At 38.7% G+C, this 72,089-nt stretch overlaps 2 pseudogenes; both read left to right on the forward strand.

The window, feature by feature from the left end:
- Window positions 1-4,595: 4,595 nt before the first annotated feature.
- LOC148212997 (uncharacterized) lies at window positions 4,596-6,440 on the forward strand (annotated as a pseudogene).
- An 81-nt stretch (window positions 6,441-6,521) lies between these two features.
- LOC148212998 (uncharacterized) lies at window positions 6,522-9,915 on the forward strand (annotated as a pseudogene).
- Window positions 9,916-72,089: the final 62,174 nt, after the last annotated feature.

Consider the following 72,089-nt stretch of genomic DNA (forward strand, 5'->3'; position numbering starts at 1 on the left):
ATCGAACCATGTCTAACAGGGTTTTATTTCTCCTTTCTGATACACCGTTCTATTGAGGTGTACCAACTGCTAAGAGTTGGGATGTAATTCCATTTCTATCATATAGTCCTGAAATCTTAAGTCCATATACTCTCCACTCCGATCAGATTCAAGTGTCTTTATTAGTGCAATATTCTCTTTAAAGTTTAAAGAAGTTTTCTAATTTAATAAATAGCAACTACAAATCTATTTATTGTCTAACAAAACACAGAGTCTACAAAACGGAAAATTAATCAACAACTAACTAAATACCAACTAGACTTTTGTAAGTCGGTTGGTAACATTCCTCATTCTTGTTTCTCATTTCTAGTTTTTAGGAAGAAATCTAAGTACTTGACAACGATTTATGTTTATTGCTTTTCCCTTTCTTAGAAACATTCTCAAAATAGAAACTGTATAAATAAAAAAATAATTTTGTTGTTTCTTGTTCCCGTTTTCACTTTGTTTCAACCTTAATAAAAAACTTATTTTATAATTCTTCAGACGGGTAAAATACACTTTTAGTCATTGAGTTTGAGGATAGGTGTCTATTTGGCCCTAAGTTTCAAAAAGTGACAATTTAGTCCCTCACGTTTGGAAAATGGTTCTAAATGGTCCCTAAGTTTATTTGATCCTTAATTGACTAACGGAAACATGATGTGGGGCATAATTGAGTTGTCAAATTTTGTATGACGTGGCAATACTAAATAATTTTATATTATTTTTATGTTTACTTTGATTTTTTTCCCTTTCTCTCTTCCCCTCCATTTCTCTCTCTTCCTCCCCTCCTTTTCCTTCCCAAAATTCTTGCTGGCTCTAAAATCTCTAAGACCCCATTTTGTTCCCCAGTTTTAGCAATTTCATCCTTGCCTGATTTTCTCCTCTTCTTCGTCATCAATTATTCGAGAATGGTTCATCGACCTCGACAGGGCTGTTGTAGCGAAACGTAACAAAACTTTCCACAAACATTTTCCAACTCAAAGGTCTGCCAAAGATTATTTATATATATTTCTACCTGAAACTTATTGGTTGTTTGTGTTGATGGGAAAAAATGTAGGGAGGATGAAACGACTAAATTTGGGGAAGATGAACAGGAGGAAGAGAGAGAAAGAGAGAGCGAGTGAAAAGAGAAAAAAATCCATGTAAATATGGTAATAATATAAAAGTATTTAATATTGTCACATCATTAAAATTTAATAACTCAATTATGCCACATCATTTTTCCGTTAGTCAACTAATGGTGCAATAAACTCAGGGACCATTTAAAAATATTTTCTAAATCTTAGGGACTAAACTGTTACTTTTTGAAACTTATGGATCAAATAGTCACCTATCTCAGATTAAAAGTGTATTTTACCCTTCTTCTAACAATGGATGCTGGGGCGATGTAATTTTATTATTTTTATTAAAAATATGGAAATAAAAACAAAAAAATATGGTAACGGGTACCCAATATCCCCTCAAAATACTCAAAGACGCATGAATTTGGACGGAAGAGGATAAAATGGCACTAGTGAGAATATAGTCGAAGAAAAATGAATATTGTTGTTGTGAAATTGAGGGGCAAAAGAGAATCGAGGGAATAAATTGTGAAGAATTCCACTTGAATTTTTATTTTTTCTTCTTGAATTTCTTCACAAACTTTTATTTTTTGACGTCTTACTCAACAAAGGGCTACCCTTTTATAGCCTTGTTTGGGCTTGGACAACAAGAAATTTGACGGGCTTGGGTCTGGATAATTCAGAGAGGTGGCTAAATTTGGACGCTTGTTTTAATAAATGGCCATCATAATTTGTACAAATAACCAATCAATTTTCGAGGAGAATTCAAACATAGATCATTTTCCAACCTCATCGTTGTTCTATATTCAAACTTCACCTACAGGAGTGGGAGTTTACTTTGGGATTTACTAGATTTCAAAACAAACTTATCTACCTCCTATTTAAACGATGAATGGAATTGTTTGATTGATTTTAGTAATAAATTAAACTTAGAATTCTTTTTCAAAACAATTTGATTTTACTTTTTTACGATTAATTTCGAAGAAACAAACTTAACTGTCTCCATCTAAATGATAAGTTTCTTTTTTTTTCATGTAGATTCCATTTTAAATGGGATTGTTTAATTGATTCTATTAATAAATTAAACTTCAATTATTTTTCAAAACAATTTGATTTTACTCTTAAATTAATTTCGAAGAAACAAACTTAACTATCTCCATCGTTTGTTTTTTTATGTAGATTCCATGTTAAATGGAATTGTTTAATTGATTCCAGTAATAAATTAAACTTTAATACTTTTTCAAAACAATTTGATTTTACTCTTAAATTAAGTTTGAAAAATAATTTAATGTTAAATTAATTTTGGATTATTGTTGATCGATTTTATTTCCAATTTTAATCTATTGTTTACCAATGTGTCTATATATGGCTAACTACCTCGATGATATTTCCACTCGAATTTCAAATAATGCATAGTTCATAGTTCAGTTTAAATATCAATATTGACTTTTGATTATTGCCATAATTTTTCACCCACATCTATATAAATCTAATACCTCAATGATATTTGTACTTATATTTTCATCTTTATCAAATATTACGTTATTAGTTTTATATTTACATTGGCTTTTTGCATATTAACTATTATTATTTGTACAAATTTTCACTAATGTGTATATATATCTGCAACTATTACGATCATATATTTGCAGGTAGGTATACTAGTGTTTAACCACATGCGATGCACGAATATTTCTTCATTATAAAATATCTTACATTTTAAATGTGATCATTTGAATTTTAACTTTTGTCAAAATGACTAAATTTACGAGTTAAAGTAAATATGAGATCATTACATGGTTTATTTGGTTAAAATAATATTAATAACTTCTTTATAGCCCTAATTTATTTTACTACCTTATAATCATTTATTCTATATGTGTATGGTTAACAATTTAAAATAATTTGTTCTTTTTGTTAAACAAATTTAAATTAGTTTGTTAGGTAAATTAATTTAATCACTTAATCAAATTTCATGAAGTTTAAAAATGTAGAACTAAAATCATAGGTTTTTAAATGTTAAATTATTTTATAAATAAGCTAAATATATTTTCATTAATACATTCTTGGATTCGAGTCTGTTGTAAATGAGATTTTAATTCTTTTCATTTCTTTCAAAAGAATAATATATATTTTTCAATATTCTCTAAAAAAACACACGTATGATATATTTTTATTAAGAGTACTAATATTTATTATTATTTAGTACATACATATATAAAAAGAAATTATTTATCTTATAGGCGAAGCCGTATGTCTAATAGTATCTTAAAAGAATAAAAAAAGTAAAAAATAAAGTCATAGTTACTTTCCATAGCATTTTTGTAAATGTTGTAGCTCAAGTTTTCGAAACCCTAATTGTCCATATTCTTTTCTTCTCAAAGTTCATATTTACCTTTACCCTCTCTTTGCTGCCAGAGTGGATTCTATGAGTCTGTTGAATGAGAAATTTTGACAAATTACTAAATGCCACATCATAATTTAAAATTATATTTTGGGACCAATCTTAAAATTACACGTGTCCTAAATTAATTTTAAATCGGCAAATCAAAATTGTGACACATGTCTCTCTTAGGGTCGTTCGATGAAATCAACTAATTCGATTTAGAAAAAAACCATAAAGAGATCGGGCCCAAGCCCATGGCCCATTAAGGCCGATGGCCCATACAAAACCCACCAAGCTCTATAAATAGAAGGGGTCACCTCCCATTTGAGGAGGGGGGGGGGGGAGATCCAGAAGCATCGGAGATTCAGAGCATTCGGTGCATTCAAAGTCATCTACAACCGTTCAGAGGGCGAAGCGGATCCAGAGCGGAGGCATTCAGAGGATTGAGAAGAATTTCAGACTCAGAGTTTTCAGCATCCGGTGTCAAGCGAAGAATCTAGAGCCTAACTTGAAGACTTGAAGATTGAATTGTCAGTCCGCCAAGCAATCGATTGAAGAATTCTTCTCAAGACTTAAAGATCTCACAAGCTGTACTTCAAGCAAAGGAACTCTTCACAAGCTACAAGCCCAAGACTTCACAAGCCGCAAGCTGAAGAATTCGCAATCCGAAGATTTCATCAAACATCGAGTTCACAGCCGAAGATTGTAAAGATTCTTCAATACACTCGAGACTGAAAGTGACAACCTCCTTGATTCGAGAACAAGTTCATTAACCCTCGAAGCGAGTTTATGTCAGAGAGAATTAATCAGAGGATCATACAGTAGAGTTGTAACACTTATACATAAATATAAATCAAGTTCATTAAAGTCGAGTTTCGTTCATCTGAATTTCTCGTCGAACAAATTGGCACGCCAGTGGGACATCTCTACGTCTCATCTTTTTCTCTCAACCAAGAAGCGATGACATTCAAGGAAGCTTCATCCAAGATTGATGTTTCAAGCGACTCTTACTTGGGCCCAATTACTCGCAACCGAGCCAAAGAAATGATGGATGCCCTGTTCAACTCCAGCTCGGAGAGTGAATTTGCTCATTCCTCTGCACATCACAAGGGACATCTACTTCGAACGTCATGTACTCTGTCATGATGGCTGATGCATCCACCATGGAAGAAAAAATGGCGGATATGGATAAGAGACTCTGCATGCTGATGAAGATGGTTGAGGAAAAGAATTACAAGATCGCTTCCCTCATGAACAAGATCGAAGCTCAAGACGTTGCTGAATCCAGCAAGAATCTTGCTGCAAAAGTCAGTGAGAAAAGAAAGAACACCGTGCAAGAAGAACAAGAACATTCTGTCTCAATTGCTTCACTGTCCGTCCAACAGCTCCAAGATATGATCACAAATTCGATCAGAGCTCAGTATGGCAGACCGGCTCAAAATTCCCTCCTGTACTCCAAGCCGTACACCAAGAAAATTGACAATATGAGATTGCCAACAGGATATCAGCCTCCCAAGTTCCAACAATTTGATGGAAATGGTAATCCCAAGCAACATATTGCTCATTTCGTCGAAACGTGTGAAAATGCTGGCACTAGAGGAGATCTACTGGTCAAGCAGTTCGTCAGGACGATGAATGGCAATGCCTTTGATTGATACACAGATTTGGAGCCTGAATCCATCAGCAACTGGGAGCAACTCGAAAGAGAATTCCTAAATCGCTTTTACAGCACAAGGCGAATTGTTAGCATGATGGAGCTAACCAGCACTAAGCAACGGAAAGATGAACTTGTTGTTGACTACATCAATAGGTGGAGAGCTCTGAGCCTCGACTGCAAAGACCGATTGACTGAAGTGTCTGCAGTAGAAATGTGCACTCAAGGCATGCATTGGGGACTCCTCTACATTCTCTAGGGAATAAAACCCCAAAGTTTTGAAGAACTAGCAACTCGTGCCCACGACATGGAACTAAGTATCGCTAGCCGAGGGAACAAAGATCATCTGGTCCTCGACCTCAAGAAGGAGAAGAAGGAAGTAAAGAACTCTGATAAAATTGCTAAGAGTTCTAAGAAAGAATCCATGGTCATCAACACGACTCCGTTTAAGTTTTCTACGAAAGGAAGAAACTTCAACGACAAAAAGGATGGAAGACAAATGGCTGGAAACGAGAAGCGGCGTCCAACTTTGAAGGAGAGACAGGAAAAAGTCTATCCTTTTACCGATTCAGATATTCCAGATATGTTGAAGCAACTACTGGAGAAACGGCTAATTGAACTTCCCGAATGCAAACGTCCGGAAGAGATGGGAAGAACCAAAGATCCCAATTACTGCAAGTATCATCGGGTCATTAGTCATCCAGTGGAAAAATGTTTAGTCTTGAAAGAGTTGATCCTAAAGTTAGCTCAAGAGAGGAAGATCGAGCTTGACCTCGACGAGGTAGCTCAAACAAACCATGTTGCAGTAAACTCTAATGGTTATGCAGTCCACAACCAAGAAGTAAAGTTGATCCAATTTGGGACTCTAGAGCCTGTGGCAATTTGGTGGCAACACGCGATACCAAGAATCACTCTTCAAGATGAGACCAAGCTTAATGTCAATGAAGAAGAAGGATGGACTCTCGTGACTCGTCGAAAGAAGCAGAAACAACGATTCATTCAGAAAGAGTCTCGCATGTTCCGAAACTACAAAAGAAAGAACATGCCAAAAAAGAAGAAGGGAAAGAAAGATATTAGAAAACTTCGGCCTGTCAAGGAGGAGAGTAAGGATATTCTCCAACCTCGCGAGCAGGTAACATTGGAAGAATTCTTCCCAAAGAACTTCCTTCGTAACGAACAAGAAAAAGGTTATGAAATTGTCACGTGTCACGCTACACATGTGATAGAAGGTGATAACTTCGTGCTAGAGGCATCTGAAGAAGTATTGGAACAAGAGGATCTCCTAGTTCATCTCATGAATGACTTGCTAGCACTCCCATAAGCGGCTAAAGATACTCTCGTTGAAGCGCTAAAACATGCTAGCACTTCCAAATCCTCCATAAACACATGTGCCCCATGTTGTATGTCTATCGCCTTTACAGATGAAGATTTGCTGTAAGGGTCTAAACTCCATAATAGGCCTTTATTTGTCTCGGGCTACATTCGTGAGCAGAAAGTTAGCCGGATTCTTATCGATGATGGTTCGGCTGTCAACATAATGCCTAAATCAACCATGAAGCAGTTAGGCATTTCAATGGAAGAGCTCACGAAAAGCAGATTGGTAATCCAAGGTTTTAATCAAGGTGGACAACGAGCGACTGACATGATTAGGCTGGAGTTGATCATTGCAGACCTTAAAGCCATTACCATCTTCCATATCATAGACTCCAAGACTACTTACAATTATTGTTAGGACGTCCTTAAATTCATGAGAATGGGGTGATAACTTCGACGTTGCATCAGTGCTTCAAATTCTATCAAGATGGAGTTAGAAAAGTTGAGACTGACACTAATCCATTCTCGGAAGCAGAATCACACTACGCATATGCAATGTTTTATACGAGTAATGATCAAATAGAAAAAAACGTGCAAATAGATGCTTCTTTAACCGAGAACAACAAGGACAACTCTAGCTCGAGACAGCCAACAATCAAGACAGGAGAGCTGGCAAAAGAAGTTCATGCTGTCAAGGCCATCGCAAATGAAGCATCTACTAGTTCTCTAAAAAAGGAAGCTTTTAAGAAAGAAGCCTCACAGAATTCTACCATCTTGCGATATGTCCCTCTATCTCGACGAAAAAAAGGCGAATCGCCATTCATGGAATACTCAAATAATATGAAGTTTGACGACGTAGAAATGTTGAAGGAGAATTTCACACTGCCTCTTACTAAGATATCAAGTCAAGAAATTAAGAAGTCTGAAGATCTCAGTATGAAACAGTTTCTTCCCGTGAAGCGAACGAAGGATGGCTTCGATCCCAAAGCATACAAACTTCTGGAAAAAGCAGGCTATGACTTCACAACTCACACTGAGTTCAAAAGCTTGAGGATTTTCGATGACAAGCAGGAACTTTCTACAACACAGAAGAAGCTTTTGAAGTCAGGCTACAATATACCTACATCAAAGGCTAGAATTGGTTACAAACCGTCAGAACCAGTGTATATAGTGAAAAAAGGAAAAGAAAAAGTAGAGAATAGCAATCACATCACGGTTGAAGAGATCGATGACTCCAAGGAAAAGAAACATTCCATTAGTCAAAGAATTTCAGTCTTCAATCGCATTGAGGTTCCAACTGTTCGTATCTCGGTACACCAAAGATTGAACATGGGGTCAATGAAAATAGAAAGCCAACGTCTGGGACATATTCCTACACGACCTTCGGCATCTCAAAGACTGAGTGTGTCGACATCAAAAATGAAAGATCAATCGTCAAGATCCATTGTCGACCGCCTCGAAAGAGTAGAAAATCAACGTGAGCCTAAGTCAGAGTCCTTGGAAACAAGCCAACTCGATGGAATGAAGAATAATAACGGACTTCATAGTTCTGTCCCTTCACGAATGAAAAGAAAGCTTTATGTTCTTATAAACACAGAAGGTCCATTAAGAGTGAAGCGACAGTTAATCGTTTTAACCAATCCAGCCGAGGAAGATCAAAAGCATGGAGAAAACGATGTTAGTTGTTGCCACATCTCCTTTGACGAAATGTTAGACGATGAAATATTAGGGGAGGATGTTGAAGAGGCACCATCATCACTAGAGGATGGCAGTCAGTCAACTGTTGATGAACTTAAAGAAGTGAACCTCGGTACAGTAGAAGAGCCACGTCCGACGTTCATAAGTGCTTCATTTTTCAGCGAGGAAGAAATTGAATATATGAGTTTGCTCTCCACATATAAAGACATGTTTCCTTGGTCTTACAAAGAAATGCCAGGACTTGACCCGAAGATAGCAGTCCATCACCTTGCAATCAAGCAAGGGTACCGTCCAGTAAAGCAAGCACAACGACGATTTCGACCAGAACTTATACCTCAAATCGAAAATGAAGTCAACAAATTAATAGAGGCAGATTTCATCCGTGAAGTGACATATCCAACATGGATAGCCAATATCGTTCCAGTGAAAAAGAAGAATGGCCAACTTCGTGTATGTGTCGATTTTCGTGATGACTTTCCATTACCCATCACTGAGATTATGGTTGATGCTACTACAGGACATGAAGCTTTATCTTTCATGGACGGATCGTCGGGATACAATCAAATTCGGATGGCTCTCGAGGACGAAAAAATGACTGCATTTCGAACTCCAAAAGGGATATACTGTTATAATGTAATGCCTTTTGGATTAAAGAATGCCGGAGCAACCTACCAACGTGCTATGCATAAGATTTTTTATGACATGCTCCATAAACATGTAGAATGCTATGTTGATGATCTTGTAGTTAAGTCGAAAAAACGCGAAGATCAGCTGCAGGACTTGAGAATAGTCTTTGAGCGCCTAAGGAAATATCAATTGAAAATGAATCCTCTCAAATGCGCTTTTGGTGTGACATCAGGGAAGTTTCTTGGCTTTGTAGTACGGCATCGAGGAATTGAGATTGACCAATCCAAGATTGATGCCATCCAAAAAATGCCAGAGCCAGGAAACTTACGTGAGTTGAAAAGTCTTCAAGGACGTTTGGCCTATATAAGAAGATTCATCTCAAATTTAGCTGGTCGATGTCAACCCTTTCAACGACTAATGAGGACAAATGTGACCTTTGAGTGGGATCAAGTATGTCAAAATGCTTTCGATAGCATAAAAAAATATTTGCTTAGCCCACCTGTCTTGGCGGCCCCTACAGTTGGAAAACCTTTAGTGTTGTATATTACTGCACAAGAAAGGTCACTCGGAGCACTCACACAAGAAAGAGAGAAAGGTAAAGAATGTGCTCTCTACTACCTAAGTAGAACTTTGAATGGTGCAGAACTAAGTTATTCACCCATCGAGAATATGTGTCTGTAACTCTTCTTTGCCATCGATAAGTTGAGGCATTACATGCAAGCCTTCAAATATGTTTTATCTAGGCCAATTATCTCAGGACGACTGGCTAAATGGGCGATCTTACTCCAACAGTACGACATTGTCTATGTTCCGCAAAAGGTAGTAAAGGGACAGGCCGTTGCAGATTTCTTAGCAGATCATCCAGTTCCAACATATTGGAAATTATCTGAAAGCTTGCCTGACGAGGAGATCTTCTATATTGAAATTACTGAGCCTTGGACAATGTATTTCGATGGTGCAGCTCGAAGAAGCGGTGCGGGGGCAGGTATAATCTTCATCTCGCCAGAGAAACACATATTGCCATACAGTTTCACTTTTGGCGAGTTGTGTTAAAATAATGTCGCTGAATAGCAAGCACTCATTATCGGTCTTCAGATAGCCTTATAAATTGGCGTGACATATATGCAAATCTATGGAGACTCGAAACTGATAATTAATCAATTGTTGCTTGAGTATGAGGTGAAACATGAAAACCTAATACCTTACTTCAATTACGCCAGACAGTTGTTGGGAAATTTTGAAACTGTGACTATGGAGCACGTCCCAAGACCCAAGAACAAGAAGGCCGATGCTCTGGCAAATCTGGCTACAGCTTTAACAATTTTGGAGGATGAAGTTGTAAATATCTCACTTTGCCAGAGATGGATCATACCACCAACTGAAAGTGAGAGTGAAGAAGTGAATGCAATATCCGTCTATGTGATTGAAGAAGAAGATTGGCGGCAGTCAATTATAGACTATCTCCAACATGAAAAACTCCCTACAGATAACCGACATAGAACAGAAGTACGAAGGAGAGCAGCTCGTTTCATCTATTACAAAGAATCTCTCTATCGCCGTTCTTATGAAGGTCTTTTCCTTCGATGCTTAGGAAAATAAGAGTCGATAAAAGCCTTAGAAGAAGCCCACTCGGGCGTATGCGGGGCTCACCAATCTGGGCCAAAGCTTCATTTCTAATTGAAAAGGATGGGCTACTATTGGCCTACAATGGTCCAAGATTCGATGCAATATGCAAAGAAATGCGAGGCTTGTCAATTTCACGCCAACTTCATACATCAGTCTCCGGAGCCACTCCATCCAACTATAGCTTCATGGCCCTTCGAAGCTTGGGGACTTGATCTTGTTGGTCCTATAACTCCCAAATCATGAGTGGGACATTCTTACATTCTCACAGGAACAGACTATTTCTTAAGATGGGCTGAGGCTGTTGCACTAAAGGAAGCTAAGAAAGAAAATGTAGCTGATCTTATTCGCACCCATCTCATCTACCGTTATGGCATCCCGTATCGCATTGTCACAAATAATGGAAAACAATTTTCCAACAGCCTAATAGAAAAATTATGTGAGAAATTTGGCTTCAAGCAGTATAATTCATCCATGTACAATGCTGCGGCAAATGGGTTGGCAGAAGCGTTTAACAAAACGCTATGTAATTTATTGAAGAAAGTGGTCTCCAAGTCCAAGCGAGACTGGCAGGAAAGAATTGGTGAAGCATTATGGGCGTATCGAACTACCTATCGCATTCCGACCGATGCTACGCCTTATTCTCTTGTATATGGAGTAGAAGTCGTGCTCCCTCTAGAAAGAGAAATTTCATCTCTACGAATGGCGGTACAAGAAGGACTAACAATCGAGGATAATGCTCAGCTTCGTCTTCAAGAGTTGGAAGCATTAGATGAAAGAATATTGGATGCCCAACAAGTGCTAGAATGTTATCAAGCCCGCATGTCTAAGGCTCTGAACAAAAAGGTACGACCTCGATCATTTCAAGTTGGTGATCTCTTATTTGTAGTGCGAAGACCAATCATTACAACTCGACATACAGGGAATAAGTTCACTCCAAAATGGGATGGACCCTACGTTGTAAAAGAAGTCTACACGAACGGAGCATACAAGATCGTGGATCAAGACGGCCTCAGAATTGGCCCAATCAACGAAAAATTCCTAAAAAAATACTATGCTTAAATTGTAACCGCTCCTTATCGCAAGAGCCTAAACTGCATGATACTCCTAGCCCACATGAGTTTAAAAGGTGAATGGCAAAAAATAAAATAAATAAAAATTGTAAATGAACTACGTTATGACTTGATCCTTTTTTATAGGAAAAAAAGTACGTAGGCAGCTTAGAGGAAACTTTAAGTTTAATCCAAAAAAAAAAAATTATGCAATTTATTATCATCTTGGTCATGAAAATATTTCTTCTTCGTAAAAAAAAAAAATATAACAAAAAATAACGCCAATAATATAAATGAGTAAGTAAACTGAGTCCATACATGAAATAATAACAAAAGAGTGAGAATGCAAAAGAAATCATGACATCATCTAAAATCGTGGCGCTCACTTGAAGTCCTTCAATTCCTGTTGCGCATCTGTCAAAAGTCCACGAAATGCCTCGAGTGATCTCACTACTGCATCATTAACAACTGGAGTGTTTTCAAGGTTGCTCATCCTCTCTCGTACCTTAGAAGCCTCAAGTTTCTGCTGGTCTAAACGCTCATTCTGTTCAAGAATAAACTTAGAAATCTCACTTCGTTTAGCCTGACAAACTTTAAGCTTCGCTTCCAACTCTTCCTCTTCTTGTAGGATGCGCGTGTGTTGTTGTTGTAGCTTGTCTTTCTCCTCAAGGGCACTCTGCTCATCACATAATATCTTCTCCAAGCTAAAGCTGCACTCTTCCAGTTGACGGTCCTTACTTGCTAAAGTCAGCTGAGAAGAAACTGAAGACTGTAGGTTATTATAATTTGCAACCTTTTGAAAATAGTCACCTACAAAGTCTTTGAGAGACGCAAGGTTTATCGCTTTAGTCTCTGAAATGGCATGAAAAATTTTGTGCGCCTCTGGCTCAAGATAAGATGCCTTATCAAGTGAAGTACAAACAAGCTTCTTATGTAGGCGATCCCACATGACTAAAGCAAGTTGTCGTTGAACATCAGAAATCACAGTGTCGGCACAGAAGTTGGAGACTTCAGGAGCATCAACACATATCATCTTTTGGGCAGGAATCGCATCCTTCAACAAAATTGGGGGAGCTACAACCTTGTCAGTTGGCGCCTTGAAACCTCCAACACAAGCAGCAGCAAGATCAGGGACATTGGGACTCATCAAAGATAAAAGACTACTTTCCCCCATATCTTCATGAATGATATCATCCAAAGGTGACTATAAGTTGAATAAATAAGAGGATTGTTAAGAAAATTAGTAATAATCATAGAAGACAAGACAAATACAAACAATAAAATAAAAAGAATTACTCACCAAATGTGTAGAAGGAAGAGCAGGACATTCCGAAGCACTTGCAACACCATCAAAGAATTTGTCGTCACAAACTACTACCCGTTCCGATTTCTTTGATCTCTTCCAATGATGATCACCGTTGCTGCTATGACTCTCCTCATTATGTCCAGCAACAAACTGTCCAACATCTAAAAGATGAATTATTTTCCCCTCATTGCCATCACCAACTTTCTTTGCAGGTTTTGGTTTATGAGGGGAAAGAGCGGCACTGATCTTCAACTTTTGTATCCCTTCATCAAGATAATCTCCATGTTTTACTAACCACAATTTTGTATAACGGGGAGTGACTTGGTTATGCGGATCTAGTGAACGTGCAGGGAGATGTACTTGAGATGATGTCCGAGTCAAAATACAAATTCGCCAATGATGCAACACACTATCCAAGTTGGCTGGAGGAACATCTTCGCTCAAATCCTTTGGTATATCTTGATAAAACCCGAACTGTCGACCGAACCGATAAGAACTATAAGCCTCAACGACCATCGAACATGAGCTTCGTGATGATAAGAAACATGACCGCAAGCTTGAGAAGAGTGATAAATTATGAAATGAAAGTCGCTCGTTACCTTTCAAATCCTCAGCTTTATTCCTAGATTGAAGAGTTGCGTGCCATGATATATATCTTCCCGTGTGAATCATATCACGAACTTTGACAGCGTTGAAGTACTTAGCTCCACCTTCCCCAGAATAATCAACCATCATAGGACCTCTGACTGGCACATAAGTTTTGAAATGCGTGTTGAAATAATGAGCAAGCCAACCATGAATGTAATGTATAGGAAAGCAAGCACATGAATTCCCAGCAGAAGGCGACGCATTATGGATCTGGCCGAGCCCACGATAAATGTTGGCCAAAACAGGAACAGCAAGGCTAAACGAGAACCCTTCGGCCATATAACTAGCAGTTTTGAAAACTTCTGGGCGAAGAGACAAATTCTTACTAGGGATGACAAATACACATAACCAGCAGGAAAGAAAAGCAGCCAAATACGTTTTTTCCCTCCATTCATCTTCTATGCCCAACTCGTCAAATAACTTAATTTCCCCCGTAGACCAGTCACGACGTACAAAAGAAGTTCCATCTGGATTATGGGTTGAACGAGGTCGAGAATTCTTTTGTGTCCTTCGAGTGGGTGGCTTCGTGTACTTTCGATCTCCTTTAAACCAGAAGAGATCCACAATTTGACATGGACTCCAAAGTAAACCTCCTCGTTAGATGCTACATGATGATAAGCGGTAAAAAGATACTCACAGCTTTTCGGGAGATAATAGATCATCATCCTTAGACGTCGCTAACAACTCCGAATGACATAGAACAACTTCATCATAAAACCTGCCTTTAATAGGAAGTCCTCCTAATCTCCACATATCCCACAAAGAGATGGATAACTCTCTAGATGATGTGTGAAGAGTATTGGTTGAAGGACACCAAGCTTCACAAAACGCTCGAATTATGTCGTTGTTACTATCATAGGTGTACAAAGAAGCTAGAACAGCATCTAACAAGTACGTACGTTGTAGTGTATCCTCCTTCCGGGCGACCGTGAATTCTAACCATTCCCAATAATAGGGAATATAAAAGAATTCTCCATGAAGTTTTAACATAGGACCCCAACAAGCCGAGCCTTTGATGATTCGACGACCTAGTGTCGACTCTGGATTTGAACTTGGCTCCTTATTATGTAGGGGAGACTCTAAAAACCATGCCGCCAAAGAAGGATCCCGAGTCAATGATTTCTCTCTAGACCATCTCGATAAATGGCCAAAATTATCTAAACGAGGCCAACCCTTCGGATTATGTATCGGCTCCTCAACTTGAAGGATAACTCCATTCTTGAACGACTCGTCTTTGTCCTTCAAAATGACTAAACACCTTTTTCTTGGGATCAGGGTGTTCTGCAACATATACCATGATCTTGCACACAAAAAAAAAATGGTGTTTAGAAGGGAACATTATGATGACAAAACTTAAAAAAAATTTGTAAAAAAAAGTAAACAAAGGCGACCATTATGGACTTAGGAACACCTCAACCAGCGGAAGAGGCGTTAACCTACTCAACAATGAAATCACTGCGGGGTTGCCAAAACGTGACCGTTGATGACCTAGGAACACCCCAACCACTGGAAGAGACATTAACCTACTCAGCAATGAAATCACTGCAGGGTTGTCAAAGGTGACAACCACTGACTTAGGAACACCTCAACCAATGGAAGAGGCATTAACCTACTCAGCAATGAAGTCACTGCAAGGACGGACACGAGGTGACCACCACTGACCTAGGAACACCTTAACCAGCGGAACAGGCGTTAACCTACTCAGCAATGAAGTCACTGCAAAGGCGGACAGGAGGTGACCACCGCTGACCTAGGAACACCTCAACCAGCGGAAGAGGCGTTAACCTACTCAGCAATGAAGTCACTGCAAAGACAGACATGAGGTGACCACCGCTGACCTAGGAACACCTCAACCAGCGGAAGAGGCGTTAACCTACCCAGCAATGAAGTCACTGCCAGACTAAAGGTAACCACCGCTGACCTATGAACACCTCAACCAGCGGAAGAGGCGTTTAACCTACTCAGCAATGAAGTCACTGCAAGGCAGACCGAAGGTGACCACCGCTGACCTAGGAACACCTCAACCAGTGGAAGAGGCGTTAACCTACTCAGCAATGAAGTCACTGCAAAAACAGACAGGAGGTGACCACCGCTGACCTAGGAACACCTCAACTAGCGGAAGAGGCGTTAACCTACTCAGCAATGAAGTCACTGCCAGACTAAAGGTGACCACCGCTGACCTAGGAACACCTCAACCAGCGGAAGAGGCGTTTAACCTACTCAGCAATGAAGTCGCTGCAAGGCAGACCGAAGGTAGACCTAGGAACACCTCAACCAGCGGAAGAGGCGTTTAACCTACTCAGCAATGAAGTCACTGCAAGGCAGACCGAAGGTGACCACCGCTGACCTAGGAACACCTCAACCAGTGGAAGAGGCGTTAACCTACTCAGCAATGAACTCACTGCAAGGGCAGACAGGAGGTGACCACCGTTGACCTAGGAACACCTCAACCAGCGGAAGAGGCGTTAACCTACTCAGCAATAAAGTCACTGCAGGGCAGACCGAAGGTGACCACCGCTGACCTAGGAACACCTCAACCAGCGGAAGAGGCATTAACCTACTCAGCAATGAACTCACTACAGGGCAGACCGAAGGTGACCACCACTGACCTAGGAACACCTCAACCAGCGGAAGAGGCGCTAATCTACTCAGCAATGAAATCACTGCAGAGCAAATGTGATTACCGGGGGGATACCCATGAATCAGAGAATATACATATATGCATATAAAGAAACAAGATGCGTAAAATTGGCCATGGATAGAAGGGTTTGAGGACACAATTTACGTCTCAAGAAGCCGACGAAGTTGGATATTATGGTGGCAGTTGTAGACAAATTTGCAAATCTCAATTCCTAAAAGATAATAATCAGAATAACAATAATTAAGATTAAAAATAAAAAAAAATAGTAATAAATAAATAAAGCATAAAACAGGCTAAATAAAAAAAATTTAATGTACAGTATATGTAAAAATGGAGAACCGTGGTAACTGGTAAGTTAATGATTAAAAAAAAAGCGGTGAGTTAATTGAAACTAAAAAAAAAGCACACTACTCATAAAAAAATAAAAAAAAATCAAATCAAATAGTTAAAAATATATATATATAATATTTATAAAAAAAAAACCAAAAAAAAAAAAAAGAAAACCATTCTGCTTTCTTATAAGTCATACGCAGCACTAAAAAAACAAAAGAAGGGGAAAAGAAGCGGTTTTAAAAAAAAAAAAAAATCATTCGCTCTCACATACAAAACATAAAGTTAGAATAAAAAAAAGAGAGATTTCTTACCGACGGCGGGAGTGACAAGCAAAGGAAGAGTATGACGACAACAATAACACAAAGGACTGCATGGAAAATAAAGCGACATGAGCAAAGTTGGAGATTTAAAAAAATAATAATAATAATAATAATAAAATAAATGAGTCTCATAGATTCTCAACGACGATGCGAAATGAAGACGAATAAATGAAGACTATGGCCTCAACAATGATACGAAATGCTGCATAAAAAGGAAAAATATATCATGAACATTAAATAGAAGAAGAAGAAGAAAAAAAAAAAAAGTATTACAGACCTGAAAGCTTCCACAAGAGTAACGATGTTTCTTTGCTTTAGCTCCACAAAATTGGAGGAAAACCTCAATCAGACTTGGAAAGAAATAAAAAAGTCTCAATCGTGTGAAGTCAAAACTAAACTTCTTTCTTTTCGATTTCAATATTTCACCTTGTCAATACTAAGGATGGAGAATTAAGAAACCATAGATGTCGTTCAATAAGCACAAACAATTGTGAACATATATGAAGAATTGACGAACAAAAACGAAAAATAGAAAATCACAACACCCGAAGATTGGACGTTCGGCGGCGACGTTCAAGGAACTATTCGGCAGGATTTCAAGAAATTATTCGTTTCAGTCGGGGTTGGGCGTTCTGCGTTCAGCGTTCAGCGGCGGCGTACGACGTTGGACGAGAAGTTCCTGCTGGCTCTAGCGTTCAGCGGCGGTGTTCGAACGCTCAGCAGCAGACGAGAGAAATGTTGTGTTTTGCGACGTGGGAACACAAATATACTGCCGGCAAAATGTTTGAAAATTGAAGATAAAATTACCATATTTGGGATGGTCAAGGCCCATGGATGGTTAAATAAAATTTGGCAAATCCCAAAATTCAAGCGAAATTTAAATCACAAATTTCGTTTGAAATCAAATCTTGGATGATTTATTTTCCATTCAAATTAGATGCCTTTTTTTGCCAAGGAATTATTCCTTTTCGTAAATTCTTTGCTCAAATAAAAAAAAAAAAGAAAAAGGGGGTGTACGAAAAAAGTCAAACTTAACCTCCAAATCGTGGAAAAAAAAGAATAATCGCATAGTATTTGTCCAATTTATGACATGTTTCAAATCTTATATGTCATACTTTACCTAGATATTGTACTCCAAAATTCAAAATTATCAGTAGACATTTGATCGATGATTAAAAAAAAATAAAAAAAATATTTGCTCAAAAAGAATTAGCAAAAATGGCAAAAATTATTATTTTTGATTATTTGTCAAAAAAAAAAAGATCAAATCAAAATCAAAAGTCGGCGTCAAAGCTGATATGTACATTAAATCAAACTTATGAACCATACTTCATATTTTGATCAAATGTCACATATTACATTTTTTTTTCTTTTTCGAGATCCACACATAGATATACGTGCATAAATCTCGGAAAGGGGCATTTGTTGAATGAGAAATTTTGACAAATTACTAAACGCCACATCATAATTTAAAATTATATTTTGGGACCAATCATAAAATTGCACGTGTCCTAAATTAATTTTAAATCGGCAAATCAAAATTGTGACACGTGTCTCTCTTATGGTCGTCCGATGAAATCAACTAATTGGATTTAAAAAAAAAAACTATAAAGAGATTGGGCCCAAGCCCATGGCCCATTACAAGACCCACCAAGCTCTATAGATAGAGGGGGTCACCTCCCATTTGAGGAGGGGGGGGAGAGATCCAGAAGCATCGGAGATTCAGAGCATTCGGTGCATTCAGAGTCATCTACAACCATTCAGAGGGCGAAGCGGATCCAGAGCGGAGGCATTCAGAGGATTGAGAAGAATTGCACACTTAGAGTTTCAGCATCCAGTGTCAAGCGAAGAATCTAGAGCCTAACTTGAAGACTTGAAGATTCAATTGTCACTCCGCCAAGCAATCGATTGAAGAATTCTTCTCAAGACTTAAAGATCTCACAAGCTGCACTTCAAGCAAAGGAACTCTTCACAAGTTACAAGCCGAAGACTTCACAAGCCGCAAGCTGAAGAATTCGCAAGCCGAAGATTTCATCAAACATCTAGTTCACGGCCGAAGATTGTAAAGATTCTTCAATACGCTCGAGACTGAAAGTGACAACCTCCTTGATTCGAGAACATGTTCATTAAACCTCGAAGCGAGTTTATGTGAGAGAGAATTAATCAGAGGATCATACAGTAGAGTTGTAACACTTATACATAAATATAAATCAAGTTCATTAAAGTCGAGTTTCGTTCATCTGAATTTCTCGTCGAACAGAGTCTCCATAATCTTCTTCATTTGTGAAAATATTCATCTTCTATATGCTTTCTAATCTGCTATATGCTCTCAATCTGTATCATTTAAGTCGTATGTTGAACTTCTTCTATCTACTAACCTTCCTGATCCTCATAATTTGTTTCTTTCTTTTCATTCATCATATCAATTGTTGCTTACTCATGTATATTGTTCAAAACCACTTAATTTGGTCTCCCTCGCCACCAAATAAATTTGCTTTTTTTTTTTTGTTGAGAAATGTGAATCGTGTATTCACAAAAGAGGAAAAGAAAAACTATGATAACCATCTCCACTTTGATTCGATATCTGAGTCGAGCTAGTCTCACTTTGATTAGTTGCCCTCTTTCTGAGCCTATGGGAGAAGGCATGTTTGCACGCTTTCATATAGAGAGGCCGATAATAGACCTTATTTCACGCCTATAGACGAAATCGAAAATAATAAGTAGAGGATGGGGATTTACAGAAAAATTTTTATTCTTATTTGAGTACCTAGGGAAGGAAAGATCCTTAGCGTAGAACAAGAAAAGTCAGAAATCAGAGTTATATTGGCAGTCACATACTGGAAAAAATCTTTCTTTGTTTGGTTCGTACATCAGCGAAGCGCTGCCATGAAGCTCCGGCGAACGGAAGGCCTGCCAGGTCGTAAATTGCTTTAAATGGGTAAATAAATCATTTTCTCTCATATCAAATTAAAAAACAAAAGACAATAAAGAGAGAGAGAAAAGTATCTGTAATAGGCCTACCAATGATGTTGAATATAGAGAATTTATATTTGATTTGCAAGTACGTGGTATATATATAATGATGTAAAATTATAAGAGTAATATATATATATTTAATAATAATGACAATTATAGGATTAAATTTGTAACTGTAATTATTTAATATAATGATTTTAAAGGTATAATTAGTCCGTTACAAACTTACTAAGTTTTTTTTTATTCTTAGTTTAATTTAAGGAATTTAAAAATAAATTCTTAATGATTTGTAATTAAATAAAAAAAAAAAAAACCCATGAGCAGGCACTCAGACATAAAATAAAAAGTGCAAATCGCTTACCAATCATATTGAATATTGGATATTGAAGGTTTTAATTTGATTTGTTTCTGAAAGATGTGGTATTTATAAAAATCTTAGAAAAGTTATATGTTTTATTTTAATAATAATGATAATTTATAAGAGTAAATTTGTAAATGTAATTATTGAACATAATTATTTTTAATGTATTAATTAGTTAGTTACAAACTTAACAAAGAATAGGTATAAGATGATCTGCATGAAAATAATACATTTATAATTATGCGAAAATAAAAAGGGTAAATATGGTATTAAATTAGCTTGGTGTGGTTTTTCGTTTCTTCAATTACATGCTCTCCTGAAAGGAACTCCTCTCGTGCCTATGGGAAGCTGCTGCGCGACCTCTGGAGCGACTATCTTAGCCGTGAGATCGGCCTCGCCTAAGGCGGGTGCACAGAAGGGTGAAGGCGAAACGGCAAAACCAGGATCAGAATGGATCAGAAGCTTGGGCTTACTACGAGTCAGTCAGAGGCAGCTTTCTAATATCTCGAGCCTTTTTCCTTTTCAGCCAGCGACCCAACCGAAGGAAATTACATAAGGTCTGGAAAGGGCTATAAAGAATCTCATTCCTTCCTCCCTTTCTTCCCCTGTTTCCGAGATCGATATAGCCCTCTCGAAACCTAGCTGTTAGAGTCGCATTTCCGGGCTAATATTCCACCGAGCGCTCCTAATTCCATGTCGCCTGAGTGAGGGTTTGCAAGCTATGGTGGGCTGTCTATTTTCTCCCCAACAAATTACCTGAACTCAGAAGGATTTTGACCATTATCCCCATACTCGACCCCTGCAGGTTATTTTCAAAGATCTTGCTTTCTAATGTAGTATATGTATATATAGATATATAAATGGAACCTATTAACGATTTTTAATTTACTTATTATTATAATGATCAAACCGATCACTATTAAAATTCCATAATGAAACCAATGACCATTAAAATCCCATAATGAAACCGATGACAATTAAAATTCCATATGAACTATAGAAATACAAAACATTAGAATCAATCCCTCCAAATCGAATTTTGATGAAATAAGGTATAATAGAAGATTGTAGATAAGAGAGGGACTAATTTCGAACACAGATGCAAGACAATGCAATTGATAAAGGAGGGGAAGTGAAGGATGTTAGTAGACATATTAGACATTGTTTGGGGGTAAACATACCCATGACACGTGGAGGACCCTTATTAGTGTTTGAAGAAATTAAATAAAAAGGATTGCTTAGGTCCACCTCGGCCCCGCCGAGGAGACCGGGTTTGCCCGTTATAAAAGACTAAGTGTCGGCACCAAAGTTCGATCTGACTGGGGACCGACCTGCTCGGAACCCGACAGGTCCGATATGAGAAAAGACATGTAACCGCCCGTCGTGTGTACTGTCAGATCCATCACCTATAAATAGAGGGCTTCATTTCACACTCAGGTATCGAATCTCACCTCGAATTAAATACGGAGTCCGATCTATACTGACTTGAGCGTCGGAGTGCTTACCCTCTTGTGCAGGTCCACTCTAGTGTTCAGGTCGGGACTGGAGACCGGGTTCGAGCTCGATTCCTGAAGAACCGTTGTGCAAATTCCTGCATAAACATTTGGCGCCGTCTGTGGGGAAGGACATCCTAAGTCATCCCGATCTAGAAAATATACGCAACGATGGTGCATCCGGCAAGCTCTGCTAATACGACAGAACGGAGGGGTGTGAACGCTGATAATGGCACCCAGCGAGACCTCGACGCAAGAGTAATCGAGGACCCGGTCCGAGCAGGGTAAGAGGGAGATCTGCGGCGTAGATCTGCCCGCCATGCGAACCAAGAGTTACCCTCTCTCATCCGAAACCCTCAAAGGCCAACCGAGGCCGAGGAGGGACCTCGAGAAATACCTCCCAAAGGGCCAACCAGGCAGCAGACCCTAAAGCTTTGTCTACTCTCCAGCGCGAGTTGGATGATATGCGCCATTGCGCACAATGGAAGAAATGTACGCCGAGGCAACGCGTGCTAACCGAACTGCATCTCCCTCTAGGGTCCCAGGCGCACCTCGTGAAAAGGGAGCTCCATTTATCCAGCCGGGCGACCGCGAGCCCATTCCCAACGATGAAGGAGTGGATTATAGCTTGCAGGATAACGATCTGAGAAAACATTTAACTGAAAAAAAGAAGAGAGCATCTCGGGAGCCGGAAGACTCTCCTTCCTACTCCCGAGAGTTCTCGAACTCGAACCTAAAGGCTCAATCAAAATACAAGCCTCTGACACCAGAAGCTGTGAGCACCAGGGAAGAGTTCGACCTGATGAAGCACAGGTTCGATGAGCAGATCGAGGCACTTAAAGCTAGGTGCGAGAAGGAGAGCTCGTTTGACGATGGCGACTTGGGAGAATCGCCATTCACCTCGGATATTATGGAGGCCCCAATCCCTCCAAAGTTCAAAACTCCCACCATGAAACCCTATGACGGGTCTAAAGACTCAAAGGACTATGTTGAGGTCTTTGAGGGCCTCATAGACTTTCAAGCGGCAACAGATACGATCAAATGTCGTGCCTTCTAGATCTCGCTCACCGGCAGCACGCGCCTGTGGTATCGAAGACTGTCGGCCAGGTCGATCTCGACCTACCCCCAGCTGAGGAAAGAGTTCATTAGCCAATTCTATTCTCGCCATTACGATAGAAAGACAGCGACTCACCTCGCCACCATCAGGCAGAAGGAAGGAGAAACGCTGAGAAAATACGTCACAAGGTTCCAGGAGGAGCAGCTGAAGGTCGTGCACTGCTCTGATGATTCGGCCATGTGATACTTCCTCACTGGTTTGGGCGATGAGACCCTCACCATAAAACTTGGAGAGGAGGCTCCAGCCAGCAGAACAGAGTACCGTAGGTCGGAGAGCGGCCGCAGCCGGAGCCGACCTTATGAACAGTATACTCCAACCACCATCCCCATCTCCAAGATACTCACAAACATTGAGGAGAGCGGGATGGAAAAGCTCCTCAAGCGACCTGAGAAGCTCCGAGGAGACCCAGAAAAGCGCAACAAAGATAAATACTGTCGTTTTCATCGTGATCACGGCCATAACAAGACAAGTTGCTGGGAGCTGAAGCGCCAGATTGAAGACCTCATTCAGGATGGTTACTTCAAAAAGTTCGTGGGAAAATCGAGGTCTAACTCGGTTGAAAAGAAATAAGAGAGGAAGCGTTCAAGAACGCCGCCTTGACGAGAGGACCGACCTGCGGTCATCAACATTATTTTCGGAGGTCCGAGCGGGGGCCAGTCCGGAAATAAGAGGAAGGAGCTAGCTCGCGAGGCCAGGCGCGAGGTATGCATCATCAGGGAGCAGAAGCCCACTTGCTCCATCACTTTCGGCGATGTCGACCTGGAGGGGGTCCATTTGCCCGACAACGATGCACTGGTGATCGCCCCTCTGATCGATCATGTCCTAGTCAGAAGAGTGTTGATAGATGGAGGCGCGTCTGCCAACATCTTGTCCCTCCCAACATATATTGCCTTGAGGTGGACCAGGTCTCAGTTGAAGAAAAGTCCAACACCTTTGGTTGGATTCTCTACAGAATCGGTCTCCCCTGAAGGGTGTATCGATCTACCAGTCACGATTGGACAAGATGCTACCCAAGTAACGCAGATGGCTGAGTTCGTGGTAATCGATGGCAAGTCGGCCTACAACGCCATCTTCGGAAGACCCACCATCCACTCATTCCGGGCCGTCCCCTCCACACTGCATCAAGTTCTGAAGTACTCAACCCCTAATGAAGTGGGCACGGTCCGAGGTGAGCAAAAGACCTCACGAGAATGCTATGCATCCGCGCTTAAAGGGTCGGCCGTATGCGCCCTGGAAGAGCAGACAAATCGTGGGAAGCTGCAAGGGTCCGAGGCAGACCTGCCCAAGGAAGGCAAAAGGCAGTTCTCCCCGCCAACAGAAGAGCTCGAGCTTGTTCCTTTACTTAGCCCTGAAAAACAAGTAAGCATAGGAACCAAGCTGGGGGCCACTGACAGGGAAGAACTGATCAACTTCCTCAGGTCTAACTCGGACGTCTTCGCATGGTCTCACGGGGACATGCCTGGCATTGACCCAAAGATCATGGTGCATCGACTCAACATAGACCCATCATTCTGACCTGAAAGCAAAAAAGAAGACCTGTAAATAAGGAGAGGAGTGATGTAATTGTTGAGGAAGTAAACAAACTTTTAAAAGCTGAATATATACAAGAAAATTTTGTATCCCGAGTGGCTCTCTAATGTAGTATTAGTTAAAAAGTCCAACGGGAAGTGGAGGATGTGCGTGGACTTCACTAATTTAAATAAGGCATGCCCAAAAGATTGCTTCCCCCTTCCGAAGATCGACCAGCTCGTGGATGCAACGGTCGGGCACAAGCTGCTCACCTTCATGGATGCCTACTCCGGATACAACCAAATTAAGATGCACTTACCAGACCAAGATCACACCGCGTTCATAACAGACCAAGGTCTGTACTGCTACAAGGTGATGCCTTTTGGCCTAAAGAATGCAGGTGCGACCTACCAAAGGATGGTGAACAAAATGTTCGCCAAGCAGATCGGTCGGAATATGGGAGTGTATGTGGACAACATGCTTGTCAAGAGCAAGCAGTCAAAGTCGCATCTTTCCTGTCTCACCGAAGCCTTTGGAGTACTTCGCAAATACCAAATGAAGCTCAATCCGACCAAGTGTGCCTTTGGAGTCTCTTCGGGAAAATTACTTGGTTTCATGGTAATCAACCGTGGGATCGAGGCTAACCCATTAAGATAAAGGCCGTGCTCGAGATGGAGGCACCCAAGACTCTAAAGCAGCTTCAGTGCCTCAACAGTAGGATTGCAGCCTTGAATACGTTCGTGTCAAGATCAACAGACAAGTGCCTTCCTTTCTTCAAGGTGCTTAGGAATAAGAGACCGTTCGAGTGGACAGTAGAATGTGAGCAAGCACTAGAGCAGTTAAAAGACTATCTCTGCTCGGCACCTCGACTCGCAAAACCATTGCCAGGAGAAAAACTCCACTTGTACCTGGCAGTATCTAATAGCACCGTCAGCTCGGCACTGATCAAGCAGGAAGGTGCGAGCCAAAGCCCCGTTTATTATACCAGTAAGGCCATGACCGAAGTCGTGACCAGATACCCCCAAATGGAGAAGCTGGCCCTCGCATTAGTCACCTCGGCTCGAAGACTTAGGTCGTACTTCCAAGCACACACTGTCATAGTACTTAAAAACTTGCCCCTGAGGAATATCTTCAGTAAGCCTGAAACGTCAGGGCGTCTGATTAAGTGGGCAATGGAATTGAGCGAGTACGACATCCAGTTCGAGCCCAGAACTGCGATGAAAGGGCAAGCAGTGGCCGATTTTATCGCAGAGCTCACTCCACCACCTCAGTTGGCCAAGTCCGACCTCCCGTGGACGATCTACGTTGATGGATCTTCCAACGAGAAGGGGTGCGGGGCAGGAATCCTCTTGCTCGCACCAGGAGGTGAGCGATTCGAATATGCTCTGCGATTCAACTTTCGAACGTCGAATAATGAGGCCGAGAATGAAGCACTCCTAGCAGGCATGCGCACACCTGTCAGAGTAATATAAAATGGATGGAGTATCCAAGTATCGATCCTCAAGGACTTCTAAATAATTTCCAAACTCTAAAGTTTTAAAGAATAGTGAATGTTGAAATGAGTGATTCTTGTAAAATGGGAAGTGGTCACAAATAATGGTTTTGGATTTGGGATTTGAACTTATAATGATAAAACCTAGCCCGAATTACTTCAAGTTAGCCAACAAAGAATCAAGGATATGCTAAGGACGATATGCATTTTACTTTAGGAACCAACGACTACGCTTTTCACTTGACTTATGTCTAAGCAAGTTCAAAGTCCTAAGATATTCCCTAATATGTCTATTATGAGAGATATCTTAGTTTTAGGATGGAAATAGTCGCAACCTCGGGTTAAGGTCCTATGTCTAGGCTACTTAAGCGGAACCCTTATGTCTAAGGCGCTCCTCTCCTCGGTTTAACCACTCAACAATGCAAATAAGCAACCTTTTCAGTATTGACTTGTTAAGACTTACAGTGGCCTTCTCTAAATCCTAACTTTTTGGGAAAACATGTTGAGCAATGAATGGAAAGCAAAAACACTACTTCTTAGCAACCCTTTTTAGACATAAAAGGCTAACTATCCATAACCGGGCTAGAGACGGGAATTTAGAATGACATATTGAAGAAAATATAGCAAGTAGAGTGGTTGAAATTGAAATGCATGTGTGAAAAACAAAAGTTAACTAACGGAGAGTTTTGCTCGGGATTGAGAGCTTCGCCCTTCTCTTTCAAGCAAGGGGGAGTGTCACGTGCTCTTTCCTCCAAAAACACAACTCTCTTAAAAAATAAAGTAAAGGCAAAGGGAAGATAAGCAAAGTGCTGGATTTTTATATATTTGAATAAGTAGAAAATAACTAAGTACAAATGGAAACAAAACAAAGCTCAATAAAGGAATGTAAAGTACTCGGGATTTAAAAACCAAAAGCAACTAATGAAAGCAACTGAAAAGTACTTAGAAAGCAACAAAGAAACACTAAAAATGATCAAGGGAAGGAAGCAAGGCTTGATGAATTTGGTGGAGAAGTTGCTGGAATTTATAGCTGTGCAGAATTGGTTAGGTAGGTCCTAAAACGATGGTGAATCACCCATTTCCAACTCTTTTGACTGACCAAATCGTGCTCAAACTGATAGTGGAACACTTCTTCTACACGTATGCATCGGTTGGAACCACCAAAACGCATTGGAAGACGCGTTTCATTAAGGGCAAAGTTGGAAGAAAAACTGTTTTTCTGCAGGCTTCCCAGGCGCCTGGCGCCTCCCATGTAGGTATTTTCGACTTTTTGCTTCTTTTGATTAATTTGCACTCCCAAATGGTCCTAAAATGTCATAAATACAATATAAGCCAACCACAAACCATAATATATGAATTTGCATGAATTGGAACTCAAACGACCGAGAAAAATCCGAAACAAAGCTGAAACATAGTAAAAACAGCATCTAAAACCTTCTTTTTACGCATGTAAACAAGCGTAATCACCTGCTTAAATGTGTTACTCCTGAAGAAGGCCTTTACATTCTCAGGGAAATCCATGAAGGGGTGTGTGGAAACCACTCTGGCGTCAGGTTGTTGTCGGCCAAGGTGGTTCGACAAGGGTACTATTGGCACACTGTCGAGCAGGATGCAAAGCAATTTGTGAAAGCTTATGACAACTGCCAGCGTTTCGCAAACATTATCCATCAACTTCCCGAACTGCTCACCCCCATCTCGGCCCTATGGCCATTTGCGCAGTGGGGAGTAGACATCATAGGTCCTTTTCCCCTGGGCAAAGGACAAACAAAGTTCGCCGTTGTTGCTGTGGACTACTTCACCAAGTGGGCCGAAGCCGAGGCGCTATCCCATATCACAGAGTCCAGGGTCACGTCGTTCATATGGATAAACATCCTGTGCCGCTTTGGCATACCCAATGCTATTGTGACGGACAATGGGAAACAGTTTAACAATGCAAAGTTCAAAGACTTTTGCAAAAAACTGGGTATAAGCCACCTCAGTTTGTCCCCTGCGCATCCAAAAGCAAATGGGCAGGTTGAAGCAGTAAACAAGATCCTAAAGCGAGGACTCAAGCTAAGGTTGGACTCCAAAAAGGGAAGATGGGCCGAGGAGCTACCTGAAGTTTTGTGGTCATATCGAACCACCCCAAGAGAGTCAACTGGCGAAACTCCGTTCTCGCTAGCCTTTGGCTCTGAAGCTGTTGTACCAGTCGAGATCGGAATACCAACAGACAGGGTAGAGCAGTACGAGCCTACAAGGAACGAGGAGGAGCTACTCCTTAACCTGGACTTATTGGAAGGGAAAAGGGAAATGGCCTAGCTGCGCTTGGCAGAATATCAGAACAGAATGGCCAGACATTACAATACCCGAGTTCGACCTCGAAGCTCCCAAGTTGGACATTTGGTCTTAAGAAAAATTCAGAGTCATGTTGGCACCCTCGACCCAAGTTGGGAGGGACCGTTCGAAGTCAAAGGCATAGTCCGACCTGGAACTTATATGCTGGCCGATCTGGAGGGAAAAGTGCTTGCGCATCCATGGAACGCGGATCACTTGAAGCGATATTACCCTTGAAATGTCGAAATAGTCCCAAAATGGGCTTGTAAAAATTTTCAAGGGGCGGAACTTTCAATGAATGGGGTTATTTAATTTCATAACTCCGAGATCGATTAGAAATTAAATGGGGGCCACGGACTCCCATAAGACTTAAAATCGGCAACCTCAAAACCCACGGGTTCGAGGTGTGATGTCAAAATCAATAACGAGCCAAAATTCAAATCCTTGTAACGATAAAGTTAAAGGTGCGATGTTGAAGGTTCAAGAAATTCGGTCCTCTAAACCTACGGGTTCGAGGTGCGATGTAGAAAGTTCCAATTGCTTAATGTTCTTTGAACTTCCGAGTTCGAGGAGAAATATTAAAGATTAATAAAAGAGACTCTCAAATTCAAACCTTAGGTAAGAGGTACGATGTGAAAAGAGTTATCTTGTAGCTCAGCCCAAAGTTAAGTTAGAGGTGCGATCCTTTAAGTTAGAGGTGCGAGATGAATTTATTCATTCATAAGTTCCAACTTACAAAAGGAAGTTTAAAAGCCTAAAGGAAAAGTAGCAGAAGAACAAATGGAAATGGAGAATGGGAAATTTATTAATCAAAAGGGCAGAGCCAAGGCTTGTATACTTAGTAGCCCAACCCAAAGACTTACAAAAGAAGGAAAAAAAAACAACAACAAAGCTAATGAGAAGACTCAGCCGCTCCCGAGGTGGGAGGATAGCTCGCCTTGAGGGCCTAGAAGGTTGACCTCCTGAGATCCGTTCTGCTGAGAAGGAGCTCCCTCTTGGGTAGTGCCGACCTTAGTAGGCTCCTGACTTGGGGCCTCATCCTCATCCAGGTCGGAGTAGTCAGAGTCCAGATCTCTGACATACTTGTCCACCAGGGATGCAGGTCCTGGGGTGCCGTTAGGCCCAGAATCCCATTTCTCAGCGTACCTCTTCTTCAGATCGCCAAGATCGACCTGGAGGTGTGGCATATCAGCGGCAATCCCCTTCATCAGAAATTTGAAGCCTGCATCGCTGAAATCTTTGGCAAACCCATCAAAGTCTGGGTGTTGCCTGAAGGCTGCCTCAAGGAGAGCTCCGTTGGTGAGGCGCTCCTTCTCCGCCTTCAACTTAGCATTGAGATGACCAATTACAGCGTCCTTCCTTTCAAGGGCCTAGAGCATGTCGTCCTTCTCCTTGAGGAGCTGGAACTTTTCCTTCTCCAGTCCTTTGGTGATGGCGTGGGCAGCTCGGAGGTGGGCCTTATGCCTCTCATCCTCCCTATTGAGCAGTTCGGCCTCGGCTTGTACCTCGGCCCTCAGTACGTCCACCTCGCCCCGAGCCTTCAGCAGCTCGCCCTTGAGCGTAGTGGTAGCCTCCAAGGCAGCAGAGGAGTTCGCCCTCTCTTTCGCTGCTAGTGCCTTCCTTCCATCCAGCTCGGCCTTGATCATTACTGCTGAATGGATGGAGGCAGTAAACGCCTGTAAGACATAAAAGGCAAATTCAGGTCAAATCAAGCTATAAGACGAGAAAATAAGTGTAGGAGTAGATCTTACCTCAACAGCGTGGTCGATGGTCCGTTGCAGCACGGACCCCGAATCACTTACAAACTTGGATGCTCTCCTGAAACAACGATCCAAGCACGAGGCCGACATGCGTGACACTTGGTCCTTCACCCCGGAGCTCGACGATTCCACTCTGAACCGCATCTTCACGTCGGATGTCCCCCCCATCCTAGCTTCAGGGTCGTCTACCAGGTCGGCGTGGCTTGAGGGCAGGGGGCCACGAGGTCCAACCTCCAAGGAGGAGGTGGCCTTCTTCTTTTTCTTTCTCCTCTTCAGAGGAGAGCCTTCTCTCACCTCACGAAGAGGTGACACGTCCAGTGCTTCGGACTCTCTCCTCGAGCGCTTCTCCTTGGAGCGCTCCCCAGTCGAATCCAGCTCGATCACTGGAGTCGGAACTTCCAAAGATGGACCCGCCTGGTCCTGAGTTGCATTCTGATCCACAGCAGGGGTAGATGGATCAGAGCTCTGAACATTCTTAAGGGCGGGAGCACGGCCCTTAGACTTACGTTTCACGCTACTCGTGAATCCACACACCATGGCTGCAATAAAAAAAACAAACGAAAAGTCAGAAGTGAAAACTTGAAGCTGACATAGGAGTCGAAGATCGAACACGGCTTACCGAGCTCGGAGTTTGGCCTCGAAGCTTCAATCGGACGAACTAAATGATTGTAGTCATGTAGCCCCAACTCCAAGAGTAGCTTGTCGGTGACCAAGGTTCCGATCTTCCTGCCCTTGGGGAAGTTGTCATTGTAGTATTTGAGGGTGTCAAAGGTGGCTTGAGCGAGCTCGGGAATCGGCTTGATTGATACTGCACAAAACAAACAAAAGTTTGAAGTTAAAAGTGAATATCAAGAAATTAAAAGAAAAGAAAACGAGAAAGACTTCATACCTAAGTTCCCGAACCTAGTGGGAACATCAAAAAAGGCACGACCTGATTCGTCCTTTGCCAGCCACTCTCCAGAGGCAAAGAACCACTTGCCTACCCATCCTTTGATGGAGGTCGGCCCCTTGACTATACCACCTGCGCCCTTCCTTGCGCATATATAGTACCGACCTGGTTTTTTGGCTATCCTCTTGGCCTCAAAACACCCAAGAAGCTGGTCAACACTTAGCAGCTCGGCCTCATCCTCGTCCCGAGCTAGCAACCAAAAGAGAATGGCTAAAGCAAAAATGACACCCCACCCATTGGGGGCCACTTGAGCAGGAGCCAGTCCAGTTCGGTTTAAGAACTCCTGAGCAAAGGGATGAAGGGGAAGTCTGAGGCCGTACTCAAGCATCTTCAAATAAAGAGTGACCTATCCCTCTAGAGGATTGTCAGCTCTTTCCCCTTCCTCCGGAATCCTAAGGAGGATGTCATTCGGAATTTTAAACCACCTACGAAGGGGTCCAAGATAGTGCTCGGGCATCCTAGAAGGGTACTCCAGACCCTGGCCCGAGGTGGAGGTATCGCTATCCTCTCCGTCATCTGAGAACCTAAAGTTCTCTATTTCTTCCAGCTCGGACTCTAACCTACGAGCTAAGACCTCCCAGAGTCACTTGGTTTGGGGGGCGAACTACTTATTGTCCGACCTACACTACCCAAGCTATCACTACTGGAGGGGGAAGACAAGAAAACTACCATGTTTGAAAGAAGAGTAAGAGTAAGGAAATGTGACTGACCTAGAGAAAGGGTTCGAGCTGGTTTCAGATCGAACTCCAGAAATTCAGGAAACGTAAGGTTTGACCTAAAGTTTTAGGACTATTTATAGTTGATCGGAAAAACCTCTGCGCCGTACACGTGTAATCAACGAGCGGCTGGGACTCGAGATACGCAACGGCGAAACACTTGAGTGCTCCGACAACCTGGCAGATCGAAACGTCTTCCGTAACGGTCATATTCTCTCTACAAATGAAAAGTCGCCACGTGTCCAAAATAGATTCGAATGAACTTCTCTGCCAGGTCGAGGTCGAACCTGACAGAGAGGGGGCCAATGTTTGGGGGTAAACATACCCACGACACGTGGAGGACCCTTATTAGTGTTTGAAGAAATTAAATAAAAAGGATTGCTTAGGTCCACCTCGGCCCCGCCGAGGAGACCGGGTTTGCCCGTTATAAAAGACTACGTGCGGGCACCAATGTTCGATCTGACTGGGGACCGACCTGCTCGGAACCCGACAGGTCCGATATGAGAAAAGACATGTAACTGCGGGTCATGTGTACTGTCGGATCCATCACCTATAAATAGAGGGCTTCATTTCACACTCAAGTATCGAATCTCACCTCGAACTAAATACGGAGTCCGATCTATACTGACTTGAGCGTCGGAGTGCTTAACCTCTTGTGCAGGTCCACTCTAGTGTTCAGGTCGGGACCGGAGACCGGGTTCGAGCTCGATTCCTGAAGAACCGTTGTGCAAATTCCTGCATAAACAGACATAAAGAAAGAGCAAGAGCAAAGAGATGATGCCGACAAGAGGTGATGATGAACACCAGTGCAACGGTAGCAGCAACGAGCATAGGTGGAAGCAATTACAACAAGCAACAAAATGGTATCGATTGAGAGCATTGTGACAATGGTAACGATGAGAACAATTGAAAACTAAAGATTGAAGGAAGAGATCTGAATTTGGTTATGTGATTACGTAGAGAAAGGAAAGATGAAACAAATATGAGATTTGAGAGAAAGGCAAGACTCATTAGGGTTTTGTAAACGTTGTTTTAATTTACCGACTTGCCATTAAATTTTATTTGTTTAATAAGAATGTTAATAAATGTGATTGTATATTTTTGTTTTTTTATTTACTCTTTCCAAAAAATATAATACTAAAAAGTCAAAATATACATATTAATGAATTAAAATGTTTTTTTAAGGGTTCCCAATACATTAATTTTAAAATTTTCCGGTGGTGCATTGTAATTTCCATTATTTATTTTACCTTGATATTTAAAAAAAAAAATTATCTTTAAACAAATAAAAATGATAATTTTTCACATCGAATATTTCTCCCACTTGATTTTATTTTTTAACCTATTTTTCCTTTATGGTCATTAATATTATTCCTTCTCATTATTGTTTTCATGTAATTTGTATTTAATTTTGTCGAAACTTCCTAAATTTGCTCACGCGGTTCTAAGTAGGATTGAATTTTTTTTTTCAGATTACAACAAGAGGGTGGAGGATTCAAGATTTCCATTATTTATTTGCCTTGCTCATTTAAAATATATATATATATATATTCTCTTAAAAAAATAAAAATGATAATTTTCCACCTGGAATATCTCTCCCACCTGATTTTATTTTTGTCCTTTATGGTCATTGATATTATTCCTTCTCATAATTGTTTCCATGTAATTTGTATTTAATTTTGCGGAAACTTCCTAAATTTGCTCAAAAGTAGGATTGAAAAGTTTTTTTTTTTCAGATTAGAATAGGAGGGTGGATGATTCAAACCCATGATCTTTTGGTCACAGAGTAGATGAATTTTTTGTCACATAATGAATTAAAATGTTTTTAAATTAAAAACACAATTGACTTGCAAAGATGGAAATGAAATTATTAAGCCAGACAATACATTAATTTCAAAATCTCCATGAATGATGCGAAGTTACATTGTAATTTCCATTATTTATTTGCCCATAGATAATTTTAAGAAAAAATTTCAAATTTCAAATTTTAAGAAAAGATTTATTCGCTTGAAAAAATGAAAAATGATAATTTTCCACATTTAAAGAATAGTCCTCCTATTTGGGTTTAATTTTGTTAACGAGTTTTTCCTTTATAATCGTAATTAATATTATATATTCTCATAAATATTTCCATGTAATTTGCATTTAATTTTGATTGAACTTCAATATTTTGTTCACGTAGTTCAAATTGAATTTTTTTTCTTTTTTCAGAGTACAAAAAGAGTGTAGGAGATTCAAACTCATGATCTTTTAGCCACACAAAATGTATTCTATCAAAATTATTTATAAAATAATACTAAATATTATAAGAGAAAAAAACCACCTATTTATTCGCAAATAAATTAATCTTGCATTGTATTTTTGCGTATATTGATTAAACAATAATTTGTTATTATAAAATTCTTAATTTGGTGATTTGAAAGTGTACTAATTAAATTCTTAAAAAAAAGGTACTAACTGATACATTTATTATTATTATTTTTATAACTGAAAATTTTATTTCTAAAGATTAAAATTAGTAATTAAAAAAGACAAAAAAAATTATAACAGTGCTAAATTCATATGATATATGAAATAAAAAAAAAGTATATTTTAATTTTTTTAGTACACATGAAGATGTGAATTGGGTCGGAGATATGTTCTTCAACCATTTTTATTTTTCAACAAATATTTCTTAACCAATTGAATTATGTTTAAATTGTAAATTATTTTAATTTTTTAGATAATGGAATAAAAATATTATTTTTTAATAGCGTAAAGCCTAAAAACACCAAGTAAAATAATCAGAATCAATTTAAATTATAAAAACTAATATAATGTTATTTCCGCAAAAAAAATTAAAATTAGGTTATCTCAAGTGCGAAAACATTTGCATGGCAAGATAAAAAGTTTCATTCAGTTATTTCATATCGAAGCTTTAGTTAAAATAAATATTGATCAGGGGGCATTTATATGTTATTATTAAAATATTAATATATTTTACTAAACTAATTAATAACTCATTTATATGGATTAAAAGTAAAATATAAAATTAAGATATCGCTCGCACCATAAATTGATAGCTCAAATCTCACTCTCATGACACTTTTTTTTTAATAATTTGTTTATACAACGAAATCTCACTCTCATATAAATATAAAGTTATATTCAAAGCAAATTTATGATTTCAAAATAACAATCAATTTTTTTAGTACAAAATACAACTAAGTTAATTATATCAAAATCATACACATGGAGCTAACTTGAGTATTAGTTGGTTAAGACATATATTATATTGACCAAAAGACTTGAGGTTGGAATCATTGTCCCTATATGTTGTTGAATTAAAAAAAAAAAATCACATTCGTGGAAATTATAAAATATGCTATAATATATGTTTTTAAGTCCTAAAGTTTGAGTTTTTACATTTTAGTTATATTGTTTTAAAAATTTTTAATTTGATGTTTTACATTTTTACATTTTTTAAGTTAGTCTATCACGATTGATGAATGTTAAAATTGATTAATTATAAAGTTACACGAGATGAGATAATACTTAATGAATTTGCAGAATTTTAGAGAATAAAAATATTATAATACTTAATAAATTGGAAAAATTGTAGACAAAAAAATTATTATAATACTCCGTGAATTAATAAAAATTTAAAGAAGAAAGAAGTGTCATATAAGAGAAGAAAATTTAAAATTTTTTGTAACTTCTTAAAAATTTGAAGGAGGAATGAGATATTTTACTCTCTAAAATTATTTTTTTCCCTTCTATAAATATCTACCTACCTATTTGCTAACTATCATGAAAATTCATGGATAGCCAATTTTAAAGTTCACCGACTGTAAGAGACTAAAATTGTACCACATAAAAGACTAATTTTTTTTCCTAAAGACTAAATTGAAACATTTTAAACAATAGATACTAAATTAGAAAAATTCTAAGACATTATAAACTAAAACATATACTTAGTCAATAAAAGTATTTCACCAATTAATTAAAATTGCATTATTTTTTGTTTTTGAAAAATAAAATTATATTATAAGAATATATAAAACTATCTTAATTGTTTTTTAGTCCTAAAAAATAATATTTCAATTAAATAATATTTCACCCATTTATTTAACATTGTAAAAAATTTAAATATTAAAAGATAACATTCATGCATTTGCACGTGGTAAAACACGAGTAGATATATAAACGGAAGATTAGTAAATTTGGTGCAAATTTCTATTTGGGTAAAAATTTTATAAACATAACAAATGAAAAAAGTTACTCCTGCATTCATATTAATATGTCCTCGGTTTTCATTTTCCATTGTTTTTTCTCTTCTTATGTCTATGTAATTCAGTAACTTCCCCTATAATTATTGTATCCTATATACTAACAACAATTTTCACAAAATACTTTTATAGTCGTGGATATTCTAAGTATTATTATTTTTATTATCAAAAAAGATATTTATGGTATCCATATAAATAATGTTTTTATTTGAAGTAAAAAAAAATGGTGTTTTTATTTTTAACACAAAAACATGAAAATAAAATCTTTTTATATTACATTTCGCTACAACTATTCAATCTACATAAAAGTACAAATGAAAACTAACTAAATTATCCTTTGTCGGTGATGTTTTTTTACAACTTTTTTTACAGCGTTTTTTTACAACTTTAATGGGACTCAAAAAAATATATTCTTTTTATTTTTTGTTTAGTAACATGGATGAGAATTTGAACCTTAGACTAATTAATGTCATATATTGTAACACCCCAGGCCCAAGATTCATAATCTAGATTCGGCACTCTTTGCCCCGGCATTCCCCTGAGACCTAGTTGCGCCACCGTCAAGTTTTGAGCCACTTCAGCATGCTTTCTCCTCACTCAGCCAACCGAATATTTCTCCAAACCAAGCACGCTTAACTTTGGAGTTTTTATGATTGAGCCATCGAAAAGGAGTGCACCTTGTTGGTATAGGTAGTGACTATCAATTCTTTAAGCCTTTCTTGACCATTCTTACGCCCGACTAGAGAGGAGGGGTACATGAATTAATCGATCCTGAGATCATGGAAGAATGGTCAAGAAATGCTTAAAAGAATGGTGCACCTTCCTTTTCGGTGGCTCAATCATAAGAACTCCCAATGTGTTTGGCTTAGAGCAATTTTCGGTTGGGTGACCTCATAGTTGTTTTACTAGGGAGCATGTGAGTGAGGACAAAGCATGCTGGAAGGACTCACGGTGGCACAGCCAGGTCAAACTAAATAAAAGAATAACTTTTTACTAACCATATTATTCTCTTCCGTGCAAGTACCCATGGTGGGGAATTAGCCATCCTCATTTCTCTTGTCCCACCTCATAGTTCCAGCTCATCAAAAATCCTTGTTAAAGAAAATGTTGTATTGTAATATTTATATATATTTTTAATTGGATGGAATTTGAATAGATGTGTGTTTATTTTATTGATGATGATTATAAAAACTAAATTTGTAACTGTTTGCTACTAATTAGCAATTTTGAAACCGTGCACAAACTGGTAGTGGGTTGCAAATTAATTGAATTTTCTTTTATTTGTTTGAATAATTTGATACAATATCATTTTTTTATAATTTTAATTAAATTTTAACATTGCTGTGAAAAACGAAATTGTTTCAAATTATAACGTCAAACATTAAATGCAGTATTTCTTTTTTCTTTTTAGAAATATTAAATGCAATATTTCGAGTTTCAAGTTTTTATGAAAAAGGTTGTAATTATTGTATTATTTTATTGAAGTAAATAGTATTTTTGTAATTTAATGAAAACAAAAAGGGTAATATAGTCTAAAAATGGTTTTCAAAGATTGATTTTTAATATAGTATAGATATGCATAAAACCAACAATAATATGCAGCAAATTGTGAAAGTCGATGATCATAAGTACAAGTCGATTATCATAAGTAAATCCAAGTAAACTAAGAGGTAAATATCATCGATGTAATTTAGGCCTATATACAAAATATAAATTCAATAAATCTTGAAGCCAGAGATAATATGCATTCCCAATAAAAGAAAATAGGTTAGAAATCTTGTCAAAATTTCATGCAACAAGTGTAAATATAAATAGTTCCATAAATATATAAACAAGAGGAAAACTACCTCAAAGATTTTGCACCTAGCTAAATATGCATAAACCTAAGTGGGATCCAATAATCACAAGTAAATTTGCGAGTAATGGTTCAAAAAACTATTTACCTGATTTTATTCCGCCATCCATAAATCTAAAAATGAGAACCGTAAATATCCATTTACAATAATAATTCCATAAACCAAAAACCGAGAGGAAAATATGCATAAATCAAACTATAAGCAAAATAGTAATGCAAGTTGTAAAAACAAGAAATAAATTGAGTAGTTTACTGAATTTTGAATAAGTAAAAGTTATTCCTAGGTGTGTCGGCACCCCTCCTCTTCCTTGTTTCTAATTAAAGCAATGAAACATATTTCTTTTAAACGCTCTTTAGGAAATGTTATAGCAACCACAAATAAATGTACTAGTTTGTGTCATTTTCTTTTGTGAAGTTGGAAAACAATGGGGAGCTCTCTCATTCTTACTTATGTTTTAGGTTGCTTATGATATATTAGAAAACTCAAAGGATGAGACTACTAAGGTTCACCTTATTTACGCTAACATTGCATACGAAGATAGTTTTTTGAAGGTTTTTTTTTTTGTAATTTTATATCACTTTTTATTCTGGTTTATCTTAGCATTGTCATTTAATTTCTCGTACTTCATTTTGGTAATAATTGAAAATCTATGAGACATGATAACTATTATTAAGTTTCAGTATTATTACATTTAATATAAAAGTTAACCAAAAAAAAAAACGAAACTTAGAAAGATAATTATTTTAAACATAGATCATAGAATTTACGATTTTTTTTCCCTTATTAAAAAATTGATATATAGGAATCCATGGTAGAATAAAAAAAATAGCTAAAAGATGTTGAAATAAAAAATCAATCACAGGCTGGCAGAGAGGTGCGGTCATGTTGGCGACTAAGCCAATGAGATTATATCACAAATTTATGTTTTAATTATTAATATATTACAAAGTTGAGTAGGCTTGAACCACCTGATGTGAAACTTTATTTTATTTGGACTATACTACTATAATAAATTAGATCTTGAAACAATGAAAGAGAATAAAAAACACGTCATATGGATCGTAGCTACAATATGTTATTGTGTCATACTTGAGAGAGAGTGTGTAGCGAGATAGGATAAAAGATTGGGTTGGGGCAATATATTGTTGGGAAATGGGAAGAGAGGAAAAAATTGGTCTATGTAGATTTTAGGATGAAAAAACTTAGGAGAGGAGTTTACATTATTATTTCAATCTAACTCCCATAAACCTGAAAAGCCTAATAAAAATTAAAAGAAAAAAGAAAAAACGAAATGGGAATTGTTAGGAAACGAGGAGTTGGCGAAAACTCAAATGTAGGTACCTCGTTTTCTTTATTTCTTTACATGTGCCACAATTAGGTGACTCAATCTTTTTATGCCCTTAATTACCACAAAAACTAAATATAAATTGAGTTTGCACCTAATCATTTCCTAAGTTACCATGGCAATACCAAACACTCAAATTATCGTATTCTTTGCATTAACTAGTTTTTTCTCTATTGCTGAATCAAAAACTTTCGACAGTTTTTGGTTCGTTCAACAATGGCTACCAGTAGTTTGTAGATTTCAATCAATGTGTCCAGCCAGTACCACAATCATTTACAATTCATGACTTGTGGCCTCTTGAGTGGACCTCTGCACAAAATTGTTGGAGAACTTCTTTTTGGTCGTGAACGGTAACTAAAACAAACAAAATCTCAAATTTTCTTTTATGAACCATGCATCCACTCTATTCTAACAATCCAACTTAATGTTTAAACACACTCCCTAATATATGTATGCATTAGTGCTAATGTTAGTGTGTGTGTTTTATTTTTTCTCTTTGCTTCAATTTTTTTCAATTAAGTCACTAACATTGATTAATTTACTTTAATAACGTGTTTCATATTAGACATTTATAAAATAATCTGAATAAAGTTTGGCCACATGGACTAAAGGGAAAGAATATGAACTTTTGGCGTGGAGGGTGGAATAAGCATAAGATTTGCTTAGTCAGTAAGTTCAATCAAAACGCACACTTTCAAATCTCCATTAATATCATTAATGGTCTCGACCTTCTTGCTACCCGGAGACTTGCTAGGCTAGGGCCAAACCATAACACGAAGATAGTAGCTAGCATACGATATGCAATCAAAATGCAATTCGGGATCGAACTAGTTCTTCACTGCAAAATAGCTAATACACAAACCCTATTAGTGGAGATTGTGATATGTTTCGATGTTAATGGTATCACTCTTATTGATTCCGAAACTTCCAAATCCAGTTGTGGTTACTCATTCACATTTTAAAACTCTAAATGATTAAAACTCACGACTTTCTCATTACACATGAATGCCTCGTTAGTTTGAATCCTCCCGCCCTACCTGTTGTATTAAAAAAAATCTTATTTTTACGAATGGATTTGGAAAGATCGCAATCAATAAGAGTGACACTCATCCACATCAAAACACATCACAATCTCCACTAATAGGGTTTGTGAATGAGTTATTGTGCAACGAAGAACTAGTTCTATCTCAAATTGAATTTTGATTGCATGTCGCATTTGGCCTTAGCCTAGCAAATGTGAGGGTAGCAAGAAAGTCGAGACCATTAATCATATTAATGGATATTTGAAAGTATGTGTTTTGATTGAACTTACTAAGCAAATCCAATGCTTATTCCACTCCTACGCCAAAAGTTCATATTTCCTCAATTTATTACATCAGGTCAAATCTAAAAACACATCATTAAAATAAATTAATCAAATAGTAGTGACTTTATTGAAAAAAATTTAAGCAAAAAAATAAAAACAACATTAACACTAACGCACATATACATTTAGCCATTCGTTTTTCTTTTAAGTTGGAAAATATGTAGGGAGTGTTTAAACATTAGGTTGAATTGTTAGAATAGAGTCCATGCTGGTTAAAGGAAAAGTTAAGATTTTTGGTTGTTCTAGTTTTACCGTTCCCGACGAAAAGGAAGTTCCCAACAATTTTGTGTAGAGGTCCCTCCATCTTGAGGCCACAAGCGATGAATCGTATACGATTGTGGTACTGGTTGGATACATTGATTAAATCTACGAACAGTTGGTGGTCATTTTTGAACGAACAAAAAACTGTCGAAAGTTTGTGATTCAACAATAGAGAAAAAACTAGTTAAGCAAAGATTACGATAAGTTGCGTTTTTGGTGTTGCCATGTTAACTTAGGTAATGATTAGGTTGTGCAAACTCAATTTATATTTAATTTGTGTGGTAATTAAGGACATATAAAGATTGAGTCACCTAATTGTGGACCTACATTTTTTGTTTTTATAATGTACACTCTTCTCCTAAGTTTTTCATCCTAAAATCTCAATAGATAGACCTATTTTTATTGCCCCCAACCCTCTTTTTATGATCAAATTTCTATCCTATCTCGCTAGGCACTCTCTTTAGTACGACACAATCACACACATATTGCATTTTATTGATTTTTTTGTTGTCGGCCATTATTTCAATATCTAATTTGTTATAATGGTATGTATAGTCCAAATAAAATAAAATTTCACATGAGGTGGCTCGAGCCTCCTCAACTTTATAATATATATTAATAATTAAAACAAGCATGACCACACCTCTGTCGCAGATTTTTATTACAAAAGCTTTTAACTATTTTTTTATATAACTTTGGATTCCTATATATCAGTTTTTTAAAAAGGAAAAAAATCATAAATTCTATGATTTGTTTGATTGGTAAGCTTTCAGGGTATAGTATCTAGTCATGGAACTTTAAAAAATGTATCATAGATTTTCAACTATTACTAACAATGAAGTATGAATGAAGTATGAAAGCATGAGAAATGGAAAGACAATGCCAAATATAAAAATTTTTAAAAAAATACCTTCAGAAAAATATCTTAAGGTGAATCTCGGGCTTCAAGCTTTCTAATATAGCACGAGTTAGCAAACTTTTCTTACCTACAGAACGCATAGTGAATGATTTCCTTTTTGATGTTCTTCTCATGTCCGGTAATCAATTGTGCAAATACCTTATCCAAAAAAAAAAGTTATATGTGATGTTGTAACATCGTGAGATGAAATAAATGAACTACAACTCACATATTTTCACACATTTTACCATGAGTAGAAAATATGAATTCTATTAATTAAGTGTACCAGAGGAGGCCCTATATTTTAAAAAGTGTCTAGATCTCTTAACTTTAAATTCAAAATAGGCCCCAATGAAAGCATTTTAAAAAAAAAAATTTTAAATTCAGGGAATTGTTAGCCACAAAAATTTAAAAGACGACCTATTAAACACAAGGTTACGTCGACCTTGTAAGACAACACTAACACTGCAAAGTTCAAGATCCTATCATGAAAAAAAGGTAGTTTCTTTTAAGTTTTTCTCATCTATGGAAACCTAGAAATAATGGATCATATTGACAGATTGTTTTTATTGATTCTTTGATCATCAGACATGTCTAGAGAGAAAAAGGAAAAAAAAACCTGATCATACAGAAGGTGATTTGGAATTTAAAGGGTTCAAAAACAAAACAGAACAAAGGTAAATTTCTAAGAAGAAAATGGTTACCAGTATGCGATTTTGCGGAAGAGGTTCCCCTCAGCAAAGGCAAGACGTCGTCACACAAACTCCATCCTCGCAGCTTTAATTAATTGTTGAACCATTGGACCGAGTCCTGAAATGAAGATAGTAAAGGCCAAACCTTGAACTGAAACCGGCCGCCCACTCCCAATTATCCAAACGAAATACCCTTTCACATTGACCAGATTTCATGGTCACAAACAAATTAACCACACCACGGAAGAAGAAGAACTCACTTGATAACCGATTAAGACCTATCCTATGCAGACAGAGACCTTGGTTTGACTGCTGCATATATCGAAAGAGTGGTGTTCATTGAGAGTTCTTACCAACGGTGAAGGCACCAGAATCAGCAATGGAGTTATTCAGGGAAACCCCAACAATGTTTGTGCGTAAAATGTGGTGTACTGATTTATGGCTACCAAGTCACCATAGCCGCCTGCTTAATGGAGTGTAGCCAAATCCCACTTATCAATGGGATTTCCTTCACAATTACCTAATTTGGAACCTCCATTTTAGGATATACGGTTTTGTTGGACTGTAGTTTGTTTAAACTCATAAATTTAGATGACAAATTAAGCCAATTCAAAAAGACTTTACAAGCCAATCGTATCATAAGTTGCACAAATTAAGATGAAATTTTCCAACATTATCCTTGTTCTATATTTAAACTTTGATTAATGGAATTGTTTAATCGATTCTAGTAATAAATTAAACTTTAATTCTTTTTAAAAAACAGTTCGATTTTACTCTTAAATTAATTTTGAAACGAACCAAACTTATTAATTTTGAAACGAAACAAACTTATCTATATCCTATTTAAATGATAAGTTTGTGTTCATGTAGATTCAATTTTAAATGGAATTGATTAATTGATTCCAGTAATAAATTAAACTTTTAATTCTTTTTCAAAACAATTTGGTTTTACTCTTAAATTAATTTTGAAACATAATTTAGTGTTAAATTAATTTTGAAACGAAACAAACTTATCTATATCCTATTTAAATGATAAGTTTGTGTTCATGTAGATTCAATTTTAAATGGAATTGATTAATTGATTCTAGTAATAAATTAAACTTTTAATTCTTTTTCAAAACAATTTGATTTTATTCTTAAATTAATTTTGTAACGAAACAAACTTATCTATCTCCTATTTAAATGATAAGTTTGTTTTTATGTAGATTCGATTTTAAATGGAATCAATTTCTACTATTAAAATAAACTTTAATTCTTTTTCAAAACAATTTGATTTTACTCTTAGATTAATTTTGAAACATAATTTAGTGTTAAATTAATTTTGGATTATTGTTGATCAATTTTATTTTCTATTTTAATCTATTGTCTACCAATGCGTATATATGACTAACTACTTCAATGATATTTCCACTCAAATTTCATCTCTATCAAATAATGCATAGTTCAGTTTAAATATCGCTATATTGACTTTTGATTATTGCCACAATTTTTCACCCACGTGTATATAAGTCTAATACCCTAGATGATATTTGCACTTATATTTTCATCTTTATCAAATATTACGTTATTATTTTATATTTACATTGACCTTTTGCATATTTACTATTATTATTTGTACAAATGTTCACCAATGTGTATATATATATATGTGCAACTATTTCGGTCATATATTTGCAGTTAGGTATACCTGCATAAAACCAACAATAATATGCACAAAATGGTGAAAGTCGATGATCATAAGTAAATCCAAATAAATTGAGAGGTAAATATCATTGATGTAATTAGGCCAATATACAAAATATAAATTCCATAAATTCAGAAGCAAGAAGTAAATATGCATTCACAATAAAAGTAAATAAGTCAGAACTCTTTTCAAAGTTACATACAACAAATACAACAAATGTAAATAAAAATAGTTCCATAAATCTATAAAGGAGAGGTAAACTACCTCAAATATATTTGCACCTAGCAAAATATGCATAAAACCAAGTGGGAGCCAATAATCACAAGTAAATCGGTGAAGAATGGTTCAAAAACCTATTTACTAGATCTTCTTCCACCATCCATAAATCTAAAAATGAGAACCGTTTTTTTTATTTTAATTATTATTTTTTAGTACAAAAAAAGAGGTGGGGGGATTCGAACTCATGACCTGAGGTCAAAGATGTATGACAATACCCGAAGTAAGCTCATGTCGGTTGATCTACCTTCAGCCATATGAGCTTCATCTCCCTCTTCTCTCTTTTTATATCAACCCTCTTTGGATCTTAGAGCATTAATCACAATATTAAGCGCTTGTTTGGTAATGTTCCCGTTCCTTGTTTATTCTTTCCAATTTTCGTAAGAAATCTAATCATATTTAACCTAACAATGTTTCTCGTTTCTCATTTTTTGGAACATTCTCAAAATTATATAGAATTTTTGGAAATAATCGAAACAAATTTCTTCTTTACTGTTTCTATTTTCAATTTGTTCCCATACATAAATTATAAGAGTGTTTCATCATACTTGAATTTATGGATGTTAGGATGATGCAATTCATTTTCTTTATTAAAAATTAAGAAATAGAAACAATAAACAAGAAAGTTACCAAACGAGCTCTAACCAATCTCTTCCCTATTTGATTGCCATTTCTTTTTCTTTATAAGTTTCTTGAATATAATTCAAAAGGATGATTGCTTGTCCCCACTATTTAATAAATGAAAGGCATATATTGTTGAAATCGTTTTAGTTTTCTTCAAGGGATCTTGAGGGTTCCATTTTGAAACCAAAATATGTTTTCCTTTAAAAGAATTTGATAAACCTTAGTCAATTTTGCCCACAATTTAGAAGCAGCCTCAATGTCATTTACCTGTCTCAAAACATTGTCTGCCAAATAAACGATCATTGTGCTATTATTATTGAGAGAGAAATGAGAAAGTAGGGAAGTGTGGATTTCATTCAATAATGATACATATAATTACACACTCTAAGTCTAAAAATAGACTCCACTAATTCCACACAAAAGGCAACTCACTCCACTAACCATAAGAATAGCAATCTAATTGACTTGACTATAACAAAAAAATAACACTAACAACTTCCTAGAAGCCAAGACTTGGACTAGACAAATTCAAAAACTATAATTCAAACTTACAATTTGAGTTAACTAACATTCTACTCCTAACTCACATACTACTGTTGACTGATAAATTTCAGCGAATCACAAATTCCCACGTAATTATAATGACAAAATTATATGTCATTTAAATTTAGGCAAATTAAATAATGTTAAGCCGCCGATAGGCCAACCAAGATCATCATCAAGCCGCTGATAGGCCAATCAAGATCAACAAGCCATCGATAGGCCAATCAATATCAATAAAGCCACCAATAGGCCGATCAAGATCAACAAGCCGCCAAGAGGCCGATCAAGATCAACAAGCCGCCAAGAGGCCGATCAAGATCAACAAGCCGCCGAGAGGCCCATCAAGATTTATAAGCCACCAAGAGGTCAATCAAGATCGACAAGCCGTCAAGAGGCCGATCCATATCCACAAGCTGCCAAGAGGCCGATCAAGATCAACAAGTCGCCAATAATTTAAGGGAAAGAATCAGAGGATAAATATAGAGATTGTACGAACCCCCAAATATCAATACAAATTGTATTTAGTCCACGAAATATAATTTCCCCAGAAATCCGTGTGAACAAATTGGCACGCTCAGTGGGACAATCTCTACCTCTCATCCTTTCTCATTAATCAAAATCTTGCCAGAGAAAGTAATGGCAGTATAGAAAGTATTCTCAATAAATTACTTTCTCCCTGATAATGAGAAAGAAGTACGAACAAGATTGCTCCTCATCGCAAGAGCTTAAACTGCATGATACTCCATCCTCGCATGAGCTAAAAAAGTGAGAGAAACAAAAAATATATTGAACTGCGTTATGACTTGATCTATCTTTTTAAAGGGTACGTAGGCAACTTAAAGAAAATAAAAAGTTAAGTCTACCAAAAAGAAAAAAGAGGAACTCTGTCGATTATAAACTTAACATGGTTATTGTTGGGCGCTGTATGGAAGGTGATCACCACTATGGAAGTATGCTAACAAATGATCCTTGTCAAGGATAGGCAATATGGAACCATCCAATTTGGACCATGATTCACAACTCAATCTCATAGCTGAAAAATCCAATTATTGTCACTAAGTTGGGGCATGTTTATCACCTAGAACTGCAAATTCAAATTAAATCAAGATTTCATAAATTTGAATTTATTTGGGATTTAAATTTGGGCATATTCCAAATTTTACCCAGTTAAAATTTGGAATAAAAATTCAAATTCAAATTTTATTTCAATTTCAAGCATAGATCCAAAATTCTATTCAAAGTCAAAATCTCCAAAAAAAATTTAAATTTGGGCATATTCCAAATTTTACAATTTTACCAAATTCGAATATGAATTTAGCCATATTCCAAATCGAGATTGAGATAAAAATTCAAATTAAAACTTTATTCATATTCAAGTAAAAAATTCAAATAAATAAATCATTTTTAAATTCGAAATCTGGGTAGAATTTTAAATTTTGGCATACTCTAAATTTTAAACTTTTTACCAATTTCGAATCTCAATTGGGTCATATTTCAAATCGAGATTGGAGTAAAAAATTCATATTCAAACTTCACTTCACTTGCAATCAAAATTTAGGCATATTCCAAAATTTACAACTTTACAAAATTCAAATCTCAATTTGGTCATATTTCAAATCGAGATTGAAGTAACAATTCAAATTCAAACTTTACTCCATTTGAAGTCAAAATTTGGGAATATTCCAAATTTGTCAAACTTTTATTCGAATTCAAATTTTCAATTTGGATATATTCTAAATCAAGATTTGAGTAAAAGTTCAATACTAGGACATTTTTCCAAAATTCTTCCACAGCTATGTTTTGCATAAATTTCGAAAGGGGGGCATTTGTTGACTCATAAATTTTAGCTAATCACAAATTGTCACGTAATTATAATGATCAAATTATATGTCATTTAAATTGAGGCTAATTAAATAATGTCACATATTATTTTTGGGCATTTGAATTCAACCAATCAAATTATGTTATAACCATATGATGACATAAGTTGATCTAATAAGATTGCGTCATATGACATATAAATTGGTCCAATCAAAATTTTTGCCATGTCTATTTGATGACATAAATTGACCCAATCGGATTGTTCCACGTCGCAATTTATTTATAATCAAATGGGTCTATCAAGATCCTCCATCTTCTAAGGATCAAAATCCTTCATCCCATCCTGCAGAGGACGAAAATCCTTCCCCTCCTGAAGGATCAAAATCCTTCATCCCCATAGGATCAAAATCCTCTCTACAAATAGGATTAAAATCTCTATGTCGTCTTGAGATCAAGGAGAAGCCAAAGAAGATCAAGATTATCATCAACGATCGAGATCAACAAGTCCATAAGGTCTAGCCAATCAAGATCATCAAGTCCGAGGTTGATCAAGATCATCATCAAGCTAGAGGCCGATCAAGATCATCATCAAGCCAGAGGCCGATTAAGATTATCATCAAGCCCGAAACCGATCAAGATCATCATCAAAGCCCGAGGCCGATCAAGATAAACGTCAAGCCGCCAGCAGGCCGATCAAGATCAACATCAAGCCGTCGATATGCCAATCAAGATCAACAAGCCACCGATAGGTCGATCAAGATCAACAAGCCGCCGATAGGCTGATCAATATCAGTCAGCCACCGATAGGCCGATCAAGATCAACAAAGTCGCCAAGATGCCAATCAAGATCAACAAGCCGCCAAGAGGCCGATCAAGATCCACAAGCAACAGAGAGGCCAATCAATATCCAAAGCCGCCGATAGGCCGATGTGTAGGGATGTGAATCCCGGAGCGGAAACGGATCTTTGTTGATGATTTTTGGGAAAACAAAATCAAAGTGCAAAGAAGAAAAACACAGGGAAAAACTTTACCTTTGAAGAACGTTTCTTCAACGATAACCCAACGAACACCACCAAACGATCTTCCTTGCTATCCTATTGGGTTTCGAGAACACGCTTGTGGGAGCGTTTCTTTGGAACGAGAGGGAGAGTTTGATTGAGAGAACTTGATTGAGAGAGAAGAATGTTTGGGTCTCCTCCTCTCTACTGTGTAGAACCTACTGCAAAACGAACAGAGGGAAAATATGAGGTGGGGTAACTCCCCACGTCATATGCAACTTCCCACTCCCCTGCATTTTTGCAAGGAAGTAATTTATTATTAATAATAATATAAAATAATATTATTAATAATTAATAATTAATATATATATTTAATTAATTAATCTTATTAATTAATATTAATTAATCTAATTAATAATCAATTAAATATATATATTAATTAAATAATTAACACTTAATTATTTATTATCAAAATATAATCATATTCTAAAGCATTTCTCTCGTATAACCTATAGTTTTAATGTACATCTTATGCACATTATTTTTAACCTATAGTTTTAATATGGATCTTATTCATATTAATTTTATTTGAATCTCATTCAAATAATTTATCTCATAATATATAGTTTTACTTTAGAATTAACTATATATTATAATGTATCAACATACATATATTCCCTTAGCACATATAACCTATAGTTTTAATGTACATCTTATGCACATTATTTCTAACCTATAGTTTTAATATGAATTTCTACAATCTCTCATATTAATATATATATATCAAATAATTAACACTTAAGTATTTATCACATAAATAGAATCATATTCTATAGCATTTCTCTCGTATAACCTATAGTTTTAATGTACATCTTATGCACATTATTTTTAACATATAGTTTTAATATGGATCTTATTAATATTAATTTTCTTTGAATCTCAACCAAAAAATTTCTCTCATAATATATAATTTTAATTTATAATTAACTATATATTATAATGTATCAATATACATATAATCCCTTAAGAAATTTGAACAGTTCAAATTCTTCCAAAAACTTGATCATCGTTTTACCCGTTATGAGCTAGCAAGGGAACCTAATGGACCTACAGATCCGAAGCTCCAACGATACGAGATTAATCGGTAAAACTCATTGACCGAGTTAATCAACATTCGTTAACTACGGGTCACTCCACTAAAGACCCGTAGTTGCACTCTTCTCACTGCAGAATGTTTTCATGTCCATGGATATACGACCATAAATGACGAGTCAATCCTTCACGAGTGCTCGTAACTCAAGTTGGGTCAAATTACTGTTTTACCCCTGAGTTACATCTTACTCCTTAAATATCACTGCTCCTCTAATGAACAACCCGATTATGGTCCGACCGATAACTGGAAGTCCCTTTAGGGCCAATGAGAGGGTGGGGCCCCTTGTTCAAGTCCTGGAGTCAGCATTTAAGGGAACACTCATCTACTCCCCTAAAGTCGGGGATGAGTGAATTCCATCTTGTGAAGTTATGTTCCCAGCTCCCCACTCGGTCTTTTCCCCAAAATGGTAGGAATATTGAGTCGGCAACTCGGGCCACTCTCACCCATATAGATCAAAGGACGAGCCCTCACGGGCAAGAGTCCATAACTCACTCAGGATTGAGAATGAATTGTCTGGTCATCCTAAGAAACAGTAATCTATTAGTTAATGGAGTTACATCTAAAGATTGGCTATTTCGTGGTCCGGTCTTATACAAACTCATTGTATACGATACCCTCACTCGCATGTCTCCACACGAACGACCTGGATCGAGTCGTCTGTAACCTTTACAGAGTGGGTCGTATGCATAGTGTTGCTAGGATAAGGTACCCAACCTTATCCATATACTATAGACTCTTTAGGTTATTCACAGGACATTATCCACTTGTATATCAGGGTATATCAAATATATACCTCGTATATCAGGGGTATATCAAATATATACCCAGTATATCAAATATATACCCAGTACATATAGTGTCCCGGTTACACTAAAATAACCTCGGATGTTTAGTTTATTGGATTTTGGATAATGCAATGTTATGAATTCAACAACAAATTTATTGAATAAAACTTTATTGAATATACATTTGTTTTTACAAAGTACAAACTACGAGTTTAGGGCAACACACCCAACAAACTCCCACTTGAACTAAACTCGAGTAGGGTGTACATTATCATAAAGCAAAGGGAAAATACAATAAACTAGAGCATACACTATACCCATTACTTTTCTCCCACTTGCCCTAGACTAATTGTACAATGCTCGTAGACCTAGACATTCTAGATGGCCCTCAAACACTTTAGCCGTGAGTGCCTTCGTAAAAGGATCAGCAATATTGTGTTCCGAAGCAATCTTTGTGACGATCACATCTCCTCGTTGCACTATCTTCTGTATAAGGTGGTACTTCATTTCGATGTGTTTGTCTCTCTTGTGGTTTCGAGGTTCTTTAGAATTTGCCATGGCACCACTGTTATCACAATAAAGTGTGATGGGCAAGTTCATGTTTGGAACGACTTCCAAATCTGTCAAGAACTCTCTAAGCCAAACCGCCTCTTTTGCTGCTTCACAAGCTGCAACATACTCAACCTCCATGGTGGAGTCTGCGATGCATCCTTGTTTGATGCTTCGCCAAACTACCGCTCCTTCGTTAAGAGTGAATACTGACCCCGACGTGGATTTCCTTGAATCCTTGTCTGTTTGGAAGTCAAAGTCAGTGTATCTTGTAAGGATCAAATCCTTAGCGCCATACACGAGCTTGTAGTCCCTCGTTCTCCTAAGATACTTGAGGATTCCCTTAACAGCAGTCCAGTGATCATATCTTGGGTTGGATTGGTACCTACTGACCATCCCTACCGCATAGCAAATGTCAGGCCTCGTGCACAGCATAGCGTACATCAGGCTGCCCACTGCTGAAGCATAGGGTATACGTCTCATATCATCAACTTCTTGAGGTGTCTTAGGACATTGTTCTTTAGACAGATGAATTCCATGCCTGAAGGGTAATAAACCTTTCTTGGAATTCTGCATCGAATATCGAACAAGCATCCTGTTGATATAAGTTGCTTGAAACAAGACTAACGTTCTGTTCTTGCCATCCCTTGGAATTTGGATGCCAAGAACATACTGAGCTTATCCCAAATCTTTCATTTGGAACTCAGTCGCTAGTCACTTCTTTATGTCAGTGAGGTATCCTACATCATTCCCAATGAGTAGGATATCATCCACGTACAACACTAAGAAGGCTACAATGTTGTTGACGACCTTCTTGTATACACAAGGCTCATCAACGTTTTGGTCAAAACCATAAGATTTGATCGCAGTATCGAACCTTATGTTCCAAGATCGAGATGCTTGTTTTAGTCCATATATGGACCGTTTAAGCTTGCAAACCTTTTGCTCTTTACCTTGAGCTATGAACCCTTCGGGTTGAGACATATAAATACTTTCTTCAAGATTGCCATTCAGAAAAGCAGTATTGACGTCCATTTGCCATATCTCATAGTCATAATATGTGGCAATGGACTTAAGCATAGCTATAGGGGATGAGGTTTCTTCATAATCCACCCCTTCCCTTTGTGTGTAGCCTTTTGCCACAAGTCTCGCCTTAAAAGTCTGTACTTTTCCTTAGGCGTCTTGTTTTCGCTTATAGATCCATTTGCATCCTATGGGTTTTACCCCGTCAGGCTAATCTACAAGTTCCCAAACTGAATTGAATTACATCGACTCCATTTCCAGGTCCATTGCTTTGACCCATTTATCCTTGTCAATATTTTCCATTGCCTTTTTGTAGGTCAATGGATCCTCGACGCCGTCATCAGGTATGACAACTTGGGTTTCAGTTAAACCCACGTAGCGGTCAGGTTATGACACCATCTTCTCACTACGTCGAGGCACCCTCAACACTTGAGGTGGATGTGACTGACGTGATGTACTAGCTTCATCAACAACTCTTGTTGTAGTGCAAGTTTGATCAACAACTCTTGTTGACGTGTTTTTAGCCTCTTCAGAAATCTCGTTAATCACTACCTTACTTCGCGGTTTATGATCTCGAATATGGTCCTTCCAAGAAAGTAGCATTTGTCGATACAAACACTCTGATTTCTTGAGGATCGAAGAATAGACCACCTCTCGTCTGTTTAGGGTAACCTACGAATAGGCATACTTTTGAACGAGGTTCCAATTTCTTTAGGTTAGTCATGAGCACGTGTGCCGGGCATCCCCAAATGCGGAACTGACGTAAACTAGCTTTACGACCCTTCCATAGTTCAAAAGGTGTTTTAAAAACACTTTTTGATGGAACTACGTTCAAAATATAAACCGCATTCTCCACTGCGTAACCCCAAAACGAGTTAGGCAACTGAACATAGCTCATCATTGATCGAACCATGTCCAACAGGGTTCTGTTTCTCCTTTCTGATACACCGTTTTGTTGAGGTGTACCAGGGGCTGAGAGTTGGGATGTGATTCAATGTTCTATCATATAGTCCTGGAATCTCAATTCCATATACTCTCCACCCCGATCAGGTCGATCTCGACCTACTCTTAGCTGAGGAAAGAGTTTATCAGTCAATTCTTTTCTCGGCACTATGATAGAAAGACAGCAACTCACCTCGCCACCATCAGGTAGAAGGAAGGTGAGACGCTGAGAGAGTATGTCACAAGGTTCCAGGAGGAGCAGCTGAAGGTCGCGCACTACTCTGATTACTCGGCCATGTGCTACTTCCTCACTGGCCTGGCCGATGAGACACTCACCGTGAAGCTTGGAGAGGAGTCTCCAGCCACCTTCGCCGAAGTATTGCAGAAGGCGAAGAAAGTCATCGATGGACAAGAGCTCCTCCAAACCAAGACTGGCTGACCTGAAAAGTAGATCAACCAGAAGAAGCCCAATCAAGAGAAGAGGAAGGCTGATTCCAAGTCTAAGGACAAGGGGTCGTCCTCCTCCAACAGCCGAGCTGAGTATCGCAGGTTGGACAGCGGCCCCAACCGAAGCCGACCCTACGAACGTTATACTCCAACCACTATCCCCATCTATGAAATACTTACAAACATTAAGGAGACTGGGATGGAAAAGCTCCTCAAGCGACCTGAGAAGCTCAGAGGAGACCCAAAAAAGCGCAATAAAGGTAAATATTGTCGTTTTCATCGCGATCACGGCAATAATACGTCAAATTGCTGGGAACTGAAGCGCCAGATTGAAGACCTCATTCAAGATGGCTACTTCAAAAAATTCGTTGGCAAACCGAGGTCCAACACGGTGGAAAAGAAAGAAGAGAGGAAGCGTTCAAGGACGCCGCCTCGTCGAGATGACCGACCTGCGGTCATCAACACTATTTTCGGAGGCCCAAGTGGGGGCCAATTTGGAAATAAAAGAAAAGAATTAGCTCGTAAAGCCAGGTGCGAGGTGTGCATCATTAGGGAGCAGAGACCGACCTGCTCCATTACCTTCGACGATACTGACCTGGAGGGGGTCCACTTGCCCGATAATGATGCACTTGTGATCGCCCCTCTTATCGATCACTTCCTGGTCAGAAGAGTATTGGTAGATGGAGGCGCATCTGCCAACATCTTGTCCCTTCCAACATATGTTGCCTTGGGATGGACCAGGTCACAGTTGAAGAAGAGTCCAACACCCTTGGTTGGATTCTCTGGAGAATCGGTCTCCTTAAAAGGGTGTATTGACTTGCCGGTCACGATTGGGACAGACGATACACAAGTAACTCAGATGGCCGAGTTCGTGGTGATCGACGGCAGGTCGGCCTACAATGCCATCTTCGGGAGGACCATCATCCACTCATTCCGGGCCGTTCCCTCAATGCTTCATCAAGTCTTGAAATACTCAACTCCCAACGGAGTAGGCACGGTTGAAGGAGAGCAGAAGACTTCAAGGGAGTGTTATGCCTCCGCGCTCAAAGGGTCGTCAGTATGTGCCCTGGAAGGACAAACCAACCGGGATGAATTGCAAGAGTCCGAGGCCGACCTACCAAGAAAAGGCAAAAGGGAGTTCTCCGCACCAACAGAGGAGCTCGAGCTTGTTCCTTTGCTTAGCCTTAAGAGACAAGTAAGCATAGGAACCAAGCTGGGGGCCACTAATAGGGAAGAGCTGATCAACTTCCTCAGGTCCAACTCGGACGTCTTTGCATGGTCTCACGAGGACATGCCAGGCATCGACCCAAAGATCATGGTGCATCGCCTCAACATAGACCCATCATTCCGATCTGTAAAGCAAAAAAAAAAAAGACCTGTAAATGAGGAAAGAAGTGATGTAATTGTTGAGGAGGTCAACAAACTATTAAAAGCTGAATATATAAGAGAAATTATGTATCCCGAGTGGCTCTCTAATGTGGTATTAGTTAAAAAATCCAACGGTAAGTGGAGAATGTGCGTGGACTTCAAAAATTTAAACAAAACATGACCAGCTCGTGGACGCAACGGCTGGGCACGAGCTGCTCACCTTCATGGATGCCTACTCCGGATACAATCAAATCAAAATGCATGTGTCAGACCAAGATCATACCGCGTTCATAACAGACCAAGGTCTGTACTGCTACAAGGTGGTGCCCTTTGGCCTAAAGAATGCGGGTGCGACCTACCAAAGGATGGTGAACAAAATGTTCACCAAGCAGATCGGTCGGAATGTGGAAGTATATGTGGACGACATGCTTGTCAAGAGCAAGCAGTCAAAGTCACATCTTTCCGATCTGGTCGAAGCCTTTGGAGTTCTGCGGAAGTATAAAATGAACCTCAATCCAGCCAAGTGTGCCTTTGGAGTCTCCTCGGGGAAGTTCCTTGGTTTTATGGTAAACAACTGTGGGATCGAAGCTAACCTAGAGAAGATAAGTCCGTGCTCGAGATGGAAGCGCCCAAAACTTTGAAACAGCTTCAATGCCTCAATGGAAGGATTGCAGCTCTGAACAGGTTTGTCTCAAGGTCAACAGATAACTGCCTTCCTTTCTTCAAAGTCCTAAGAAATAAGGGACCGTTTGAATGGACGGCAGAGTGCGAGCAAGCATTGGAACAATTGAAAAACTATCTCTGCTCGGCACCTCTACTCGCCAAGCCATTGCTAGGAGACAAGCTCCACTTGTACCTGGCAGTGTCTGACAGCGCCGTCAGCTCGACCCTAATCAAGCGGAAGGGAGTATGTAACGCCCCAGGAATTTCACCATTTCCAAACAGGGACCGTTACTAAGACTATCTAAAATTTTCACATAAACAAGAGAATTGTCTTCACAACAATACTAAGCAATAAAGCTACCACGCTTCTCCTGCGCTACTCTGATTTTCAACACTCACGAGAGCTTGAACAATTAGAACAACACCACTAAAGATTTAAGAGGAACTCACAACCTATACAGATAAACCATTAAATACCGACTTCACATCAATCAAACCCTTCAAGGAATCCTCTACTAACTATAAACCATCCACTAAATGAATATTGACATCTCGAATGACAATGAAGCAAAAGCTAATTCAAGTACGATCAACTTAAACAAATGTATTCATAAATATCCTAAGTAGGTTACAATCCCGTAGTTCAAGAAGCTAACAAAATTAATGCTCTAAAAAGAATAATGAATCGGCAACTTTACAACATCCTTTAGACCATAAAACTAAACAAGACCAACCGCTAACAACTTAACTACACAATTAAATAGCCACAACTATCCTAACTAAAAGAAATTAATTGCACGCAGCATAGCTAATGGTCTTTCTGATCAAGCCTCCTCCTCGCCATCACCATCCCAAGAGCTAGCTCGATACATGCAATTTGAAGGGGAAAAAGAGGGATGAGTACAACCACAGTACTCAGTAAGCAGCCCTTATCTGAAGGGTCACGCACAAACAGCATACTTATCCAGGAACAACGTATCATGCTTATTAAAGAATCAACATATCATGCTTATCACAACTCTCGAGCTTTGAATAAATAGAAACATATCACAAGAAGCAGTTTATGCAAACGTTTAACTATACATGTACCGTACATGTCAAACTCATCCTTACATATTAACACACTAGTTCTCTTTCTTGATTCCTCCAAGGCTTACTCCTTCGAATCGCATTGGCCCTTGCCATTTATCCCCAAAGCCCGACACTCATATACAGAGGCTTGGCGTTCGACCTTGCCATTTATACCCAAGGCCTTGAACTGTGCATCGACCCTTGACCATTTTTACCCAAGGCCCCGATGACTTCACCATCTATCAGCCCTTGACCATTTTTACCCAAGGCCCCAATAGTATTCCTTTCAAAAGACTCCTCGCATTGACCCTCGACCATTTTTACCCGAAGCCTCGATACTCAATTAGTGACGTATCAACCCCCGACCATTTATACCTGAGGCCCTGACACTCACCCATTCACTTTCTCCAAGAATCCAACTCTCACCAGAATCTTACTATATACTTTCTTAAGCCATGACCCATGCGTCTTTGAACTCACAAACACAATTCAGCATACTTCCACAACATAAACAACATTCTATTGATGAAATGATAAACCAATCATGCTTTCACAACACAACATTTCTTAACAACAGCTCCACAATGAGTTTTGTCACAACAAAGCATAACCAAACAAATTTTAAACAATTAGAGCCCAAAACAGTTCACCCAAAACACTTAATATCCAACATCAATATTCAATAAGCGGTTCTAGATATAATAAACACACGAAATACGCCGAACAATTCATGCATATTCAGACAACAAACATCCCCACAGCAATTCTCAGTAGTTTAGCAAAGCAGAATTTACACCATTATCACCGACAAATATTCAACAACACTCCAAGTATGCAGATTACCACAACCGAGAGCTACCTAACACATCAACGTATCAAAAATAATATCGAACATCACAAAAACAGCACATTAGAGGCCATCTGACACACATTAATGCACGCACACACCCTTGTCTACTTAAGTTGTTATGTCTCAAAACTCTCACAAGAGTCCTACTTGCTACTACACCATGCCTCATGCATCAATAATCTCATAACAGTCCAATATGCGATAAACCAAAATGATCATATGTAAAAACCAATCAATTTAAAATAGTCCAACATGATCCAGCAGCTCCAACAGGCATCGTTCACAGAAGAGGCACAACCAACAACTTAACCAAAATATAATCGATAGGTATCCAGCATACATCAAACACAACTGATTTCTCATAAATCTTCAATATGCTTTCGAAAGAACAGATTATAGTACCAGTATACAATTTTTCATCATGAAAACCAATTAAAGCACAACAACAATTCGAACATAGTCATCCAAGATTACTTGGTTATAATTCATTCACACAACCACATAACTTTCCTGAGATATATCAACAGTTTTATCAGCAATGACGTTTACTAAATGATAACAACGATAAGCAATCATGAAAATATCACACATGGGCACACGAGCAAATAACCATATCATATCAGCACACAACAACCAATCCCTCCAGTAAGAAACTACTTACTCAAGTGCCCTGACACGTTATTAAGCTTGTCGAAGGATTTCCTACATCATAGGCAACCAGACTTAAGTTCGAAACTAACTAAAACCACTTTAATTAAATCAAAATCCAATAAAAGTGAGTTGTTACCTACTAACTCACACTACAACAACTTGGGTTAGGAGTGGGTTAACGCCGAGGAAGTTCGAGCTCCCAAATCCGAGTTCAAAAGGCCTTATGCTGGCTGGTCCGATGCCGAGAAGTGATGGATAACTACGATTTGGGTCCGAATAGGAGTGGGTAACGTCGAATCAATGCCGGAAAGGGGTGGGTAACACTAACCAAGCTCTGTTTGGGTATGGGTCAACGTCGAACGTCACTGGAAGGCCGGAAAACGTCACCAAATTCGCTGGGCTTCGCGAATTCGGACTGTTCGGGGCTGTCGAGGCCAGAGAACGAACCAAAACTCCTCTGTCTGTCGTGCATCACCGTAGACAGTCGCTGGAACACCGTACCAATGCCAGATCTGAGCTTGGGCCACCGAAATCCATGAGGCACACCGCTGAACCGCCGTCACTGCTAAAGGATCGCTGCACCGCCGCCGTATGCTGTGTCCTCGCCAGCGTTGGTCTGGGTTCTCGCCGGAGGAGGTGGTGGCCGACGAGAATGAAACATAGGGGGTGGCTGGGGTTGAAGAAGAAGGAGAAATCGGGGGGCGGGGGGGGGGGGGGGGGCTGGCGGCTGCAACAAGAAAGGGAAGGGAGGAAGAAGAAGAGGAAGAAAAATAAGATGGGGCTAGGGTTATTTTGTTTTAATTCCCTTTTCTTTAACTTGTTTTAAAACCTAAAAGCCCAAACCCTTATTCTTGAAGGTGGCCCAACTAAATAAAACAATGATCCAAAACAATAAGCCCAATAAATATAGTTCAAAAATCAAATAAAACCCACAACCCTAAACAAAATAGTTAACTTAAACTCTAATACCCAAGAATAATAATTCAAAGAAAAGTAGAATTTATGAAGGAAAATCCTAAAACCCCTGAATTTAAGATTTAACTAAAAATCTCCTACACAGGTCGAGAACTTAAATTATCTTAATCCTATGAAATTAAACTTAATTCTAATTTAGCCAAAAATTAGAATTTCAAAGTTAGAAGATCCAAGAATTAAAGTTATCAACTTAGGGAAAAATCCAAAGACACTATTTATCTCTTAAAATAAACGAGTCAGAGAACGCAGGGCGTTACAGAGTACGCCAAAGTCCCATTTATTATACAAGTAAAGCCATGACCGAGGCCGAGACCAGATACACCCAAATGGAAAAGCTGGTCTTTACCTTAGTCACCTCGGCTCGAAGACTTAGGCCGCATTTCCAAGCGCACACCGTCGTAGTACTTACCAACTTGCCCCTGAAGAACATCTTCCATAAGCCAGAAACATCAGGGCGCCTGATTAAGTGGGCAATGGAGTTGAGCGAATACGACATCCAGTTCGAACCCAGAACTACGTTGAAAGGGCAAGCAGTGGCGGATTTCATCGCGGAGCTCACCCCACCGCCTCAATCGGCCGAGTCCGACCTCCCGTGGACGATCTACGTTGACGGATCTTCCAATGAGAAAGGGTGCGGAGCAGGAATCCTCTTGCTCACACCAGGCACCATGCGGTTTGAGTATGCCCTGCGGTTCAATTTTCGAACTTCAAATAATGAGGCCGAATACAAAGCGCTTCTGGCAGGCCTACGTGTAGCCAAGGGTCTGGGGGCCATCCATATCAAGGTCTTCAGTGACTCCCAACTGGTCGTAAATCAAATTAAGGAGGAGTATCAAACAAAAGATTCCCGGATGGAAAAATATCTAAGCAAAGTCAGATCGCACCTCTCCCAGTTCGAGACTTATGAGGTGAATCAAGTTCCAAGATCAGAAAATTCCAATGCAGATGCCTTAGCCAAATTGGCATCAGCGTATGAGACCAACCTGGCCAGATCGGTCCCGATCGAGATCTTGGACAATCCTTCAATCTTGGAGCCAGATGTAATGGAGTTGACACTCCAGCACCCTCGTGGATGGATCCAATCGTGGAGTTCATCAAGGGAAATCCGTCGCAAGATTCAAAGGAGCAAAAGAAGATGGCGTGAAAAGTAGCTCTGTTCATACTCTGAAATGGAATATTGTACCGATGTGGCTTCTCCCTCCCTCTGCTTAAGTGTGTAACTCCTGAAGAAGGCACTTACATCCTTAGGAAAATCCATGAAGGAGTATGTGGAAACCACTCTAGCGCAAGGTCGTTATCGGCCAAGGTGGTTCGACAAGGGTACTATTGGTCCACCGTCGAGAAGGATGCAAAGCAGTTTGTGAAAGCCTGCGACAACTGCCAGCGCTTTGCAAATATCATCCATCAGCCTCCTGAGCTGCTCACCCCCATCTCGGCCCCATGGCCATTCGCACAATGAGAAGTTGACATCATAGGTCCTTTTCTCCTAGGCAAAGGACAAACCAAGTTCGCCGTTGTCGCTGTGGACTACTTCACCAAGTGGGCCGAGGCTGAGGCGCTCACCCATATTACAGAGCCCAGAGTCACGTCGTTCATATGGACGAACATCGTATGCCGTTTTGGTATACCGAACGCCATTGTGACAGACAACGGAAAGCAATTCGACAATGCAATGTTCAAGGACTTTTGCAGAAAGTTGGGCATAAGCCATATCAGCTCGTCCCCTACGCATCCAAAAGCAAATGGACAGGTTGAAGCAATAAACAAAATTATAAAACGAGGACTCAAGCTGAGACTGGACTCCAGAAAGGGAAGATGGGCTGAGGAGCTACCCGAAGTATTGTGGTCATATCGAACCACCCCAAAAGAGTCAACTGGCAAAACTCCGTTCTCACTAGCCTTTGGCTCTGAAGCTGTTGTTCCAGTAGAGATTGGCATGCCAACAGACAGGGTAGAGCAGTACGAGCCAACAAGGAACGAGGAAGAACTACTCCTTAACCTTGCTCTTAGTAGAGTATCAGAACAGAATGGCCAGACATTACAACGCCTGAGTTCGACCTCAAAGCTTTCAAGTTGGACATTTGGTCTTAAAGAAGATTCAGAGTCATGTGGGCACCCTTGACCCAAGTTGGGAGGGACCGTTCGAGGTTAAAGGCATAGTCCGACCTGGAACGTATAGGCTGGACGGCCTGGAAGAAAACGTGCTTGCGCATCCATGGAACGTAGAGCACCTAAAACGCTATTACCCTTGAAATGTCAAAATGGTCTTAAAATGGACTTCTAAAAATTTTCAAGGGGCGGAACTTTTAATAAACAAAGGAGTTATTTAATTTTGTGACTCCGAGTTCGATCAGAAATTAAATGGGGGCAACGGACTCCCATAAGACTTAAAACCGGCCAGGTAAACGCAAAAATTGATTAAAATTCAATCATCAAAGCCTACAGATTCGAGGTGCGATGTCAAAATCAATTACGAACCAAAATTCAAACCTTTGAACGCTTAAGTTAGAGGTGTGATGTGGAAGGTTCAAGAAATTCAAGCCTCTAAACCCACGGGTTCGATGTGCGATGTGAATATTAATTATGGACTTAAAATTCAACCCTTTGAACGCTTAAGATAAAGGTGCGATGTAAAAAGTTCAAATTGCTTAATATTATCTTTTGGACTTCCGAGTTCGAGGAGAAATATTAAAAAACAGTGAAGGAAACTCTCAAATTCAAACCTTAAAAATAAACACGAGTAAAAGGGGCGATGTGGAAAGAGTTCCTCCAAAACTCAATTCTTTAAGTTTACGAGTTAGAGGTGCGAGATTAAATTATTCATATAGGAGTTCAAATTCACAAAAGTAAGTTCAAAAGCTTAAGGAAAAAGTAATAGAAGAACAGACAGAACTCGACGTACAGAAGTGAAGAAATGAAGATTTCATTTATTAAATGACAAAGTCAAGACTTGTATACCTTGCAGCTCTACCCAAAGACTTACAGAACAAAAAAAAAAAGGCAAGAGGCCTCAGCTACTCCCGAGGTGAGAGAACAGCTCGCCTTGAGAGCCCAGAAGGTTCACCTCTTGAGATCCGCCCTGCTAAGAAGGGACTTCTTCTTTCGGGGTTCCGACATCAGCTGGCTCATGACTTGGAGCATCTTCATCTTCCATGTCGGAGTAGTCAGAGTCCAGCTCCCTAACATACTTGTCCACCAACGGCTGGGGGCCAGGAGTATCGTTTGGCCCAGAGGCCCACTTTTCAGCGTACTTCTTTTTTAGATCGCTAAGATCGATCTGGAGGTCAGACATGTCGGCAGCAATACCCTTCATCAGGAACTTGAAGCCTGCATCACTGAAGTCCTTGGCGAACCCATCGAAGTCTTGGTGCTGCCTGAACGCTTCCTCCAAGAGAACTCCGTTGGTGAGGTGTTCATTCACCTCCTTGAGCTCAGTAGCAATATGCCCTAGCGAAGCGTCCTTCTCCTCAAGGACTTGAGCCAGGTCGTCCTTCTCCTTCAGAAGTTGGAATTTCTCCTTCTCCAGCCCTTTGGTGATGGCGTGGGCTGCTCGGAGGTGGGCCTTGTGTTTCTCACCCTCGTTCTTCAGAAGCTCAGCCTTGGCCTCCACTTCGGCCCTCAAGATTTCCACCTCACTTCGGGCCTTCAGTAGCTCGCCCTTCAGCGTGGTGGCAGCCTCTAAGGCAGCAGAAGAGTTATCCCTCTCATTCACTACCAAGGCCTCCATTCCATCCAGCTCGGCCTTGATCATAACCGCTGAATGAATGGAAGCAACAAACGCCTGCAAAAAGAAAAACACGCGAGGGTTAGACCAAGCTACAAGTTGTAAAAATGAAAAAGAATAAAAGGAAAGCAGGTCCTACCTCAGTGGCGTAATCGATGGTCCTCTACATCACGGACCCTGGGTCACTCACGAACTTGGACGCCCTGCGAAAGCAGTGGTTCAAGCTCGAGGCTGAGATGTGGGACACCAGATCCTTCACTCCGGAGCTTGACGATTCAATTCGGAACCGCATGGGTGCGTCAGACGTCCCCCCCATCCACGCCTTGGGGTCGTCCACCAAGTCGGCATGACTCGTGGGCAGCGGCCCACTAGGTCCAACCTCCGAGGAGGAGGTGGTTTTCTTTTTCTTCCTTTTTTTCTTCAAAGGAGAGTCTCCCCTCACCTCGCACAGAGACAACACTTCAAGCGCCTCGGGCTTATTCTTCGAACACTTCTTTTTGGAGCGCTCCCCAGCAGAGTCCAACTCGGTCACCGGAGTTGGAGCTTCAGAAGATGGCCTGACATTGTCTTGAACCGCAGGTCGAGCCACAGCAGGGGTTGTTGGCTCTGAGCTTTGAACAGCCTTAAGGGCGTGAGCACGGCTCTTAGACTTACGCTTCACGCTGCCGGAAAATCCGCACACCATTGTTGCAAAACAAACAAGTAAAAGGTCAGATATGGAGGTCAAAAAACCAAATTCAAAATAGAGGTCGAACACGACTTACCAAGTTCGGAGTTTGGCCTTGAAGCTTCAACTGGACGCACCAAAGGGTTATAATCTAACAACCTAGACTCAAGAAGCAGCTTGTCGGTCACCAAGGTTCCGATCTTTCTGCCCCTTGGAAAGTGATCCTTGTAATGCTTGAGGGTGTCAAAGGAAGCTTGAGTGAGTTCGGGAATTGACTTGATCGACACTGCACAAAACAAAGAAGAGTTCAAGTTAGATAGGAAAGGATGGAGGCGAAAGATCCAAAGTTGCAAAAAAAATTTTTATTATGGCGACATCATACCTAAGTTCCCAAACCTAGTGGTAACATCAAAGAAGGGATGACCTGACTCGTCCTTTGCCAGTCACTCTCCAGAGGCAAAGAACCACTTCCCCACCCATCCTTTGATGGAGGTCGACCCTTTGACTATGCCACCTGCGCCTTTCTTTGCGCACATATAGTACTTACCTGGCTTCTTAGCTATCTTCCTGGTCTCAAAGCACCCAAGAAGCTGGTCAACATTCAACAGCTCGGCCTTGTCCTCGTCCCGAGCTCGTAACCAAAAAAGGATGGCCAAGGTAAAAATGACACCCCATCCATTGAGGGCCATTTGAGCAGGAGTCAGTCCAGTTCGGTTTAGGAACTCCTGGGCAAAAGGGTGAAGGGGAAGTCTGAAGCCGTACTCAAACATTTTTAAATAAAGAGTGACTCATCCCTCTGGAGGATCGTCAGCTCTTTCCCCTTCTTCAGGAATCCTAAGGATGATATCATCCGGAATACTAAACCCCCTACGTTGGGAAGTGTCACTATCCTCCAAGGGTACTCCAAACCCTGGCCCGAGGTGGAAGTGTCACTATCCTCCCCATCGTCGGAAAATCTAAAGCTTTCTATCTCCTCCAGCTCGGACTCTAACCTAAGAGCTAAGTCCTCCCTAGAGTCACTTGGTTTGGGGGGCGAACTGCTTATAGTCCGACCTGCGCTACCTAAACTATCACTACTGGAGGGGGAAGACATGAAAACTACCATAATTGAAGATAAGAATTAATGCAAGGAAAATGGCTGACCTACAGAAGGTTCGAGCTGGTTTCAGATCGAACTCCAGAATTTCAAGGAACGTAAGGTTTGACCTGAAGTCCTGGAACTATTTATAGCTAATCGGAAAAACCTCTGCGCCGTACACGTGTAATGAACGAGCGGCTAGGATCATCTCGAGATTCGTAACGACGGAATACTTGAGTACTCCGACAGCCTGGCAGATCGAAACGTCTTCCAAAAAGGTCACATTTTTTCTATGAATTAGAAGTCGCCACGTGTCCGAAATTGAGTCGGGTAAACTTCTCTGCCAGATCGAGATCGGACCTGACAAAGAGGGAGCCAATGTTTGGGGGTAAAAATACATTGGGCACGTGGACGACACTCATTGGAGTTCAATGAGTGAAATATCCCAGGTCCACCTCGTACTTGCCTAGGCGATTGGGTTCGCCCATTAAAAAAAGGCTAAGTATATATACCGAGGTTCGACCTAATCGGGGTTCGATCTGCTCGGAACCCGACAGGTCCGACAGGAGAAAAAACATATAACCGCTGGTCGTGAGTACTGTCGGATCCACCACCTATAAAAAGGGGGCCTCATTTCACGCTCAGGTATCGAATCTCATCTCGAACTTAATATTGAGTCCGACCTACACTGACTTCAGCGTCGGAGAGTTTGCCCTCTTGTGCAGGTTCACTCTTGAGTTCAGGTCGAGCCAGGGACCGGGTTCGAGCTTGGTTCGTAAATCAGCGTTGTGCAATCTTTTGCATAAACAATAAGTGTGCACTTAAAATTCTAATTTGAAATCTCGTTCTATATAAAATTAGATTACACGTAATAATAAAATAAACATATTTGAAACCGATTGTATGTGTGAGCTTCTAGTATCAAAACAAAAGAGGAGTGGTAAGAATCACAGATGAATGAAAATTGTTTAACTCAAAACATTAAATTCTTAGCAGTCCCTCAAAATTTAATTTCAAAAGGAGTTCCATGCAAATGTCTATATTATATACGACGAAAACATGACCATAAGATAACAAAAAGCATATCTAGAAAAATATCCATATTCGATGAAACTTCTTACACAAAGATGGAGAATATCCATGCCAATGTTTCAAATCCAAAATTCTTTACACAATATACACTGAGTAAATAAATAAAAAGAGGCCCCTCACTATTTTATAATTGTTATTCTTGTTTTTGTTTTTAATCCTCTCTTCTTTCTCTTATTCCTGGTAACTATGGAAATCCAAGTTGAACATATTCTGAAACTCAAAAGTGTTTCGCAATCTAATCTCCCAAAGTGTCAAGGCCTTCGGTCCTGTTTCCCAAAATACTTCTCTCACCTATAGATATGGTATTTGTAGTCTAAACTACATGGTGTTCGACAATCTAATCTTAACAATAATTTATTATTTATTATTGCAATATAAACTATATTTTGCAATCTAATCTCTCCCCAAGCGACCATATCTACACGGTGTCCTACAAAGTCAGTTGTGTCCAACAAAATCCCCTGAAAATCGGAGGTTGGTAACAGATTAAGAAATGTACACTTAAACGATCTATTATTTAAACTTCATTTATTTAAAGAACATTCAGTGTAGAGTCATTCAAATAAAATCTCAAATCTATTATCGAAGAAGATTTTGGGTAAAGAAGAATGGGAACTCTCGAATCAGGCGATAAAGTGAAGTACATACCTTTGAAGCTTTACGCGTGATATGGAAGTTCTGGAACTTTCGACCTTGAGGTATGGGTTCGACACCCTGTTCTGGAACTCTCAAAATCGGAGCTTGAGGTCTGGGTTCGAATGGAGCTTGAAGCTTGTGGTGTTTGGGTTTTGAAGTAGAAGTTTGAGGTTGAATGGAGGTGTTTGGGTCAAATGGAAGCTTGAGGTCGAATGGCTTGAGGTCAAATGGATGAAATGACGTAAATCCTGCAGTGTAAACAAGGATCTTTGTTCTTGAATTTTGAGGAACAAAACCACAAAACAAAAGGAAAATACAAGGAAATTGGGTATTACCTTTGACGAACAGTTCTTCAACAAACCCAATTGACACCACCAAATCATCTTCCTTACTATTCTCTGGATACGAGAATGTGCTTGTGGGAGCAACAATCTTAGAAGCCAATGTTATTAATTAATTAATATTTATTAATTGTTAATCTAATTAACAATTAATTAATTATTCAAATAAATAAATAATTAACACTTAATTATTTATTACAAAATTAGAATCATATTCTAAAGCATTTCTCTCCTATAACATAGTCATAATGTACATCTTATGCACATTATTTTTAACCTATAGTTTTAATATGAATCTTATTCATATTAATTTTATTTGAATCTCATTCAAAGAATTTCTCTCATAATATATAGTTTTAATTTAGAATTAACTATATATTATAATGTATCAATATACATATATATAATCCCTTGAGAAATTTGGACATTTCAAACTTTTCCAAAAACTTGTCCCTTGTTTTACTCGTTGTGAGCCAACAATGGGACCTAATGGACCTACAGATCAAAAGCTCCAATGATAGGAGATTAATTGGTCAAACTCATTAAACGAGTTAATCAATATTTGTTAGTTACGGGTCAATCCACTAAAGACCTGCAACTGCACTCTTCTCACTGCAGAATGTTTTCGTGTCCACGAATATATGACCATTAATGACAAGTCCATCCTTCACGAGTGTTCGTAACCACAAATGGATCAAATTACCGTTTTACCCCTGTGTTCCATCTTGTACCTTAAGTACCGCTGATCCTCTAATGAAGAACCCGGTTATGGTCCGAGCAATAACCGGAAGTGCCTCTCAGCTTGAGAGGGTGGGGCCCCTTGTTCAAGTCTAAGACACTACAAGAAATAAGTTTTTTTCCGACTCTCCAAAACGTTGGAAAAATCATCAAAACGTTGGGAAAAACTATTCCCAACGAAATTTTTGCGTTGGCAAAAAAGTCGGGAGAAGCGACTCCCGACGCTTTTGACAAAAAGTCGGGAAAACTTGACCTTTCCCAAAGGAATACAAAAAGTCGGGAAAACTTGACTTTTCCCGACGGAACACAAAACGTCGGGAAATGTTAGTTTTCCCGACCTTTTCTAAAAAGTCAGGAAAAGTTGACTTTTCCCGACTATATACAAAAAGTCGGCAAAGTGATATTTTTCCCAACTTTTTTTTAAAAAACGTCGGGATTCTTTTTTTTTTCCCTTTTTTTCCTCCCATGATAATTTGAATCGCATCCCTATATAATGACCTAATTTATGATATTTCAATTCACATTATCAAAATTATCAAATAATATGATTTTATATTAAATAAAATAATATTCTTATAAATTCAGAGAGTTTAAACGGTACATTACAAAAGTCGAGAATGTAATAATAAAATATTACATCAAAACAAAAGTTGCATCTATTAGCAAAGACTACATTTTCAACTCTATCTAATCTTCTAACACGTAAACCTTGCAAAACAATAATAATTCCCAAAAGTCCCTACAAAAACATAACAAAACTATTATGAATGTATAGTAATACGAACTAGGTAAAGAATGAAAAGTAAAATTTTATACAATCATAAGTTCTTAATACAATACAAAGAATCTTAAAGAGATATCAAACACAAAGAATTTATCACATTTCGTAATAGGAAACAAACAATGAGAAGAAACCAAAACATTTCTCGACAACTCCAATATTAGATTCAAGAAATTTATACTGATATACAAACTTTACAGAAACTAAACCTATTGATCGTTAACAACTAATAAAAAATTTAACATCAAAATCCTTCCAAGCTAATAAATTTTAATACTTTGCAAACATCACGTCGAGAAGCACCGTGGCGCCCATGGCAAGTCCAGCAAGTTCACTCATCTGTAAGATCAAGAAAGGCAAATCAATTATTGACAATTGATATGCAAGATAAACCGAGAAAGTTTGAAGCTTTGGTGTGGATATGCAAGAAACCTTCCTCCTTTCTTATACTACCACTGGGAAGGAAGAGAATTTTTCTTATGATAGCGTAATAAGTAAATGGTGTGGATTTTCTTGTTCAGCCACGCAAGATAGGGATATGAGTAGACCAGGACTTTTCCCTATAAGCTTTTACCTCTATCTTGATATTGATTTCCTCCAAAATTTAAAACAAAGTCACAAACAAAATATGGATCCAATTCGAGCATCACAACTTCACAGAGTTTTTTAGGTTTCGTTTACAACATGCATAAGGAGATTATATAGATCCACGGCTACTCGATCACTTGAAGTCGCCAATGAATTGTTTAGTTGAAAAAATCACAGTAGCTTGAATAAGAAGATATAACAACTATACAAAATCAAGTCGGATCTCCAAGCGAACACTGAGCATTCACTTCCCAATCCCAAAAACTACATGCAGATTACGAGTCTTCAAATTTTAAAACAGAGAATCAGAGATTCCACATGCATTTAATTTCAAGAAGCTACGACAAAAAATTGCAAGATAGTCCCGATATCAAGACAACATTTATTTTCAAAGAGGTGAACTAGAATAGAATCCTACTACTTTCTCGAGAAACAAAAGAAAGAGCAGAGTAACAAAAGTTCAGATGAGTCACCATTTTGAGTGCCGCTTTTTTTCCGGTGACGATCAGGCGATCGAAATCGAGAGGGAAGATGCTCTGATGAAGAAGAAGAAGAAACTGTGGTTCGAAAACGAAAAAAAATGTAGAGAGGAATTTCTCGCGGTAGACTGAATAGAACATGATCGGCAACTACGGATAGTAGACGGTGAGCAATGGATGGTTGCGGTAGTGTTGAGCGACGGGCAGATGAACGGCAAGGAACGGCAGCTACCGGCAGGGTGCTTAGGCGATGTACGACAGTTGGAGAGGAAAATCGATTTGAGGGGGGAGGCGTGAATGGGCCTGAATCGAATTTAGGGCTATTTTGTTAAACACCTCGCTACGTTTTTCCAAAACGTCGGAAGTTTTAGAGATCTCCCAACGTCCATCCGTAAAAGTCGGGATAAGTCTGCATCTCCGACGGTTTTCGAAAACTGTCGGCATAACTAACTCTAGATTTTTTTTATTCTTTCCATTAAAAAAAAAAAGAGGAATACTAGTGATCTCCCGACCGTTTTACACAAAACGTCGCGAAAAAATGAAAGTTCGCTACGGTTTTAACAAAACGTGGGAAAAGTATTCCAATTTAGAAATCTATATGTAAACTTCCCCCGATGTTATGTAAAAATAGTCGATAAAAGTTAACCCATTCCCGACTATTGTAAAAAGGTCGGGAAAAAGTAGGGTTCGTAACTGAATATGAAAACTTTCTTTCGACGTTTTTTAAAAACCGTTGGGATTGGGTTAACTTTTCCCAACGTTTTTGAAAAACTGTCGGAAAATATAAACTTCTCCCGACGTTTTTTAAAAACCGTCGGGAGAAAGTAGATATATCCCGGCGATATAAAAATCATTGGGGAAAGATTTTTGCCCGACAATTTTTGGTGCGTCGGAAAAAAAAAATGTCGGGAAAGCTACTAATTCTTGTAGTGAAAGTCAGCACTAAAGGGAACACTCATCTACCCTTAAAGTCGGGGACGAGTGAAAATCATCTGGTGTAGTTATGTTCCTAGCTCTCCCCACTTGGTCTCGTCCTCAAAATGGTGGGAATGTTGAGTCGGCGACTCGGACCACTCTCACCCCATACAGATCAAAGAACGGCCCCTCATGGGCAAGAGTCCATAACTCACTCAGGATTGAGAATGAGTTACCTGATCATCCTATGAAATAAGAATCTGTTAGTCAACAACGTTATATCTAAAGATCGGCTATTTCGTGGTTTGGTCTTATACAAACTCATTGTATAGGATACCCCCACTCGCATATCTCCACACGAACGACTTGGATTGGGTCGTCTGTAACATTTACAAAGTGGCTCATATCCATAATGTTTCCAATATAAGGTACCCAACCTTATCCATATACTATAGACCGGCCTTTAGGTTATTGTCGGGACATTATCCACTTGTATGTCGATGGTATATCAAATATATACCCAGTATATATATAGTCCTCGTTACATGACAATAACCTTGGATGTTTAATTTGTTGGATTAGACAATGCAATGCTATGAAATTTAACAACAACTTGATTGAATATAACTTTATTGAATATAAATTTGTTTTTACATAAATACAAACTACGAGTTTAGGGCAACACACCCAACAATGGATAGTGGGGTTAGCTCTCGGTTGCGTTTGGGTCGAATGAGGCCTCTATATTAATCAAATTTGATTTAATTTTAGGAAGAAGGAGTTAGGGCAAAAGTGGGAAGAATGAGTCCTTTCGGTTCCTTTCTCCCTCAATAATGGATCCTGGCATGGTATTAATTTTCATCTTCTGCAATGCGACTACCTCATCCATATTTTTAAAAACACTACTTTCCAATTTAAATCTTATTTTTTATTCTGTTCCACTTTTCTAAATTGATTTTATGTTTTTTTAGTCCATATTACATTTTTATTCAATCTTAATATTTTTTATCTCGCAGTATGTATTTAACAGATTTTATCTTACAATTTCTAAATTTCTAAACCTAGATGTTATTTATAATTTTTTAACTTTATAATTTTGATTCACTATCTTGTTCCTACAGATTGAGAATAGTTGGGAAGATTGGGAAGATCAATGGAACCCAATATAGTTCTTTCTCATCTGAAAAAGGTGAGGGATTTGATCCCAAATAGTTGTTTTGCGATTTTTTGTTTTAATTAAACTGTGTTATTGGATTTCATAAAACAAATTTTCGAGTAGGCGCTTCCGTTGTGCCTGACAGTCGAACTGTTTCGGCTTTCAGCACAACATCTATCTAAATATTAATGCAGAACAATCTTTTATAGATTTATTATCATTCAATCTCTTTAAGTTAATTTATGTGAACGTCTTTCGTATAATTGAAAAAAAAGTCGTAGGCTAGTAACGGGATGAGATTAATGGAATAAGACTTCATTAATAATAGTTGAGATATTGATATATTTATTCAATTTGCCAATCCAATTAGCTTTTAATTTAGGATTCAGTGGTGGTTTATCCATGCTTAATAATAATAAAACGAGCCCTAAGGCCAATTAAAATTAGGCTGTACAAGAACAACCGTGTATCCAACGCGACAGAATGTCTATAACCACGCCTCTACGAAGACGAATGTACTGTCCATCATTCAGTTAACGACCATTGTTTTCCACTTCGTCAGGTTCTACATCCAAGAGACAACATTAAGAGAAGTCTCTCAACAAATGTACGAGGATGAACGTCGGTAATTGGGGGGGGGGGGAGCTGCGTGTTGAAGAGCAAGAAGGGTTAGCCTTAACCACTCCGCACTACAAAATCCCTCGATCGACTTGTGGTGAAATGATGCATCGGTTACAAGTAGACGCAAATGTAAGTTATACCTAACAATGAGTTATCGCTATTCTATCGATGTCGTCATCTATTGCTATGTAGTGCTATTTCAAAAATGCATCTGTATACATACAGCTGGGTATAGCAATCGATATGTTATGTGTGTATAACGTATTGCAATTGCAGGTTGTACTTGAGTAGCGTTATATCTAAAATGTGCCAGTGTAGCTGCGTGTAGTGCATAGCTATAATGTGTCACTATCGATATGTGCTGGTTATCCCTCGGTGTAGAGTATAGCATTCATGTACTGTCACTTGGCCTACCGTTACAGTTTACAGTATATCGCTATCAAAACTCACCAATTATTTGTAGTGTTAGCTCTATTTATCCATATCTATTACGCATAAAACATAACACCTATTACACTAGTAGTAGTCATTACAGTTGAAACATGATAGGTATTACACTTGAGATGTAGTAGCTATTACGCTGGAAACATAATACCTATTCCAATTGAAATATAATAGCTTTTGGAGGTGAATTTTCACCTAGCACGTGATGAGTCCTGATTTGAAGAGAACTACACGTGGACTTGAGTCCACAAGGCCAAGATTCATTGTCTCGGTCTTAGTATTTATTGCTGAGCCAACGCTCTAGGTGGCCAAGCCGACCTTGCCTTCTTTTGGTCTTGTTCCCATTCTATGGT

Source organism: Momordica charantia (genome assembly GCF_013281855.1).
Source record: "Momordica charantia cultivar OHB3-1 chromosome 2 unlocalized genomic scaffold, Mcharantia_2.0 BLBB01000002.1, whole genome shotgun sequence".
Classification (NCBI taxonomy): domain Eukaryota; kingdom Viridiplantae; phylum Streptophyta; class Magnoliopsida; order Cucurbitales; family Cucurbitaceae; genus Momordica; species Momordica charantia.